The 56,393-nt window shown below is 43.4% G+C and overlaps 1 protein-coding gene across 1 annotated transcript; it reads right to left on the bottom strand.

Annotated features, from left to right (window-relative positions):
* Positions 1 to 14,147: 14,147 nt before the first annotated feature.
* LOC121047561 (twitchin) lies at positions 14,148 to 51,210 on the bottom strand. The gene is made up of 14 exons (XM_042288990.1): positions 50,973 to 51,210; positions 46,849 to 47,003; positions 43,363 to 43,525; positions 41,566 to 41,853; positions 32,936 to 33,237; positions 26,691 to 28,808; positions 25,686 to 25,809; positions 24,077 to 24,203; positions 22,847 to 23,028; positions 21,353 to 21,421; positions 20,615 to 20,702; positions 20,449 to 20,531; positions 16,669 to 16,873; positions 14,148 to 14,293 (listed from the first exon to the last, which is right to left on the bottom strand). The coding sequence occupies exons 1-14, from the start codon at positions 51,208 to 51,210 to the stop codon at positions 14,197 to 14,199; spliced, it is 4,239 nt and encodes a 1,412-aa protein (XP_042144924.1). The 3' UTR covers positions 14,148 to 14,196.
* Between the last annotated feature and the right edge of the window lie 5,183 nt (positions 51,211 to 56,393).

Genomic DNA, 56,393 nt, shown 5'->3' with positions numbered 1-56,393 from the left:
GATATTAACAACCTGACATTACTCTTATTTACACATAGCAGAGCGCGTTGGATAAACTAGAGTTCACACAGAAACAATAAAACACTGAAATGGACAAAAAACAAACACTCACAGTTCTTAAAAAATATATATATATATAAAAGACCCGTGAAAGAATTGTGTCTGTCCGTCCAGTTCAGTGTTTTATTCTTTCTGTGTGAACCATTGCTCTTGTTCCTGTTGGTGAAAACAGAGGCAATCCCAGTTTGACTAATCATGGAATGCCGATAACCCCGATGATCTTGGTAGCCTACGTGGCTAATAGTCAGCAGTTAGAAAAATAAAGCAGTAAAATCATCTTATTTCGTCGATGGGGGTACAATTAACAGAAGTCCCTTGATACTTCTTTTACAAGTAACGACAACCAATACAAATGGCAAAGCACATTCCGCTAGCACAAAATTGCGGCATTGGGTTCAAACCTCCGTTGTGCGCCGCCGTTCGCTTCCTAAAACCTGAACCGTTACGAAGTCGTCGCTTCAAAGAATGTCGTACTTGCAGGAAGTTCTTATCTTGGGACTTCAGGTACAACTTCCCAAAAGCTAACTCCCCCCGTAGGCGGGCTGCGATACTCGGCTGTTTCTGACCTAGCCACGTTGGGGTACACTTTGATCGTAACCAAAAGGCCGAGAGAAAGGAAAGGAACGGAACGTTTTCAGCCATACAAGGGGAAGATTTCTGCTTTTTATGTTATGCTTTATTGGCCGTTGTTTGCAAGCATTTTAGGGGCGAAGCTCCTTAGGGTCTAGCCTTGTCCGGCCGGCGTCCGTGCTCACATCGATCTTGCTGGTGCTCGTGCTCGTGATCGTGCTCGTGAGCACACCTGCTCATGCAGAACAAAAAAAAAATGATAAAAAAAATGTTTTCGCAGTTGCAAGGATTCGAACCAGTGCGAAGAGACCCCAATAGATTTCTAGTCCATTACCTTAACCACTCGGCCACGACTGCGGGACGAGTAGGGGATTCTGAGATGTGGTAGTAACTCAAGAGCTGGGAATGTCATGGATGAAACGTTTCATGTAGCGGCTCAACGTCTTTACAGGAGAGGGCGCTGCGGTCAAATGCTTATATAATCGCTGTAAACTTTGCATGCATTGGCTCAACGTTTATAGACGAGAGGGCGCTGCGGACAAATGCTCAAATGCGTATATAACCACGTTCCATACCACACATTCTCTTTCTGACATGGATGAAAACGAACGAAAGGCTCGGCATGGTGGTGGTGGGGCTCAGTGTCTACGCAGACAAGCACCACCAGAGCTTCTCCCCAATCAACATCATTCACCACGTGGAGATGCGGTCATTTTTTTTTCCAGGGATCCCGCACGAAATATTACTGAGCCCCTGCTTGCTCGAGCGCGTCGTGGCGCAGAAGGTGGCATTCACCGGCGGTAATAGTTTATTTGTTTCCAGCTGAGCGCGAGTTTGCGCTGAGCAGTTCTCAGAAGATAAATGTGGTATTAACTGGAGCCTGCGTTCATCGTGGCTAATAACCCTCTCAGACGGGCTTGTTTAGTGCACTTTGAGAGAGTGCACTTTAAACCCGTCGAAACACACTCCAAGTGTGTTGGTGATACACGGGAAAACTAATACCCCTGTCAGAAGGGAAAGTAAATGTCATTTTGATCGAACGTCACTCACCGCTCGGCGAATCAGCTCGTGATACTGGTTCTACACGTGGCAGGTGCACGCGCAGCGTTGCGTATTAAGCGCGCGGATTGGCCCAGCTGCAATGAAATTTTGCTTAAATGTCATTTAACGTGCCCGTCTGGCAGGGGTATTAGTGTCACTCCAAAATGATGTCAATGACGATGGGTAAAATAATTAACACGCAAAATATCAACCTGCATACGCATATTTTCACAAATAACTTCGTCGTCCTATTAAAAGCACATTACCATGCACACATCGTTGTGCTAAGTCACGATCTTTAATCCAAATATAAATCCAATTTGATGACTATGATCAGCCATTACAAGCCAGGCAAATCCAAAATTTAGACATTACTTTCATTCGCCTGAAGGAAAAAAAAAGAATTAGGGTGTGCGTATGTCTATACAACCTATAACTTAGTCTGCCTCAACGGGCGACTTGTCTCACAGCTGTAGATGAGAAATCTAGCCATTGCAGTACAACCACTAGTCTGGGGTCTTTAATGTTCATCCCGCAGTAGTCATACACGACCGTACGCCGGTATCATGCTCATCAAGATCAAAACTGGCAGCGGTGGGGATTTAACCCAGGATCCTAGGTTCTGGGACGGAGCTCTCGCTCGACGTGCTCCGAGCTAATTTGCGCAAGCCCAACCGGCCACCGATCCCCCGATTTAAATAAAATTGAACCCTTCGGTGCGGAGCGTAGGGACAAATCGGAGCTGTGCTGGGGAACTCGCCGCCGCCCGGGGGGAGGGGGGGGGGGGGGGGTCGGTCGGAAATGTAAGAGGAGTAGTGGGAAACACGTCGGGGGGGGGGGGGGGGGGGCGGAGTCAAAAGAAGATCCTCCCCTCCCCCGTTACGTCATATCGGAGAGATTTCCGCCGAAGGCGAGCTTAGCTCCTCTGGTATGTGATAGCCCACTCGGCCACCGGTACCCCTTAATAAAGACACGATAATAAATGTAGAGGTTTAAAATTCTCTCAAAATGCCGAATTGGAGTGCAGCTCTTAATAAGGAGGAGGAAGGGAAGGTTTGCAGCTGCTCCCCCTCCGTACCCTCCCATACTCCTGTCGTGCTCCCCTTCCATTTAGCGAAAAACTTTCGCTATATTTCCCGCTAAATTTTGCGGGACATTTTCCCGCTAAATTGACGTCTGACGTCAAGTGACGAAACATGAGACGTTACGGGAAATTTCACGTGTGGCGTCACGTGACGTCATCTTGGGAAACATTCCATAATGCAACGCGCGGTTACGCCGACGTCGCTCAACCCGAAAACAGGCGTCTAAGAGCTGTGCTCTAAAACAACGTTACATTAATGAACAATTTTTATGCCAATTCGCTGATTCTGATCGATCATCGCAAGCCAAGATAAAGAAAGAAGCATATCCAACTTTGGCGTTCCGCTTCGTTCCACGGAAGTCTAAGAGGAGGCCCTGACACTGCCTAATTAAATCATAATTATCGTGTTGTCTCAAATAGTTACATGCTGAAACAAAAGTAGGCTCTGTCCTTCTCTGCTAACCAAAATAGCGTTGCAATGACTGAGTTTGTCGTCGTCTTTTGTCAATTCACCGCGACGCTAATCTTGGTACAGACAAACTCCAAGTTCACCCCATTTTTTTTCGCAATTCCACTCTTCTCTGTCCTCTCTTTCACGAATTTATTTTCCTTCATAGAATAAAATTTACGCCACGTTTGTGGTTTCTCTGTTGTTATGCTTTACTGTTGAAACACTCCTATTGATGCCGCGCACGTGATCAAGGGAAGTGAGTTCGTCAAACTCATTCGAAGCCAAGTGTGTTACTCGGGAAGAAGCCGTGTGGCACACCACAGAAAGGATACCAAAGGCGAAGTGCACTTGGTCAAAGTGCACTAAATTATCCCGTCTGACAGGGGTATTACTCGGGGTTTGGCCTCAACCTTAAGAATATGTATTAATATTTGCTACAGATTTTTGATATCTACAAACCAAAGCAGTCAAATCGACGAAGCACCTTTCTCGAAGAACGCAAAAGAGACGTCGCAACGAGGCACACGGCACACGGGCGAAATCCGAGCTTGTTGACCACTGCTGGACGACAGGGCATTCTTATGATTTCAACAATGCGGCGACCTTGGTATGTGAGCAGAGATGGGGGTCACGGAAGTTCCTGGACTTGTGGTTTTTCTGCCGTAACTACACGGCGTGCAATGTCAACCGCGGACCCTTACCGAACGTCTACGGAGATATATTGGAGGAGTAGATTGTTTTACCCCTCTTCGCCATGGCCAGTGTATATTGAAGACGCCACTCGTGTAGGTGGCAAAACTTCTGTGTGCGTTATGTGTTTTGTTACGTCAAGCTCGAGTAAAACTTTTTGAAAAGCGACTTCCGAAGGTTTTAGGAATATACTTGCATTTCTCCGAGTCCTTTACGCAAGTATTGTTCTGGGCACGGTGAAGGAATACGTCAACCCGTCTACGAAGATCATCCGCCACGAGTGCCACCGAAGTCTAAACCATGAGTGCCTCAACAACAACCTGGTGCCCACAAGTCTCTACTGCAGGGCGCTCGTTGACAAGCCCCACGACCGCAAGCTTGCAAAAAGCTTCAGTCGCAACTCCCCTAAGCCACTAATTCAGGAAAACAAACAAGAGGCTCAACGGACAGGGCCCCGTGTGTCGTCAGCTGAAGCCTGCCTACTAAACAAACTTCGTCCCGACGATTTTCATCACATCATCAGGGCACATAAACAAGCTAAATATCTAGAAAGAAACAAGCGCCCCAAAATCCCTCGCCAAGACGTGTCCCCTGTGCTTCCTCATGATTTGCTGGGATCCAACGATAGGCAGCTGTGCACAATTTGTCCTCCAAGAAACTGCTGAAGACTACGTCAGTTAATTATCGAAGGGCCTGAACTTCGCTGCAGCTACAAGAAGAGTTGTGATACGCGATATAATTGTGGAGGTTGAAGAGAAGTTGCGTCACATTTGAGATGTTTCTGGTGTGAATTAGGTATGGAGCCCCTTTGTTAGCGTTCTTTCGAACGCCAGGAACACTCGTACGAACCTGAGTGGTGGTGAACGCGCGGTGCTGGGTGATCTAAAATCGGGCAGATACATCGTGATCCTTCCTATCCGCTGATAAAAAATAGACACTGTTTTGTTAGACCGGAGAAGCGTTGAACGGGACACTACGGACTCCAAAACATCACTCATACAACGATAATTCAAACGGATGGCAGTACTTTTGGAAAAGAAGGGCGTGATCAAGCGAGGTCTTTGACGTCAGTGTCTTCCGGGAGAATTTGAGAATGAGAGAAAGCGGCCTCGATTCTCTCCTCTTCGCTTCGGTTCTTTAGCTCGACGAGACGTAGCGAAGAGGAAAGGGAATGAGAATCTTTACTTGACTTGTATCGGCGGCCTCGTTGGCCGTGTTCAATCGCGCATTTTTCCAAAAATACGGAGATCCGTTAGGAGCTATCGCTGTATGAGTGATATTTTTGGGTTTTGCAGCGTCCTGCCTATCCGCCCAGCCTTGTTTTGTGAGCTCGAAATTTCGGTTCAGTCTCCCTTTAAATGACCTTTTGCACTTTGTCTCTTTGAATGTGATTCCTTGGCGAGGTACGAAAGGCAGCTTACTGACCGTTTGCGGTCGTTAGACACTAAAGGACTTCGCGATCAGAGGTTGTACCGCCGGCTTTTTTCATCAGACGGCTGCAACCCAAAGGTTTACGGATTCACTCAGATTCACTAAGAAGACTGCCCTCTGTGCCCTATTGTTTCTTTCGACGGGTCGCTAATGTACAATTTGTCAGTGCTTGGTGGGACTGTTCAGGTCACGTACGAATGGGAACTCGGTGTCAGTCAGGAACCCCCAAAATTTGTAGCCAAAGACCATGCAGAGCAGTTGGGGGATAACGATGGGATGGCGTCCTTTGATGTGGTCTCGTTATTTACGAATGTTTCTATCGGCCTCGCTTTTGATGTTGCTAAAAAAAAAGGGTTGCACGGGGATCTCACATTAGAGAGACGCATGTCTTTGCTTGTCGAGGATATTGTGATCTCGTTTCAATTTTTTTGAAGCAGACATACTTCCCTTTTTTCAACGTCTTTTATCACCAAATTGAAGGGTGTCTAATGGAAGCCCAGTTTCTGCAACTGTGGCTGACATGGTCATGACACGTAGAAACCTCGGGGATTAGCTTGTGGTCCCCCCCCCCCCCCCCCCCCCCTTGAAAATACATTGATGCTATGTGGATAACACTTTTGCTATTTTGAAGAAGATGGACCTTTCATCTTGCACTTAATGGAGTTCACCCTGCCATCTAGTTTACGTATGGAACAAAGAAATACACTGCTGTTTTGCTTTTTTTGATGTGCTGGTTTGCTTCGGAAGAAATGGCGTCATGGCCACTACACTGTACCGTAAACCCTGTGAGAGTGGTAGCAGTTTGAGCTTCCATTCTCCTCATTTAACAGAGCATAAGTGGGCCGTAGAGCGAACATTTTTGTCTTAATGTGATTACCTGCTGTTAAATGATCACCCTTGAAGAAATTAGCTAAGGTTATTAGCGCCGTAGATAAGCGCAGTTACCATAATATTTTGAAAGAGTACACCCGGAGGCACATGCGGATGGGTAAAACGGACAAGGGGAAAAGAGATCGTCATGTCGTCACCATTCCGATCGTTCAATGCTATGTTAGACTCGATTAGAAAAGCTTTACGTCCGTTGTGCTTCCGAACAGTAGTTAACCCGTTTTACACTTTGTTTATGGCGTTCGCTTAGCCGAGAAACCGCACGACTCCGGATTCCCAAAGTGGGGTTCTGCACAAGTGAGCTGTGGCGATTAACACGCTCCTTGCATAGGGGAGACGGGAGACGACGAAGCACCCGCCTAAAATAACCCAAAAAAGACGTCGTCAACTCGATGCACGCCACAGACGTCAAATCTAAGTTTCTCTACCACTGCTGGACGACGGGGCATTAATTTGATTTCAGCAATGCCGCGACCTCTGTTGGTGAGCAGAGATGGGCGCCGCGGAAGTTCGTGGAATCGTGGTATATCCGCCATGACTCCACAGCGTGCAATGTCAACCGCGGACACTCGCGGGACGTGTACGGCTATATTTTCGAGGGCTAGACCGGTTGACTCTACTTGACCGTCTTCAGTGTATACTGAAGACACCACCAGTTTCGGTGGCGAAACGTCTAAATGTTTTGTTTGTTTGTTTTGTTTTGGTATGTTTAGCCGGAGTAAATCTCTATGAAATATGACTTCCCCCGCTTTTGGAATATATTTTTCACGAAGCGATATGTTCGTAAGTTTTGCGTAATTACGCCAGAATCCCACACAGTTTCAGAGGTGACTTACGCTGTTTTTTTTCAAGGAGTTCAGCAGTATGGCCGACAGGGTCGCTCAGTCACTCGTCGCGACGACCAACGGACATTTATTTTTCTACGTGCTCTTCACGCTCGCCCCGACATCAAGCAGCAAGAGAAAAGACAGAAAAAGTCGAAAACGACCATGTCGGAGGTTAATCCTGGTTGCTCATATATCCGGAAAAAGCTAAAACAGCAACGATCCCACCGACCAAGTGGTGGCAAAAGGCAAGGACGGCACTAGGCCTAGCAAGGCACTCCGACGTATGGTTTCTCCGACTGTCCCTGAACAAGAACAAGAACAATGGAATATACCCGCGTGACACTTGTGGACCCTTCCTTATAAATAATCTGGTCGCTAACATACATCTTTTGTTAAGAGGTCCGTCTTTTCCTTGTTGCAACGGAACCCGAGGCTGGGGTACGAAATAGAAACTTAAACGCAGAAGTGAAAAATACGGGGAAGGAGAGACGTTTCAAACGCAGCTTTTATTCAGTCCAATCTCCTTATATAGGGTCCGGAGATTTCATCGAACACCGTTTCATCGAGCCCCTTTTCATCGAAGCCGTTTTATTGAACGCCGTTTCATCAAACGCCGTTTCATCAAACCCCATTCTATCGAAGCCGTTTCATCGAACACCGCCTACTTGAGCAGAATTACTTCTACACCTCGGAAATTGTTTTTTTTAGCACTGAGGGGATAGCACTGGCTATAATATCCATCTCAAAAGGCCTTTTTCAGAGCTTTGCCACGATCGTGGCGCGCCCTTGCGGGAGTCGCTCGAAACACTTTTGGGGGCTCCGTCGACCGGAACCATGGCCTGTTTCCCAATCCGTGTGTTTACGTGTTTCCTTTGGTGGCGATGTTCCATTTTTTGCCATACTGAACGTGTGTTTCTGTGGTCGCTTAACGTGTACCTTTTCTCTGAAATGGTCGATGGCGTCCCGGAAGGATTCACGGAATCCATTGTCTACAATACCGACGACCTCATTCGTCGTTATATTTTGAAAAATGGGTATACTGCGGACACCGCGTCGTTTCCTACCGTCGACTTGGAGACGCTTAATCGTCACTCGGGTGTCGCGTCGGGTAAGCAACTGAAAAAAAGGGGTCGGCTTTCAAGGAATTGTTATGTAGGGAAAGTAATTGTGACCAGTTTCGATTCCGACCCGACTATCCACCATGTGAGGAGTTTGTGAGCTCCGTTAATAAGGCAGGCCAATACAAACAGCTAATTACACTGTCTTCGTGCGCCTGAGTTATTCAAGCTCATTGCGTTCCGTCATCTTGCCGTCCTGTGTACCGCGTGGGTGCATGGGCCATCGCCGTACCTGGGGCAGCGTAAAAAAACTCGGACGGGGTGAAACTGGGCGGTCTTGATGTCGGGAAGGCGTGCCTGCGCCGTCAGAAAGTAATAAACGGTATATTAGAAACAATCTCTCTTTGAATTAAGCACGTCTACGAGCCCACGACGAAGTGACCCTAGAACTGGAGAGTTTACGGTTGGTTGGCAATGCGTTCCGTCAGGGTTCTGTCGCCGTTAGGATTGAATCCATTTCGCACGCTTTAAATGTTTTGCCAGTTACTGGCATTTATTGTTTTCTTTTTTTTATTCATTTTTTACGTGGCGAGACGTCAATGTGTATCGCGGGCGCCTGAATAACGAAAAGCTTTATCCAGTTATTCTTTACTTAATTACGGCATGATTTCGCTACACAACCTCGCGTTTACACTTACAGCGTTCTAGTTAAAAGCAGAATGTTCCGCCGTCACGTTGAGGACCTGGCCAGCTGACACGAGGGATTCGCGTCATAGGCTTTTTAAACCGGGGCTTTTGAAAGCAGGGCAAAAAGGGTGTAGTGTTTGACTTTGGGTGCTATTGTGCACCACCCGCAAAAGGCTGTTGAATCTCTACATAATCTTGCATTTTAACTAGTTGTGCTGCTATTTGTGCAACCTACAGCTGCGCAGTGGTGAGGCATGGCACCTATAAAGGCAAGCAGCAAGAATAGCGGAAGGGGGTCAAGCCGAACCAGCACTGTTTGAGCGACTGAGCGGAGGAGTGAGACCCCTAAAATGGCCGCCTTTTTCTCTCCTCCCCTCTCTCAGAGTTGGCGCATGCCCCCAGCAATCACTGAAAAATGTCAGTTTGCGTATGTATAACTTTATAAAAAAAATAACCTTTATTTTTTTCCTCCTATTTCTCTTTTTTTTTTCTAGTAAATGTTGACTTCTCCTGTCAAAGGGACACTGATAGGGTATTTATGCTCAACGAGGTTTTTAGCTGCCTATGAAATATTAGAGCCCAACCACCCCGAACAGAATTTGCGGCTTGAAATTCGGTTTCTCTCTGCCCGAAAACCGCCAATCGACAACTGTCCGGTTTGAGTCGCGCTCGCTCTCTTCTCCGTGGTGACGGGCCGTTTTCTAAGGTTTAGACAAAACCACCAAATTTAATCAAAGTCGTGGGTTACTGAAGGCACACACTCAATATTAAAAAATAGATAAAAAAATAAGCCCATTTCTTGTGGATTCTAAAAAAACTGCAAATACAGTGATTGAAAAAAAAAAAAAAGTTCCGTAGAGAACCAGGCGCATTTTGTGCGTTCACTGCGTAATTCTCACCATGGCGTGGTATCGCGTATCGTGGGACTCCTATTGAAAATTCCTATTTTTATGAGAAATTGTTGTGTCCAATAAACACATATAAATCATAGAAGATATATAAGGACATATACGAGCCATATAATAAATATAAAAGAATTATATAAGAACATACAAGCGCCATATAAGAAAATTGGGAGACGTTTCTCATAAGTTTCTTATATGGTTCTTATATATCTTATATAGTTATTATATTATTCATATATGGTTCTTATATGTTCTTATATAGTTATTATATTATTCCTATATATTTCTTATATGTTCTTATATATCTTGTATGATTCCTATGTGTTTATTGGACACAAGAAGTTTGTTATAGAAATGACTTTTTTCACTAGGGTACTCACGGGCTGAACGGAGATGCCAGCGGACGACGGGAGTGGGACCTCACTTCAGAACTGTCGTTCGCGGTACTGGCAAATTTGTCTTCCTTCGAAAGAGAAAACGCCCGACCAGCAAGCGGATTCGCACGAAGACGCCGCCGAGTCGTCGCCCCTTCTCGTGGCTTAAGACGTCGCTCGGTTAGTTGCCCCCTCTTGGTTCTCGTATAAAACGATTTGGCAAAACGACTTTTCAAAACAGCAGAGTAGCTCAGTGGAAAGGTGTCCGCCCCACACGCAACAGGCACAGGCTCATCCCAGAGCCTGGGTAAACTGCTTTACCTTTTTTAACATTCTGCAATATTTACATTTTTTTACAATTATCACTAAAAAAAAAAAACACACGAAATGTTGTGGACGAAACGTTGTTGAACTAAATATTATAAAACTCTATTTTTGACACCTGCGATTATCTCCTCCGACATGATGACAAAATACCCTTCCTTGTCGGACAAAGCTCAGGTATCCCAATGGTAGCGAGGAAGTCGATCGTATGTTCCAAGCTTCTAATACTCGTAGGGGTCTCCTCTGGCTTCTGAATAATCGTCGGCGCACACACCGACGCAACTCCCATTTTGTCTTCCTCCAAAACACGGCGAGACACATCCCATGATAATACCAGCTTGTCCACTCATTTGAGCGCCGGCTCAAAGCAGAACCTCAGCCCCAACTGCAGGATCTGCCTGTGTTGCTCAGGAACGGGTTAGTCGCCAAGGAGGACCAGTGTGTCTTCCTTGAGGTGAACTCCGTGAGCTTGACGGATATTCTTTACCACTTTTAATACCAGTGGGCGGTCCCAGGCTGATGAGGTTTGTGGCCAGGTGCCATCCGTCGCCAATCCCTGAAGAAGCGGACTTGCTGCCACCAGCCTGACCGAAGGATCCGACCGAAGATAGCCTGCTGTAGCTCAGGTAGGCAAAGGGATGTCCTTGTGGACCACGGCGCAGCTCTGACCCTGCCTCTCTGGCATTGAACTTTCACGCTGGTTGCTACAGTTCTGTTTTACTGTATTTTGGGTTTTGAACCTATTTATAATATTTAGGATTTTATAATTAAAATTGATCAAGCTTTCAATCCTGTATTAATGAAATACGTTTATACAACTTCAATGATATTGGTAAACAAATTATCCGCATTTGCAATACACCGATGAAAACGATTTCCTGCATGTTGGTAGTTTGGAAACTTATTTTCGTTGAGCTCGTATTTTCTGAAATGAGTCTAAAATCAACAATTCAAGCATTCAGGCAGCCTTCTTTCCTTTCAAACAGTTATTTTGAATTTGAGCGCAAGTAAAAGTATTTGCTAACTTTTTACATTATAGCAAATCAGATTTGTATCAAGAAATTTGAATGAGATATTCTGGTTCGACATTAAAGCTAATATTTAATCTTCGCTATTCCCGGGCATTTTTTTTATTTAATGTTATTTCCAGTTTCTTGATAGGTGGCGAACGCAAGTGTAAATACTGTTTTGTATATTGTACAAAAAACGACGAAAATAAGTAAATCGTAAGTACCAACAAGAACAACACACAATATAAATGACTGACTTCAACACATTCACTGATATAGGTGTCAAGATGTGAAGAAATCCAAGAAACAAGAACAAATTATATTATGGCTCACACCTACATCCTAGCAAACTAATAAAATTACCAACAACGCAATGCAGAAAATACATGTTAGTTGATAAAATAAAATGTTACAACAATATATGATTCCATGTATTCGTTACACTGTGATTTCATAGTATTTGGTCAAGTTCTTCGGGCGACACGAGAGGTGCTCGAATGAGATAGGAGAGAGATTTGTTTGCAGTGGAGTTTATTGCTTTTTTGTCAAATATGGCCACACATCTAAAAAATAGGAACCCGCGAGGATTGTTCCGAAAATCATGATACTCGTACAGGTTATAAATAAACAAGTTTTGTTCTCAGCAGCGACTGAAATAGTAACTTTTCGAATGGTGACAGCTACCGCTGAAAACAAGTGTAGAAAACGGGGGATGGCATTCAAACAAACAAAAAAAGATTCCTCTTGGAGGCATCATCTTAAACTGAAAAATTTTATTTTTGCTTGTTTGGTCACGCGAATCTTCGAAGTAAAAAAAAAAAGGCACGTGAAACCAATATTTTTTTTTTATTGTAATATATCTTGGATGCTCAGCCTCTCTAAAGTCCTTGAAGGTATTCCTGCACAAACGTGGTTTTTCGTTTTGTTGGCATGATGTGTTCTTTTTTATTCGGTACAATTCTTTGAGATCGAAGAAATTAGCTCCCAACATCTTTGGTTTCGAGATACTCCAGGAAGAGGTGAAAATGCTTGAAATAACAAAAACGATGCAGGCGATCTGGTGAACGTTCAGCATTTTGAACACCCGAGACTAGAAACAAAAAGTGGACAACACACGCGCAGGGTTCCAAACACAACTGCATTCAATAAAACACGAAATTTAATTTAACGATAAAATAATTTATGGTTAAATTAAAATTATCATAAATAAATTCACAATAACAACAATAAAAAGGAAATTTTAAGATAACATAACACGATAAGGTGTTGGGGAGAGGTGCATCCACACAAATTTTGTCTGCACGTTGATTTGAGCACACTCTAAATGAAGTAAGCTTTTTGTCTGTTGCGCTGTTCACACAATGGCATTTTTCTACATTACGTTACGTTACGTTCGTTTACGTCGCTAGTAACCGGGAGATTCGTGCTTAGAATGAAGCGTGGCGAACGGCTCAAAAAGTAGCTTCGCACGCGACATACAAAACATGAATGTTCCAGTGACTCCTCACGTAACGCAAGAATTCGTAAGCAAACGCCTCTGTGTGAACCGACTTTAAAGCTGAGACTAGAAGCTCCGCATTCAGCTCAAGCTAGCTGGTCTCCGCTGTGTTTTGGTTGCGCGTGCCTGCGCGTTCACACTGGTATTAGCAGGGGCTTAAGGTTCAACTCCGCAATCGCGGTTCAAAGCTTGGTAGGGTCGCTTCCGCCTTCCTTTCCCTGGGTAGTGCACGTGCTACCCACCCGGTTATGTTTTAATTTTCATAGTGCATAAAAGCTAGGCATTGCACCTTTTGGCACCAGCAGAGGAAGTTGAAGTATCCTCACTCTGGGTTGTGAAAAAATTCCTCCAGCCGGCGATACCCAAACTTCTCGCGGGGAGTAGGTGCAACCCAGGCTCGGCCCGCCTACCAATGACATCATGTCGAACTGGCACCTTTGTAAATACTTTCTGTAAGATACGTCAATAACAATATGTCAGCAAAAAAAGCTTCTCGGTATGTTCACTAGAATATGTTTGCTTCAGCCAGTGCTTAATTTCAGTCATTAAAGAAACTGTCGTCCCACTTGCAAAGCCTAATTCGTGGAGTCACCAGCTATAATTTTTTTTCGGTGCCGCTTGACGATATATTTTGAGGCTAGCTCACAATATCTGGCAGTCCACTCGAAATTGAGCAAGATCCAATGATGTTTGAAGAAACATGGCTCATCTGGGGTGCAGCCGGTTCTATCATATCGAAAACATAGTCTTAACCCCTCTATTTTCGCGGGCATTGTGTTCCCTGAGTTGTGCAAAATATTGGTTCCGGGAATAGTTAGCGGATATAAAATACGCGATTTGAAATTACGTGCAATACATTTGTCTTCAGAGCCTGATACATTTGCGTGAGATATTTTCCACCATGTTGTTTAAATCGCGATGTTGGCGATAATTAGGTCCTCGCGAAAATCAAGTGGTTTTCAGCAGTGTGCCAGCCTACCATTTTAAAGGTTCCCTACAATGGCTCTCGATGTTTGTGCCACACATCCAATGTAAACCAATACACATAGGTTTGACAGCTATTAGCTAGGCCATCGTAAAAGTGTAATAAAATGTTTGTCCTCTTTATGTGACGGTTTTATATCGCTCTAAGAAAAAAGCAAATCTCATTGCATGTTGATCGGACATAATGTGAAGGCACAATATATTCATCAGAAAATGAAGCACAGTAGTAATCTCGATTTTTGAGATTGTACATTGCTGTAGGACGCGTTTCTACGTATGAAATGCCTTCAATGAAATTATTAAACAGAGCGAGATCACAAGAAAAAGCGCCAGTTCTTGAGCTCAGGAACGGCGACCACTGGCTGACCCCAGCCATTCTTGTTCCCTGCGCTGACTTGAAAGACATACTCGCTGTAAAAAATACATACAAATGGATTGTTAAAGCATTTGATCTGGTGAATACAGGAGTTGAAAGGAAGAAAACCTCCCAATATTACAAAATTTACTTCCAGGCATTGCGACCAACAAATTTATTTTTCCTACTTTTAACTCTAATAAAAATAGGGTGATAACTCATTAGATTATAAATAACATCTCACAATTTCCAAACATGATAAATTATGACTTATCCGTCGAAAAGCCCTCGAAACGTCGATCCCTTCGCTAAGGCTTGAGTCAGATAACGTTTCCTGCGGTGCGCGCAGTAGGTTCCGGAGCAGGCATTTTGCGGCGGGATCAACGTCAGAGAAACTTTTCGCCGTGTTTGACTGCGTTGAAAGCCGTGTGCAGGGATGACCATATCTCATCCCGTATCTCCCACTATGAATTTTGCAGTTAAACATTTATGTCACAAATAAACTATACGATTAGAGCGTTAATTCTTCAACTACATTATGCCCCAGAAAAGGAAAAGAAAAAGAAAAATATAATTAGGTTGTTATAGCTACTTAGATAACTAAATAAAACAGTTTGCCTCTTTGTAGTTGCATCTAGGGCTCCCATCATAGCCCTGACTAAAAAAAAAATACACTAATGCAATTTCTCTTTTTTTTTAAACTGTGGTCGCATTAAAAATGAAAAAAAGAAGTTTAATTTCATAGCAGACGAGCAAAGCGACTCACTGAAAACAATAGATTGTTCTTGTTTTTTTCGGGCAAGGCTAAATCAACAACGAATGTTTGAATTTTGGCTCTTGGGACGATACAATTATTAATGCCGAATTCATTTGAACTGAAACGAAGTTGGGATTTGTGCAGCCGTAGGAGTCGCCGTCGCCGTCGTGTAGCCGTCCGTTCAAATGCTCTAAATATATTGTGCCGAGGAACTGCTCAGCGACCCTGATTCGAAGCACAGGGCACCCTTTCCAACTTTAGCCAGCCGTCGTTCGAAGCGCCACGGTCTTGGAGACGGTTATCACGGTAACTCCAGTTTATCGATCAAGAACACAAATGCTTCGATGCGCAGTCTCTAGATGGCGCTTCAATACAGCGTGATGACAATTGATGTTTTCATGCACATCCTCTAGATGGTGCGTCAAATGATAGCGATCATCCTTCTGGCGAAAAGAAAAGTTCGGTTTTTCGTATTCGTGTCTAAACTGAATTTGATCTAGGAACGGTAATCCATGCCGTCCAAAGGGACACTAGAGTGACGTCATCATCTAAAGTTCTAAACTTTGCAAACTTACGACCAGCTAAGTTTAGCTGGGCGTCATTCTATTTCACGTGGTGATGTTGTATGCGCCATCGGTCACGTGGTCACGTGACTGGTGCCACAGCAAGTCACGTTGTCACGCGACCATCTGACGTGTATCAGCCAACGTGAGGTCACGTGATCGGTACAACCACGAGACACCTGGTCACTTAACCACGTGATGGTCACGTAAAGTCGAATGATGTCACGGGCACCATTACGACACGTGACGTGGTGTAATGAACGTTACTAGATGTACCAAAGTTGTGTGTAACGCCGTACGAAACAAAACGTGACTCCACAACTTGACACCGTGACGACACGTGATCTCCGAGACCGTGCGCGTAATCAGGATACCGTGACGACACGTGACCAAAGTTCACGTCACGCTCTGTTTTGTCATCATGTCATATCATGTTTCGCCAGTTCGAATACGGCGTTTCTTCGCAAGATAAAGTCCCGCTGCAATCGGGTAACAAACGAGCGCAATAGTGCGCGGCGCCCAGGTTAGCATTTCTATCGCATATGCATCTTGGATACAAGAAGTTAGAACTGTAGATTAAAAATCGTCATTCTTTTTTGAAATAATAGGTAGCGAAGCATACCAGGCAGTGTTTGTGGATGTGCGAACCCTAATGCAAACTGATTGCTGTACAAAGCACAAATTCGTATTCTTCTTGCTCAGGGACTGCACTGAGCACAGGACACCGAGCTATGATTGGCTGTGATGGAGGGATGGTCAATAGACCTCTGTGCTAACTACCTTGAGGTCCACCTACTATACTTCCAATCGGAACCAATCAGAGCTCGGCGTCCTAACGTTACCGCAACTTCCTCTCAAGAGGCAGACGTACTTGCGCCCCGCATAGCCACCGACAGTTTATGATAGGCAGGGGGCAGCCTGCTTTGTCCACGCTTCTTGATTAGTGATTTGTTCTTCGGCATTCTTATTACCTAACAACCCAGTCTCATTAGTTGCGAAATGGTAATAGGATGCCGGCGACCCATTGCGCCCCGCGTTTCGAAAGCTGTCAGTGGCTACGGTAAAAATCACATTTAAACATTTCTTGTGAGACATAAAGTGATCTACTCACGTCTGTGGTTTGAGGCCGTAGATATCACATACGCATATTCTCGATGTCGCCTTGTCGCGCCACTGCTTGGACGGTACCTCCCTGTACTGAATTCGGTATCCTGTTATGGGGTGGCCGCCGTTGCTGATGGGTTTCGTCCAGGCCAGTGTGGCCGACGTTGGACCGCTCTCGGTCACAACAGGATCGAGAGGAGGGCCCGGCACACCTATACAAAATAAACGTGTCGTTATCATATATGGGAAAGTCGGAGACGCACATAGTATGTGCCAACGAGCTGGACGCATGGTGCATGTGTGTGTGGCGTCGCGTAACGTCATGACGCTACGTGAATCCGCGACCTCACGCGGCGCCTTGGTGTCACTATATGTGACGGTGCCAGGTGGTACCCTTACGTCAAGGACATTCAAGCAACATAGCCACTTTAGGGCTGTAATGATGTTATCTCTTTGTCCGGTTTGTTGGTCGAGCGCAACGCTCTAGCGTAAAATGCCGCTTCTCTTATAAATCCCAGCCCTATAACCCATAATGATAAATTAAAATACTGCATGTTAGTCATGTTAAATAGAGTAATTCCCGTGTGCATGATGTTATTGTTCTTTGATGATGTCTACCTTTTTTGAACATTTCCTACTTCATTATATTTCATGTTCCTTTAATGTTCTGGAATTACCTTTTCTTTGTAATGTACACTTCGCTTCCTGAACACCAAGCATTGTGCATATACATTGATGTTTCTAAATCAGCGCTATGTTCACCTGTCGTTTTGATGTGTACATTTTTAAACCTTTTTCTACCACCTACAAGCTTTCTACACTTTAGGGGGTCGGTGAGTTTGTATTTGTGGTTGTATTCATAAATAAAAATTATCCTTATTATTTTCCAGGTCGTTTCCCATTGTGAAATTGCTGATATGTCCTGTGCATTATACAAAAAAAAATGCAAAAAAAAAAACTGGAACTTTATAAAATTTGAGCACCAAAAAGAAAACAATCCTAACCTTCTGCTGGCACAGCTCAAGCCCAAAGAAACACCGAACTTACAATACGCATTTTCCCAGAGTGTAGGAAAAATCTTATGTAACCAAATAAACTTTCCCTAAAAAAAACCCCCAAAAAACCTGAATATTAACGATTCGGAAACGTCCTTTTCTTTTCTTTTGGTGTTGATGTCTTGAAATAGAAACATGCATTGCAATCGATCCAGACCCCCCAAAAAACGTCTCGCTACTTAGAGATGACGCTAATATTTGTTTGTTTGGTCTCCGGAAAAGCTTCCTTTGCCGTACACGTGTCCTATACAGGAACCAAGAAACCTTTTATGGTTAAAATTAGCTGTGCGACGATAATAATAAAACGAATAACGAAAAAAAAAACTACTGTGCTTTATTATTCTTGTTGGTAATGCAATTAAACTGCAAAGTTGCAAGCGAGCGGGACCTGGATTATTTTCGTCCTATCACTACTTTAGTTGTTTTTGTTTCCAGGCGTGTCTTCTTTAGACACCTAACAATTGTATTTTTCTGCGCATTCAATATCCCTTTCAGCAGCGGTATCGGGCTTTAATTAAGTAATGCCGAAGTTGTTTTTCGTCCGAACATTTTTTATACCTAGTATTCAATAATTTTCACGTGCTCTCATCGACGATATTGTAGTCCATAAAATGTTTGATGTATTGGAAAAAAAACTGCGATCAAGGCATAGTACGTCTGTATATAGCCTACTTTCTGCGGCTTGAATAGTCACAAATATGGTGAATTCGGGTGATCGCCTCTCTCTTCTGACCTTGACTCAACTTCTTCCTCGCCGCCAGATCTACTCGAGATGCTTTTCAGGCGATCCCCACTGCAGGGCTCAAAGCGCTCTGACATTCTTGGATCAGTCAAGTAAAACTTTTTGATATTGGTAAATGAATAACAAAAACAAATATTTTGCAGAGTACGATGGAAAATTAAGCAAAATTGTACGCTCCCAACGTGATGAAATAACGGCTGTGAAGGACTACGAATTGTTCTATGCACCGACATGTAAAACAGAAAAACAAAGGAAAGAAAGGCAGCCTATTACGACCTCGATTTTGTGCGCTTTGGAAAGAGTGCTTGAAAGCGCACAGAAAGAACCACGCGAATGTTCCAATGGGACACAAATACTGAAAGTGCAAGTCACTGCACTTAATTGATGAACACATAAATAAAATATGACGAAAAGCCATGACGTTGCGCCCTCGACGCTTTTTGAATGGTCACGTCGGCTCATAACATCGGCTGCGCTCTGACTTCAGGAGGCACCACGTACAGTGCTAATCACACTTGTCTATAACGCGCGAGCGTGCGGCTTTCTCCCGGGAGCGCTAGACTGGTGGCATTCGCGGAAACTAAGCTAGTCACGCTGTGCAACATGGAACGGCCCGCTCGAGGGGTGTCCTGTCCACTCTATCAGCTTGATAAGCGATACAAATAAAGTGCTTTATAATATATTATTGTTTTTTGATGACGACATCGTTGATACGCCTCCATGCTTTAGTTCGTTTATTGTTCGAGCAATAATGTTTGTAAAAACTGTGCGAGCAGCCTTCCGCGTTTGCCGCCAGCTGATAGAGTGGTCAAGATACCCCTCGAGCGAGCCGTTCCATGTTGCGCCACGTGACTAGCTTAGTTACCGCGAATGCCCCCCGTCTAGCGCTCCTTGGAAAAAGCCGCACGCTCGCGCGTTATAGACAAGTGTGATTAGCACTGTACCTGGTCCAATTGAGATGAAGCAGGGTTTTTTTTGGCCCACATAAACAAACGACGCTTAGCAGAAATTTAAAACACCGCGAATGTATCGCTACTGGTGAGCCTGGAAGTAGAACCTTGGAGAACATGACATTATCTGGATCAAAATATATGAGGGAAAAACTACATTTTTGTTTGAGCCGACGTTCATGTGAGTCTAGTAGTAATGAAATCAAGATATGCTACTGCTGACGTCTGTAGCATTTATGTTAGTGGAAAATACTTCTTAGCTAAAACAAAAGCACGTTGTATTCTTACTGACAATTCTTTCTTTCACTGATATAAATGCTACAGAAGCTCGCAATGATATTTCCTCATTTGATTTGGTTTGACATAGGTGGTGGTCGACTTATAAAAGATATATGTATATTTTCTGGCGTTTTTAATCTTGATGATATTATCTACTCAAACTATCGCATTGTATCACCACTGCCAGCGTTACATTTTGAAGGGGTTACAGCCTTCTGCTGTGTGCAGTTTATCTGCCGGGTTAAAAATAAACCGGGGTTGATTTTTTCGATCGGGCCGGGTATGTGCTTGGGACACAAATTCTTCGGCAATGCAGTCAAAGCTCATGGAACGCGTGTCCTCAAACTCTGGGAGCTTATGAAAGTCAACATCTTCTTGATAAGAACGGGGGAGTGCTGAATTAGCGGCGTGTGTTGTGTTGTACACTTAAATGTTACCAAGTTTCGGGTGTTGAAGACCTTAAATGTTCTCCAGCTCGCCTACATATTCATGGGTATTTCTACTATAGTTTAAGTGTTTACCGTCCCCAATAATCTAAAAAACGAATTCAAGGATAAAATTTTAGGTGGCTTTGCAGGATTCGCGTCAGCCAGGCATACATCGCTTCGATTGAGCATATAGGTGCCACCTTTTTTCCCTCCTCTCTCTCTACACAAAAGCACCTTTCGTCAAAATGTGCTTAGCACTACTTCATTACCTCCGAGGCGAGTGCGTCTTTTTCACAGTTCGAGACTGTATAACTCATTAAACAAATTACTTACTGCGTGGCTCATAACTCGTCCTAGGGACATCTTCCAAGTAGTTCAATCCCAGCATGCCATAAGTCCTGAAATTTCTTCGTGACCTGAGGATTCAACGAGTTTTCATATCAAAACCGCAAGCTCGATTGGCGAACCTCCTGAAGACAAATGTCAAACATCGTCTTACTTGTAGTAATCGTCTTTGTTTTCTTCAGGAGATAAGACATACGGGGGATCGGCCAACCTTGACGCTCTTTCAACGGCCTCTGATGCATCTGTGTCGAAGAAACGTACTCAGCTGTAGCTTCATTTCTGGAGGAAAAGTCATATTGAGATATACTTAAACAGAAAAGTCGATTCGGAACGATACCTGAGATGCCATTATTGAGAACTAAATACCACAATCTAGATTGCCATTTCCGGTACGTGCTTTTAGTGTAGTACTTGCTCTAACTGAAACGGTTAATTTGTAACTACGTATGCTCTGCCGCCTTCTACCATCCAGTGAACTAAGGAAAAATCAAGATAAGTAGTTACTTTTCTCTAAACTGAACCCCTTAATTTAAACATTTTATTCTTAGCATAGTCTGTTTTTCAATAAATTATGGGACACCTAAATCAGCTGACACGAGTACGAGGATTCTTTTGTGTTATTGTATGCTGTTGGTATCCAAGTGAATAAAAGCAAACTTGAATGTTGTACAAATAAAATAATCACGGTAAATAAGTCAGGAGAGTTCGTCCACTTATGAGAAGACCAAATGCCGTTTTGTCAGAAGCCGCAAGGTTTATGTATCACGAATCAGCTGTAAATTTAATTAACCTTTAAACAAGAGTAAGACAGCGGAGCGAGAGAGTATATGTAAAATATAATTGGTGCATACAGTTTTAATAGGTAAAGTGGAGAACAATGAATATTGCTTACTTCGTCTGTCGTCAACATGAATTTTCTCGAGTCGGCGTCGTTCTTCTTGGAAGTCGCTGCTGCCTTCCTCTGAAAATATTCAAAGCAAAAAGGTCGAAATTATTGATTGTATGTACAGTCCAACGCCTTTTGTGCATAAATTATGTTTTATTTATTTTGCGTGGTATGATTGGACGAAATAAACAATTTGTGAAGTTTTTTTTGCATTGAATAAAAAGTACGTATTGCAATAATACACGTAAATGGTCGATAATCACTGTAACACCTTCAACTGATTTCGAAGAAGTTTCGAATTTCCCCAGCCATGTTTTTCAATTTTTTGGTAACACGGCATGTGTTGTATTAACAAAAACGACACTTATTATTATCATTTTCTGGATGTCGAGAGACGCCTCTCGTATTTTGTAGTTATTTTGATTTTTTTTTTTAATTTTCGTGTGCTTGGAACTTGGAAATGATATTGCGTCTACTTTCTGTAGAACACTTGTCTTCATAAAGTCTAGAAGTTATTCTACAAAATACATATGTTTCTGTTATTCCCCACATGCGTTGTTTAGCAAACATTCCGCATGCAGTGTCTGCCACACCGAATAGCGGTGTCAGTCTTGTGGAATTTTTTTCTTTCATTCTGTATGTTGACTTTGTCGCTTGCCGTTTAAAAACTATTAAGAACAGTTATTAAATAGTTAGGTCTGAACGAGCGGTACAGTAGCAATTATACAAAGTAAATTAATTAAATTTCGAAGGAAAGTGCATCTATTTCAAAACCAGTCTCCATTTGAGACTATCGTACATAAAAGACTACACTACACTACCATTCGATCCATCTCCAAGAACATGCTCTCCGGTGTTAAATTATATCCTACAAACCTGGTACTTTGAAAGCTCGCCAGAAACTGTTGTTTTGTTTGACTAGCACAGTGACTGGCCCCACGAATTATACGGGGTGTTTTCAAGCGCTATAAGACTTTAAAATAACTAAATTAATCCAATGAACAACGTGTAACAAAACAATTCACACAAGTGTTTTTTTGCATTTAATATACAGATGTTTGAGCTGTGCAGGTTTATTTAAAACGAATCAAATCACAAATTCCAGTTAGTTTTGTGCACAGAAAGAAAGACACATAAACCGTCTTGGTCATACTGATACACGCAAATGTTCCCACATAAAATAAATTATTAAGAAAAAAAAATTGAGACATTTGAAAGCAGATGCCGCGGATCTGAGCGTGTGTGGTATATTATATGAGGGTAACAGCGTCAACCACAAGGTTTATTCCCGGGTTTCGTTCCTTTTCATAGAAATAGCACTTTTTTAATCATATTTTGTTTCCAGAAACTCACACTTACAACATTTCAGCACGATGTATATATGCACCACCAAAAGGACACCTCTGAGAAAGTGTTTTGTTTTGCTCCATTCACTGGCCTAATGATGATATTTTTACGCCTTACCAGCGTTCGGGAAAACCCTGTAGGAATACTACACACCCAGGCCAGCAATCTCAAGGATGCTGGTGGAAGCAGCCGTTCCAGAGTCGTTTTCGGCGGTACACGTGTAGACTCCGGCATCGGCGGGCGACACCTTCTGAAGGCAGACCCGGCAGATGCCGTCCCTACTGATGATCACATCCGTTGTCAAGTTAGTCCTAAGCGGCTTTGAGTCCTTCGTCCTGGAAGAAATAAAATGTGTGTTCTACTTCGTTCCACCTTAAATCCGGACGTAGCCGAAGCTACCAGCTAATGGAACCCGTGAAACGCTATTCAAAGAGCAGACACCGAGCCTTCCCTGTACGTGATTTGTTCAGCGATGATGGATCACGCACAGAGACGTGACAAACACCATGTTGACGAACCTTCGATGGAATACGACTGGTCTCATTAGCTGGTTCGGTCGGCCGCGTACGAGCTTAAGGTGGAACAAAGTATGGAACCTTGACAACGGGCATTGATACCCATCGAAGAGAAATAAGATATCTAATATGCGTTATATTTTTCTGTTATTTCTCTCATATTTTATTGCCGATCGGTTTCTCTCTATTTCCTTGCTCCCAGTCCAAAGCACTTTCCTAGAGCACGCTTTTAGGCTAACTTTTCTTCTTTCAATCATCCTCTTACTCAACTAGGCAAGAATGACTGCCAAAAAAGTAACTACACAGTACGAATGGTGGCATAGATTTCACGTGGTTTGTTGTCTTTTGCCAGCACGATGCTTATAGATAGATTTAAATCTAATGACGGTGGATTACAGAAAAACAAGTTTCACTGACGAACTGTCAGACGTAAACCACTTTTCGTATTTCAACATAACCGCCATTAACTTTCTCATAACCCTGTCGCAACTCCGGATCTGCACATCTGTACACATGCCTCTGAGTTCCGCCACCTGCCAAGTAATTCGTTCTTAACTCGAGATAATGTTTATATTTTGTACTATTTTTCTACCACTGGTTTCATAATGTGATCATGTATATTTTTGTTTCTTACTTAAAGTGTTTTTTTTTGTGGATGTACACCAATCGAATGACGATTGTGGTGGTTTGGGACATCTTGAATTAAAATATAAATAAATATTATTATTGGAGTCAGACTTCCATCTGTCCGCGTATTGCTTAACACTTGGTGCATTATTCGCAGAAGGGAAATGCCATCAAAAATAGGCGCAGTAGCGATCTGTGTCAAAAATGTGTGAAGCGAGAAGAAAGGAAATCTTGCTCTCACACTTTAAGGGTCGGAAGAGGAGAACCGCTGGCTTTCCACGAAAAGACAGCTTTTCCTCCAGCCCGAACAGTGAGGTCAGGGGCGCAAGATTCAAACTTCGGTTCTTCGGGCGTCAGATCCCTTTCACCTGAGGCAAACACGCAAACGGGTTATTCGACAAAAGTAATTCAGTGTTTTAAACGCACCCGGATATACCTTAGAGACGCAGTTTCCAAATGTAACGTCTAACCATGACCCACGTGAAGGTGATGTTAATTTTTTTTTCCGTTCAATTTATCTACACCTTAATGTAAGGCATATTACATTAAAAGAGTAACTCCAACTCCGACATAAACATGCTATGTTAAACCCTCTTCGTCTTTTCTAATATAAAAAAACATAACAAGATATATTTTATTTCAATAAAATGGCCGTAATATGTGCATATGTGCTTGCGATTATGTTTATATTTTACTTCTGCGATGAAGAAAAGTACTAAGTAGGTCTGGTTTGAAGGCGCTACCCAAAAGCTACCCAAAAGATACCTAGCTACCCAAAATATGCACATTTTCGAAATACCTAGTTTTCACTCTCCCAAAATGCTATTTGTTACCTCCTAACTCAAATTAGCTATTGCTGAAAGCGCTAATTAAGGTTACGCCAAGACCAACGTTCAGATTTGCACGCCTACTGCAGTGACATGACATGACATGTTGTATAGATTGCAAGTCAATCCGACTGTCGGAGACACTGTATTCACGTGTGAGTTCCTTTTTGTGCAGTTTTGAGTATTCCCCCCGGTATTTATAATTCGCGCCATCAGACGTCTGTATCTCCTCGTCAAGGCTGGTAACATCGGCGGTCATTTTTTCACCAATATTGAGATTATTGCTATGGAGTAACTTAAGAATAACTTCCTGTGGTTCGGTGGCCCTTTAGAGGTTAAATTTGTCTTGTTAGGTCTTTTTTACATAACGAAACTTTCTTCCTTTGGCCTTGTTTGGCCCCCCAAAATCGCTGTTGCTACCGCTGAAGACTTTCACTGTCCCCGACAATATACAAAGAAGCCGTCTTCCCGCTGCGCTCGACCGCCACGGGGAGGAAAAGGGGAAGAAACGTGTCCCTGAAGCCTTCTGAAACCCATTAAAAAAGAATCCCTAGATTTCAAGAAATTTCCCTTTGCCCGTAAACGATTGTAGATATCCCTCCATTTAGGGAAAAATCCCTGAAGTTGGCAGCACTGATTGTCGTGAACACGCGGATCTACATCATATTACACTCATGTCTCGTTAATATGGATGCCCGCTATATGGACTCCACTTTTGGGGACAAACTCGGAAAATACATGCATTTTTGTCTCGTTATTATGGACAACTCACATTATGAACAATTTTTTGGGAAAACGGAGGTGTTCCTATTAACGAGACATCCTTGTACAACATTTTACATTACATTTTTATTGCAAGTTGATTCTCAGCTTCTCGCGCCAAATTTGAGTATTCAAGAACTGCATAAACAAAAATTATTATAAGTTGTACTTTGATATACTATATCGAATGCGTAAAATAATGCGCTGACGCAATTTTCAGCCAAAGCATTACTATAAAAATTATTTTTTTTACGGTTTTACCTGTAACTCGCAGGTAAGCACTTGTCGTTGCTTCCCCGTAGGCGTTTGTGGCGGTGCAAGTATACTCTCCCGTGTCTGCAGTTTTAAGGTTAAAGATTTCCAAGCTGCATAGGCCGTAGTCTTGCTGAAATAAGAAAACAAATCAAGACACGTTGAAATTTGTTGGAAATCCGCTACATCTCACCAAAATTGAACGACTAATAAACTAAGATTTCGTCACTTTTAAAATTTGTGTGCACGCAAAAATTGATAAAATCATGTTCATCCCCTCTGGCCGTGCCACATGCGTATATACTTCAAGCCAAATTTAATTTCACTTTAAAAAGATTACAAGTGTTTGCATATAATAGTTTGAAGTTTTGGTAAAGCTCAAAATACCGGCATCATGCAGTTCCTAAACAATCTTCCCCACAAAGTATTGTAAGAACATTGTCGATTGTCTGCAATGTTTACTAATTATTAATACCACTCTAACTTGTAATTCTAAAGTTATAAAGGTACGGACTCAGCTCAAAATATTTCTGCAAACAAATAGAACGGTCGCAATTGAGTATAAAACAAAATATCAATTTCGCATAAACCGGGCTCACTTAGTACAACGCGACTCGTGCTGCACGAACTCTCCGAAGCACCATTTTTAAAGGAAATTTAAACAAGTGAAAGACTTACCATTCCTTGTAACACGAAATTAGAGCTCAGCTCTTGAGGAGGAGCAGAGGAGTGTCCGGAGGGGAGGACATGCGCCTCCTCCCCCTCCTTTCCTCCTCTCCTCCTCATCTCCTTCTCCACTCCCATTTAGCGGGGTTACTTTTCCTCGCTAAATTTAACGGGTAAATTGACATCGCTTGACCTCACCACCAAATCAGTTTTCCCGCTAAATTTAGCGGGGCCACTGTGACGTCCAATAATTCAACGCGCACGGTTACGCCGATGGCGATGCCGCTCAATACGGAAACGGGCGCCTGAGGGCTGCGGTCTAAAAATAACACGAAGAGGATAACTCACATGGTTGATTGATATCTGTCTGTTCTCCAAGGAAACCTTGACGCCGTTCTTCAGCCACGTGACCTGAGGGGTCGGATCACCGACCACGGTGCAATGCAGCTTAACCCTGTACCCACTCGGTGCAATCCTATTCTCGAGGCGAGTGATGAAACGCGGAGCCTCTCCTTTCGGCACCGGCTTGGGACGTGGCAGTTGCGCCATGGGTTCGTCGGACTCGGAGTCACTTCTCGACAACCGACGACTGAGGTACGGGCGCGAACTCGCGTCCGGATAAGGCCTTGCACGAGTTGTTTCCGGCGATCCTTCAGATTTTCTGCCGTTCGAAGTCTTGCCGTTGGTTTGTTCCCCTGTAGGCTTCTCCCTTGTCTTCAGCTCCCGCCGTAACATGCTCTGCATGGAATGCAACAGTTCGAGATCCCTCTCCAGACTGGACATCTCGGAGGAAATCTTCTTGGCTAGCCTGTCCATGTTCGACTTCCTGTGCGAATAGTCGCTTTCGATGGTCTTGGACAGCGACGTTATCCTTCTTGAGTAAGGTCGCCTGGTGCGCATGTCAAACTCCTTGAGTCTGGCTTGAGTCTTGTAATACTGTGCGTCAGGATAATAGTAGAATCTTCGGTCTTCTGTCCTAAGACCCAGCGGTCCTTGAGGCCTCCACTGGGTACCGGGAAGGCTAATACTTGAGTCAAGCCCCGAGTCGGACGGTGAGGCGGAAAGAAGGTCGCGTTGTTTCGCGTACGGCGCTTCGAGCATATCTTCAACGAAAGATTCGTCCGTTTCCACTTCGCTTAGCTTTGTAGGGGTGTCAGGCTTGGTTACACTAAGCACCACTCCTTCTGGTTGGACTGTTGTTACAATAGCAGTCGGCTCTGCAGCGCTTCGAACATATCCAACCGAACAGTAATCGGTAGAAGGCCGTTCTGGTCTTCTCAATTTTCCCTCACAAAGTAGGGTATCGATTACGTAATTTAGTGGAACAGGTAGGCTTTCGCTCAGCGTGAACCGTCCAGCGATTGGAATGAGTTTGTCGGGATCTGAGAAATGACTCGTGGACTCTAGTTGTAAGGGTGGAGCCAGCACTAACAAAGGGTGCTCGACGTCAATGATCAAGAAGGAAGATTCTGGTAGCAAGTTTTTGTACATTCTGTACTCTGCCTGCGTGACTAACTTCACAATAATCCCGTCTGGGACTTTTCTAGGGGGCATGTTTTGCGTCTGATCCAGAAGAAGTGGCTGCGAGAACACGACCAGCGAAAATATATGGGATACCAGGAGAATCGGCAGAGGGTGCTGTGATGTCGGGGCGGGTTCTGTAGATGACTCTTCGGCTAAATGCCAACTGGTAATCGTCAAGACACAGCTGACTGTCAGCGGCACGTAACTGGTGGTTCCACTTTCGTAGCGGGGTTCCTCTTGCAATAAGTCAAAGCTCGCGTCGCTTACGAAGGGCACGATTCCAAAAGAATGCTCGCGGACTAGACTTTCCAGTTTTTCTTCTTTTTGTAAAACTGCGTCACTCGGAACGACAACACCAATTGTCTCAAATGTTTCCTCCTCGTGAGGTTCATTATCTTCATGCACGACAGCCGCTTCGCTAAGACCCAATTTTTCAAATATTTCAAGACTAGCCCGCTTGGTCAATGCGTCGTATTCAGCTTCTGTAATGTCGCCCGATTCTACCTTGACCACCGAGCTAGGAACGAGAGAGTCATAATCGCTCCATTCGCTGACTGCCGGAGCCGTCACCTGAGACACAGTCTCCGATGCTGCCGCATCTTCGTTGAGGAACTCGTCGACATCGAGTGAAGAGCGCTGGTCATCGCTGTCGTATTTGGTCACTGTCAAGGTGGCGTCGTCGGCTGTCGAGGCAAAGTCTTGCTCAGTGGCGATGGCTTCTGTTGCTTCTGTAGAGTTAGTCTCCATCGGCAGGCTCTCTGCCCTCGACTCTGGTCCCAGACGTAGAAGGGTGACAGGCTCGGAGCTCTGGCTTGGCTTGCTGGTTCCGTAGACGGTGACGGCCCGCACTCTGAATGCGTATTGCCCACCTTCAATGAGCCCGTAGACAGTGCAGTGTTCCTGGTGTGCAGTGGTTGCTTTCATCCAAAGTTCATTGTTCATCTGCACGAAAAGAAAACAAACCCAGTATATGCTATTTAGTCATCAGATTTAAAAAAAAAAAAATCACTTCACATGAGTACGGTTAGCAAATTTGAAAAATGTTTCTTCTTCGTCTATGATTAATACTGAAAACAAATGATGTTTATAATAAAGCTATACACAATTAAATATTATCTTGCAAGTGAATTCGCTATTTTCTGGTCTACTTACAACTTGACATTCGTGAGGATACTTGCCGGTTAAAACGTCCTGTCCAATTGCCAAAAACCGACATGTAAACTTTTCTTGTTCACAAAAAGCATCCTCCAGTTTGAGTCACCACAGACCGACATTTTTTATCACAAAAATAGGAAGCGCGAAAGACGAGGGCGGGTGGAAGGCAACACAGGAAATTCGCTTACTCTCAACTGACGTTTCAATTCTATGGAGGACAAAAACGGAGACATAAAAAATCCAAATGGTAAAAGCGCCAAAAAAAAAAAGGAGAAAGGAGAGAAAGTTCCAGAAAAGATTAAGAATTAAACAAAGAGAAAAACAATAAAAAATATTAAAGCGAAAGGAAGGGGTGTACACTGTTAAAGTAACAGAGTAATACGTAAAATTAAAGGAAAAAATAAAGGTAACGCGAATTTTAGAAAAAAAAAGAAAAATATTGAATCTTTTGATGACAAGGTCGCAGATGAAGCACTTATGCAGAAGTCTTCTTTTTTTTTTTTTACAATGGCTTTAGCCTAAAACGTTTCGCGAGTGTGCTTATCGGAACGCCGCCTCAGAGTCCTTGAGCTGGACAGCAGCGGGGAACATCCGCAGTCCCCCACATGTCCAGCGAGATGCACCGAGGGTGTGGATTTGAGAGATAGCGCATGCTCTTTGAGCCGTACGATAATACATCTTCCGGACTGTCCAACATAAACCTTCCGACAGGCGAACGGGGTCTTGTACACAACTCCGCAACCGCAGTTAAGGTATTTGTTGTAGTGTCTAACGCCGTATTCATCAGGCTTTTTGCGTTGGGCGTTGACTCTGGGTCAGAGCTTTTTCAGGGTGTCTGGGACTCAAAACACAACCCGCACATCATATTTGGAGGCATATCTATCAAAGTTAGGAGATTCGATGAATGTAAGCGACGACTACCGGTCGGTTTCTTTTTTTTCTACTTCAGTTGCCTGTTCTCTTTGGTTTGATGATAATTTCAGCAACATCAGACAGGCTCAAAGTGGGGTGGCCGGACGCCTTGAAGCATGGTGTTTAAGCTTTTTTCAATTTTTTAACCGCGTTTTTTTTAACCGCATTTTTTATTTTTGCGATGTTTAACCAATAAGGCCAACACATTATTTTTCCACATTTGGCAATCACTTGTTGCCACAACCGGTGCGATACATCTTTTGGTTTACGTTTCGATCCCAACTATGCATAATACACAGTCCCCGACAACTGCCCTGTTTTAAGTATGGCGGAACATAGCGTAAACAGTGACATTACATAAAAATATAGACAGAGTAACTCTAATGACTCTCACCTGTCGCCGCTCGATGATGTAGCTACTCACAGGGCTACCTCCGTCATTTGCTGAAGGGTTCCAAGAAAGCGTGCATGAGTTCCAGTCAACCGAGGTGACCACAGGTTTGCCTTCTGGTGGTTCCGGTTCACCTACGACGAAAACAAGTACAACGATCTTTATTCGAAGCCCTGTCGATAACAATCATTCCCCATTTTGATAATCCATTAAATGTTCAATCAAATGAATATTGTTTCTGAAAAAAAAAAATGAAAGTCTCTGTAACGCGAAATTAGAGCACAGCTCTTGAGTAGGAGGAGGGGAGGACCCGGAGGGGAGGGTATGCCCCCTCTCCTCCTCTCCTCGTCCTCCTTCACTTCTCACCTTCTGCTCTGCTCCTCGTCGCCTGCGCCTTCGCCGCCTCCTCCTCCCTTCCTCCCCCTCCTCCTTCTTTCATCCACCGTACCCTCCCATCCTCTCCTTCCAACTACCTCCCTAGCCTCCTCCTCCATACTCTGCCCTCCTCCCACCATTTCTTCTCCAAATTTAGCTGAAAAATTGACATCGCGTGACCTCAACACCAATTCTGTTTCCCCGCTATATTTAGTGGGGAAAATTACGTCACATTACTTGGTGTCACGTCACGTATAAACAAATTCAGTTTCTCCTCTCGATTTAGCATAAAAATTGACGTCACATGACCTCCACAGCAATTCGGTTCCCCCGCTAAATTTAGCGAGGAATCGAATTGGTGTTGAGGTCCCGCGATGTCAATTTCCCTCTAAATTTAGCGTGGTGACGCCGACGGCGAATCCGACGCCGCGATGCACGGAAACGGTCCCTAAGAGCTCCGCTCTAAAATTAGAAATATGTTTAATTCCACGTATCTTTGATATTCTTCTACAGTTCTACCCTAAAGCACATAGCTGCCTTTCTTTTATATACCAAAGGCCGCCAAACCCCGGCTTTTGGGCCGAATCCGGCCCCATTTTCGTTCCGGCCGACCCGCTGATGGCCGCCGTCTTTTCAGTGATGCCCGGCCCGCGGCCCGCTGCTACCAGAGATTTACAAATAAAAAAAAAAAAGTTACCAAATACCGCTACTTGCTACTCGCTCAAAAAGTAACTAAGTACGTTACTTATTACTGAGATTCGAAAGGAACGCGTTACTAGATGACAAGTGATGAGTTACTTTTTCGTCACTCTGGATGTGTCGTTCTTTTGAAGCAGTAGCCTGCTGTTGTTATTTCTTTTCCTTAATAATTAATAACTTTGGACGCATTCATGGGCATTTTCTAATTTACTTGTTGACACTTTTTTTCACAAAAAAGTCACAGATGCGTGTTGGAGAGAAAACCAAAAAGGTATTGTACACGTTCCTATCCAGATGTAACTGAATACTATTACTCGATATTCCATTAAAATAAAAAAACACGGTAATCATTATTTTTCTCGAAAAGTAATGAAGTGTTTACTTTGTTACCGAAAAATGTAACTGGATAGAAGTAAAGAATTAATGGAAACGCGTTACCTACAAATCTGGATGGAGCTAACGCAAAAGCCGCACATAAAAGAGAAAACGGCACACCAATACGCAAACGAAGATATAAAAAAAAGATTGAGAAGACTGCATGTACACGCGGGCTCTCTCGCCTATTATTTAGTGTACACTGTCTTCACCAGCATTAGGATTCGGAGTACACTGCTTCATGTGGGGGTATTGATAGTACTCTAATAGTACCATATTTACCATGACAGTTATTGTACCATAGTACTATAATTGCCACTGCCACCCTTGCTAAATGGAAATTACGAGTTTGACTTCTAAAATTTACAATTAAAAAAAAAATCTTCCGGGGTTGTTTTATGGCTAAAGCCACGAAGGGACTTGAAGAATCCGTGCAACATATACCGGCAAGAAGAGGGTGGGGCAGCAGTATTAAGCATGACAGAGTTTTTAAAATGAGAATTTTAACGCCGTTTCCAAATTCGATATGGGCAGAAATTTGCGAGGCCGGAATTTTCCAAGAGGTAAAACTAGAAATAAAAATTCACAAATTTAATAGTACACCGCAGAGATTACTTCCGCGAAGCCTTAGGTGACATGCAAGAGAAGGATCTCGACGATGTTGGACGTGCGTCAACAAAATGAAATATTTCCGCTTACGAATTCTGTATTACGCGAACGTAGAGCAACACACTCCGTTTGGTAGCTGGTGGTACACAGACCAAAAACATGAACACATATAGAGCTGTCAAGAATGAAACAAACATGACAGCTTGGAAAACAAGCGCATAAGCATAATACGTGAACAAGTTGAGCTGAAAATTTAGGATTTGGGTATAATAACACACGGTAGCTCGAAGACCACGTAGTTACTCTGTCCATGAAAACTATGGGATAACTCCACTTTGACCAGCTGTAAGCTGACAATGCGGCAGAAGATACGCACTCGCCTGACCAATCAACCGCTTGTATATCAGTACCCGACCCTACTCGCTGCGGATGGGTATAGGCGGAAGCGTGGTTACGTGGCTAGACATATACCCATAAATACTCCGACAAACAGATAGATCCCACCGCACTTTCAGCGTGGGGTTAACAGAGTTGACAGTGCACAAAAAATCACCTTACCTGTAATCATAACGGCAACGCTGAACTGATCCGAACCGTGCTCGTTCGTCGCTTCCAGAGTGTACATTCCCCGGTGGTTGGGGTCGGCATCCACCAGCTTCAGAAGAACAGTCTGGTCATCTCTGTCCACCAACATGGTGGCCGACGACCCGTCAAACACAACGATCTCTCCGTTCCTTCTCCAGGTGAAATCTGGCGGCGGGTGTCCGGTGTAGGAGAGCTTCACGCGGACCGTTTCTCCGGAGTCGAACATTAAGCCGTCCTTGTACGTCGGTGATCCGGTTAGCTTTGGAGGAGCTGAAAACGATTAAATTTTGTATCATTGGCCGGATCCTTGGTGGTAGGCTTACGAAAGGAAAATATATTTAGGCTGTAGATGGGATTTCCGACTTTGCTGTTTACCCTCGAGCGCCGATAAATGTGTGCAATTTCCATTGATCACTCGTAAAATTGACACAAAATAACCAGTAACTAGTTGCAGAGCTAAAACGTTGATTATAAAATCCTGTAACGAAGCACTACGGGCTTGGCATGATTTTGGACAGAAGCTCCGGAGATGGGTGCCTTCCCTAGCTTGTGCGATCAAGCTTAGCAACCAAAGACAATAAATTTCTTAAGATTCACGGAGCCTGCGTTTGGTTTTTGTCTAGTTCATCAACGTGGCGGTTATGTTCAACTAATACTGGCAAACGCGGATCCCATATAAGAAAAACTCACGTTGATTGAGTACACCATATTGCGAGTAAAATTAAAACCGACAGCAAGGTCGCGAGCTTAAAGGCAAAACTAACCACCTAAACACGTCAAGGGTTTAATACTCTGCTTTATTTTAATTTTGGACGCAACCGGTGCTATGAGTTTATGGGACCAAAAAAAGCGCACATCATCGGCCTTTCCTACATATCATATGTTTAACGATATTAGAACACGTGGAGACACATGAGGAACATCATGTCAGTGCGCTGTGGTGCTGTTCGATTGGTTGCATCAGCTCGTAGCGTCGGCTGCGTTCAGGCTTAAGTTGAAGCTATTTTCTAAGACGATGTGATCCATTATGATTTAAACACTGACATAAGAAAAATGTGATAACTGACAACACGGCACAAAATCACTTGCGACGTGTGTCACGCACATTGTTATTTTAATGGGTAACAAACAGCGCAGGGAGACGGACAGAGTAGAAGACGGAAGACAAACACTGCGCCGACTTACAACTGAGCTCTAATGGATCTGACAACGAGTATAAATACAAAGTTTGCCCCAAAGCACAGACTAAGAAAGGAAACAACACTGAGGAAGGACGACACTTGTTCTTAGAGTCATCTCCGTGCTCTGTTGTTCTTCGATCTATAAAGAAACATGCACTTTTTCCGACAAGGCAAGTGACGGGCCATTAGCACATTCTGATGCCGCTTGTCTCATATCGCGCGCTTCTATCACTTTACGCGGTGGGGTTATTCTTTTGTTTACTGATGACTGCGCATCATTTAAAGGGGAGTACATCCGCATTCACGGCATTGCACACCAAGATACACCGACGCAACCTGGGACAGATTATTCCGGTGCTGTCTTAACCGTTCATTAGGACAGTGTCCTGTCTGCCCTGTGTATCTACGGCCGCAAGACAGGGAGGCAAAATACGCGACTTCCACGACGCTTGTCGAAAACTAGTTTTGGTGTTTCTTAAGCACACTCGTTTTTCTTTTACCTCAGACTTCACTTTTTTGCACATCCCAGAAATTTCGCCCGGAGCCAAGAAGACCCCACGAACACCGACTCGACGTCCCACTTTCTTTAGATTATGAGATATATTGTGTATATACCGGATTACTGTGATATCTGTGTTTTTAATGCGAAAGCCTTAACTGTTTCGTCGAGCGAGCTGACGTCATCAGTTCGAAGCGCGAAAACGGCACCTAGTTTCCCCGATCCCAAAGTTTCCATTGGCTGGCGGGCGTCGACGGGGCTCCCATTGGCAGCTGCGCTCGTCAGTTTCCATGACCGCTCACCCCATGGCGCTGCGTGTTCATCAGCGCGCCGTTAACACGAGCGTCCAAGAGCAGCGTGCCCAGGGGAGGACGCGTGAGACCGGCGACGAAAAGTACGCAGCAGACGAAGGAGGGAGCGGACGAGCGGCTTGCATGCTTTCGGATTCACAACTAATAAGAAGTGCTCGGGTGTACCTTAAGCTTATTTTATGTTAGCTTCTTGATCGTTTGCGATGCGTCTTCTCTTCAGTATATATAGCCAGCGGCCACGAGTCTGAATACTCAATAATTCAGCTATTCTTGACCAAGTGAAAGTACGATTTATATAGAGCATTCTTAAAACAAGTGATGATGATTCCCCTTTTCACCAGCCTAAAATAGGCTGATAAAAACGGTAGGAAGAGTTTGTTGCCTCTAGGTCCCATCGAGAGAGATGAAGAAGCTAAGAGAAAAAAACAGACATCTCAGTACTATACTATTGTACCTATACGAAGCTCCTCGTGATCTGAAGGAAGTGGGGTGTCGAGTCGGTGTTCATGTGGTCTTCTCGATTCCGGACACATTTTCTGGGATGTGCAAAAAAGGAACTTTTGATGTAAGAGAAGAACAAGTGAGCACTAAAACACCAAATCCAGTTTGTAACATTCATTGTGGAAGTTGTGTATTCTATCCCCATGTCTTCAAGCCTTAGACACATAGGCCAGACAGGACCGTGTCTTAATGAGCGGTTAAGATAGCACCGGTATAATGTGTCACAGGTTTTGTCGGGGCATCTTGGTGTACACTGCCGTGACTGCGGATAAACTCCAGCCTTTGAAAGATGCACGGTCATCTGTAAACAAAAGGATAAGCTCACGCGTGAGATTGTGGGAGCGTGTGCTTTTGGACAAGCGGGATCCGAATGTGTTAGTAACCCTTCAATTACCTGGTCGAAAAAAAATGTACATGTTTTATCGTAGAATGGAAAACAACAGAACACGCCGATGACTCTATGAACAGGTATCGTCCTTCTTAAGTGTTGTCTCCATTCTCGTCGTTTAGTTCCAGCAATTTCTTGTATTTGCGCTCTTTGTCAGATCCATTAAAGGTCAGTTGTAAGTCAGGGCCGTGTTTGTCTTCCGTTTTCCGTGTCCCTGCGCTGTTTGTTTCCCGTTAAAAAGGAATACAAACTAGGCTATTCGTCAACGCTACTAGCTTGTTATTTTGCTATTCCAGTCTGAAGGTGTCTACGACGTTTTCCACCCGCTCGCTTGTACGCTTTTTTCCTCTTGCAGTTGGCTACGTAATGCATTTTCCCCCGTAACAGCGAGTTGCAACATCCCTGAAATTTAATATTCGATGTACGCAGTTTATTTCACCTAACCTGTGCCAATACTTAAAAAAGCTAGGACACGCTAAGCGCATTCAACTAATGCGGTTTTATTGCGGAAGTCAAGATATATTGAGTTTATAGTCTTAAATTCAGCAATTCGAAACATTTTTCCTATGTTCCGAACTGTTTTATTAAAACAAATTATTTACCTAACTGTAAATATTAGTTTCCGGAAAAACACTGCTATACAATATTTCGCGTGTTGAGAAACTTCCAATTGTATCTTTTTATGAATTTATCCTTCATGCAACTATTTTTTTCAGCTGCGACGAAAGCTAGAAAAGGTCGCACTATATATAAAGAAAACCGTAACTTCCCGCTATCAAACTGCGATGTTAAAGCTGTTATAAACGTGAGATATATTTTTTTTTGTATCTCGCGTTTTTTTTTTTAAATTTTAATACAATTAGACACAGGAAGCCTATTTTAATGGAAACAACCCGATGGGATGATTCTCAACAGGCTCTACAACTATAGAATTAAAGGTTTTTGAGTACAAAATGACGTTAAATAAATTAGCCAATTAATTTGTGTTAATTAGTCAGTTTGTCACCACGGAAAAAGAAGAAAACAACCTTGATTTGCTCAACAGGATTATGATAAAATACTGCGTTGCTTCGACACGACAAGCCTACACCAACTTTTTTAAGCAATGGCAGAAGTTAGCTGAAACATACTGTATGCTTTTTTGGTTAATATGAGTAAAAATCCAGATATTAAACTCGACTGCTGCGCAAATAATGTATTGGATGTGGCCAATTGAACCACTATTCTCGCGTTGGTTTTCACATTTTTGTTGTAATGCCTTTCAGTCGAGAATATTCAAAGAGGTCCTAGCTTTCCAATAATCCTGAATTTGGAACGCTTTAAATCGTTATACTCTCTTCCTCATTGAAGTCTTCGAATAGCGACTTCTCTGAAGTTTTGGAAGATAGAATTCGTTGGCGTCTAGGAACCATTCCGTCAAAACAGCGAAGATTTTTTTTTAATATGCACGAAGTAAGTTTTCAGTAACGGCCTGCAAGTTTATTATTTGCGTTTGAGCCTCTGCCTAATACGGAAACATTTTTACCGGCCTTACGGGCCTATGCTCATTTTACAAATAAGCACGCGTCTGGTCACAGCAAGTGCGGGCGCTGCACGTGGGCAGAAAGCAGATGTGAGTGGGGCGAAGGGTTTGCGGACGAGCAGTGCCGAAAGTTAGGCTGCCGTAGCAGTGTGCCGTCTGAGTTGCGCGTTTTTCTATACCAAGCTTAGAAGCGCATTTCTGTAACGCGCAATTTAAAATATAAAGGTCAAATATCATTATAAACTTCTATTCTGCGTCGTCTTTTCACTCTACATTTATTTTTTGAAAACTTTAAATAGAAATATATACTTCTTGGGACATCGAAAACACGGAGAACATCTCCGCGAATCAACTCTGCATGATATTCCGTAAAAACATTCTGGGAACGCAATGCATTTTTGTGTCCTTACCCAGCACAGTCAGTTTCGCAGAGGTCGTTTTCAAGCCTGCATTGTTGAGAGCTTGACATTCAATTTTCCCCTTGTCTTCCAGTCTAACTTTCCGAAGCAGCAGGGAGCTTGTTGCCAGTGACGTGTCAATTTCTGTCCTACCAGAATCGTATATTTCGTGACCGCTCTTGTACCTGGACCAATCAGAAATAAAAATATGTGTAACGGCACACACACTTTCAGGGACTAACTATCTCAATATTTGGCAGTATCACATCTCCATTTGTGTTTCTTTAATTTTTTTTTATATAAGTCTCCCTAATTCGTTTTGCCGTACTACAAGTTCTTTAGAAAATGTTGCCTTTGTAGAATTTGTTCTAAAATTGTTTTGCATTCTCTATTAGGAGTCATAAGTTCATCTTTCAAAAACATGAAGTGAGGGTACATCAGCAGTCACCACTTTCTGCATCAGGACCAACAGATCGATTTTTCTACGAAACGTTCAAAAATAATAATTAAAATATTGAGAAACGGCTTTTAATTGCTCAAGTATTCCCATAGACACATTTTCGGGGATTAACTATCTCATTATTTGGCGGTATCACATCCCCATTGTATTTCTTGGAAACGTCCGGTTTTCGTCCTCTATTTTATTCTCCACAAACACCGTAACTTAACCAGCACGCTCCATTTCCACGCGTGCGGAGCAACTATTCAGAACTGCAGCATAAGGTAAGAATTGCTATGATTCCCAATATTGGTTAGCTAAATGGTTATCACACTTTTTCGATACAGTGTTTTGGCATGTTCGTTTCATCAATGAATTTATACTTCAGCAATACGTCACTTTATATGGAGATACGATAACAAACCAATTGCTATCTTGATACACCTATAATGAGAAATGTGGTCTTTTGTACGCGTAAACGCTACTACCTCAGTACAATTCTTAATTTATTGTCCGTTGAAAATGTTATAAATCCACTGTAGTAAATGGAATCAGCTTCCTTATCTCAATCAAGACCAGGCCTCCTTTAATCATTCACTGGTCGTTGAATCCGTCTTTCATCCGACTTTCTATATACGTAAAAAGTCTGATGAGGGACGCATTCAATGGCCAGTAGGCTTTCTATGCACGCAGTCGTACCGGCGTGCGGTCGTGTATCGCTACTGCGTGGTGCACGTTAGAGACCCCAGGCCAGCGATTGTGCTGCACTGGCTAAATTTCTCATCTACAGCGAGTGACTCGTCGCAAGTTTGAAGTGGCTGACCAACTATACGCTCTCTATATATCCACACAACCCCAATTATTCTATGCACGTACATGTGTATATTTGATTCTAATAACGATTTTGTTTCCTCGAACTTTACCATAGTAACGAAGCTCGAAGCGATTATTGTTGATATAATACGTATATGACCGACAACTGTGGTTATGCAGTGTTTTGCATCTACCCAATCGACGCAAGTTGCAACAGGCTTTAAATTTCCTTTGAGATCGCATCTGTTGCGCGCTTGGACGTTGCGCTATATCATATCTTAAACATTACGTATTAAATGCGCAGCATTTATGAGCCCAGCTTTTAGATTTTTTGTGTTTCGTGACGCCATGATGTCACATGACGTCACTACATCACGCGACGTCACTTGGCAATGACAGCATATCATAGACTTAAGGATTTAAGAAAGCATTGAAATTTGCTTTTCAGAGGTGTGCAAAACTTCCATACAAATGCGATGCTTTTAGAACGCGTCCGAGAAATGCCGAAGAGACAGACATCCCTTTGAATTAATTTCACATACCGGGGGATGTTAGTGGGCTATGCCGACGCGAAAACACAATATGTACACACACATGTTGCGGCAACCTCATAAGAAACAAGTGGTCATTTAAGACACAGTATTGTATAAGAGGACATAGTTAAAACAAAAACAAAAAAACAACGTACCAGGTGATTTCAGGTGTGGGAATGCCAATAAATTTGCAGGTGAACGTGGCGTCGTTGTCCACCAAGACGTCGCAGTCTGACAGCTCCTTCGTGAACTCCGGTGCCGTCATGGACGCAACTGGGCGGTAAGGAGAGCAACATTACAGCACCAACCTGAATGCAGCGGCTGGGCCAGTTGCGGTTTACATCTCACATACGTGGCAGCGTTTTATGCTCTGTGGTGTCCTTGTCACGAGCAGTTCTTATCATTATGATTGCAAGGCCTGTGTGCTTGCATTTCCGAATGCAAAGACGTAGTAATTATGTAGGTAAAGTGGTTCTATTGTTGGTTAAACGTTAAACTTTGAATAGGAATATAGAACAAAAACTATTTACTCTCGTGGCAAATATTCTTTAATTATAGAGAACTAATTTAAATCAGTGTTACCATTCGAGCCAACTTTGTAAAATGATTACAACAACGGTCTTAAAGGGAACGTGAAACGTATTGGGTAAGAAAGGTTTCCTGCTTCGCACGCGCTTGCTGGCACTGTATGGGATCAAAGTACGCTCGCATGCAGCGCCACAGTCCAAGATGCTTCTCTATCGTCGCGTAAATTCAAAGATAGAAGCGGAGATTTTTTTTCAGTCTCTCCTTTGCAAAGCTTTGTGACACATTTGTGGGATCGCATATCGTTGGAGTCGTCAACAATGAGATCCCCAGAATTTTGTCATCACGCTTTGCGATCAGGTGACGATATTTGATTGCAGCTCATACAGTGAACACGAACAATGCGAAAGCATTCGATTTGGGCTCATGACGAACAATGCCTCTACACGCATTCCGGTAGTGGCTCCTTTTTAAGCACTACGATGAAAGGGAACAGCTGAAAATTAAGATTGTGCGGAATTCAGCGCGTGCTGTGCGCTCTCCCAACCCCAGCGCGTGGTTATGATAAACATTGGCGACTTATAAAGGCCCGTTCACACTCTTACGACCGAGTACGACTGAGAGAGACGAGATTTCTCACAACTTCTTAAATGTTTCTAGAATGAGGGAACACACTGACATTGTGGCGCCATCTATGCGGTGACCCTAGAACTGCATTTCACAAAAGCGAAGGTTTTGCGGGATTTCCGAGGTCAAATGTGCGTAATACCCATAGAAAGGCTCGTTTATAACATTGACAAAAGTTTTTCGAGCCAAAAAAGAAAGGATATTGCGCGAGAAATAAAAAAAAAAAATATGCCGGACCGCCGAGTTTACACTGCTTCCCAATAGATGGCGCCAGTGTGTTCTCTGGTTTAAGAAGTTTTAAGGAACCCAGGTTTAAGAGGTCGCAAGCAGTCGCAAGAGTGTGAACGGGCCTTAATTGGCTCCAGATCACGTGGCCGCTTGCTCTAGCTGTGAAATGCCTGGGTGAACGCTGCTCGTTTTTTTAAATACTTTTTATGCTACTACCATTGCGTGAGAAAAAAAATCTATCACGATCTTTTCTTTCAATTTTTAAATGTCAAGAAATATTTCTTGGTGATATTTTGTGAGACTTAAAAACAGTGTTGCCTCGCCCCTTCATGATTGTAATATGTCATCTTTAGGTGGTATATCTGCCAACGCACAATAATCACTCATAATAATTTAAAAAAAAAAAACATCTACGAAGTACCATTGTAAACCACACAGGTCAATTATTTTGCACAACAAAATTTCAACCTTTTCCTACGTCCTAATATTTTCTATACCATTCCAGTAATCGCCTCGTTTCCGCTGCCATCTTTATCTGATAGGCTGTTATGTGCACCCTAATCATGCGCAGTAGATGTCTTATGTAGAATATTATAAGGCGATAAGCCCTGGAAGGGTGTAAGAGAAGGTCACCTTTTCTGATGATGACTATGGGCTCCGATGGCTTGGACCACTTCCCCATGCCGACCTCATTCTCGGCGCTGACCCGAAAAGAATACTCGATGCCCGGGACCAAGTTCTGCGCCACGAACTGGGCCTCCTTCTGCTGACTCACGACGATCCAGACGTCCCCGACGAGATCGCAGCGCTCCACGATGTACCAGGTGATGTCATCGCACGGTGGTGACCACGTCACTATGCAGGCGTCAGGCATGGTGGGATGGATGACCACGACCGGTGATTCTGGTGCCGGGGGCTTTTCTGCGTGATCGCGATGAAAAAAGAAAGGTAAATACTTTAATTTTTGTTTTGTTTTTGTGCCTGAATGTTTTGCGTGTACAGCCCATACTTAAATTTTGCGAGTGTGATTTGGAACCGCTTCCGACAAATAGAAATTATATCATCTCAAACCAAATTCTGCGGTTACGGTTTTGTTGCGAGTAATTATAATTGCAAAGCCAGTATATATTTGAAAATTACTCCTATTTAACAATAACTTTATTATCTCATGAATTCATAAAGCACTGGCCGGGGAATAAAGTTGCAAGACAGCCTGACGGGTTTCTGGCCTGCTACAATACAATTCTAGCTGCAGTTCAACACAAAAAAAAATTAAAACCTTTTAGCTTCGCACACTCGAAAATTTGATCAAAATTCAAAATATATAACTAAATATGAAACATGCGGTTTGACATACTTAGAAATGCGATAAAATAGATGCATTACCAATTTTAAGAGAAATTTCGTAGAGCAAAATTGCTAGAAATTGCGTGTGCTGACTCAACCGAAACCAAATCATTGCTAGATAGAACCGCCTGAGTGAAAGACGTCCGGGCACCAGTCTCAAAATGGTACATAACGTTTTTCATAACACTACGGCTTTCTGCAAATGCAAATATATTTTTCACACTAGTTATTTATTACAGAAGAGAGATTATTACAATGTTCTTCTGTAGAAAATCAAAATTCATAGGTTAAAATATATTGACGACTAAGTCGTGCGCACAGCGGCACGTCGGCGCGTGTGCTTTTGCCTGACAGACCCGACTGGCACACAACGACGTGCGTGGTCTCGTTTCGGGACAGAAATGGCCGAGGCCGAGCATAGCGTTACAATACTAGAACGGTTGATTTTTTTTGTTGCATTTCTTTCTATAAGAGTATTTAACTGCGGTGCCGTGACACTAAAGTTTCAGCTGACTACCAGGGCCCCGGTTTCAATCATAACGCGGCCCACCCATCGCAAGCACGAGGACAACTGGTCCAGATTTTGCGAGACATATCTGCAGCTTTTCTGTTTCTTGGACCTAGCTGCCGGTTACAAAGGTGGCTTGACCTTCAAGTCTCCTTTCAAGTTCAAAACAAAGCGAGCACACTGGTAATCCTGTGGTGCCCCGGAATAATATGTCGGACTGACGCAACCTCATTTAGGCAACGTGAACGCAGGCTCAGATGAGCATTCTTTCCCTGTATGCTGAGAGGAAGCTGACTTTCGTGGTTTGCTCCCAAAATATTCGGTGTTAATCTAGCCGGGCCTGGGGATGTTCAAGGGACCTCCCGTTAGCTTACAAGTGCATTGTGCACACAGGTGGACGAAAAGTTCAATAGACTTGTGAACGTAGCTGTTCTTTCGCACGCAACCAACTCACGGCTCAACCCGGCTAAAAACCTGCGAATCAAATTTGTACTACAGGCCCGTGTGTTGTAATAACAGTTTTAGAGGCATTTTATAAAGTTTTTTTTTTAATCGAACGTCCATAGCGAACTCACTTGGGGCTGCTTGTACTCGAACCGGTTTCTTGTCGACGAGAGCTTCTCCTGTGCCTGCCTCGTTTTCGGCGCTAATGCGAAATACGTAGAAGTGGCGGGTCCTTAGGTCTTCTACCGTGAAACTTGTTCGGGCATCTGGTGTCCTCACTGAGAACTTGGCGATCTGTAGCCAGACATATACACCATGAAATGTTAGAAATAGAGCAAAAATTTCGGTCTAAAACAACCACGTTCAGCACACGGTTCACGGATTTGATATATTTTAGTGATGTGTTCATTCGATTTTGTTTGCTGTATAGTACGAATTCTTAATTTTAGGATCCATTGTGCAGTGCACCCTTAAACGCGTAAATTTTATGTGAATTGCCCCATTTTTAAACATTAAAAAATAACAACTCACTGACTTAATCACGTTGTAATGCCTCAAACTAGAAAAGCTCTCCAAAGATAAAAATACACGGGAATACATGCATTTTCTTCCTAATACCTTAAGGGTGCGCATATTGTGAAATGGGAAACACTGACGCATACCTTCTGTACAACCATCTCACTCGGGAATGATCCCTAAAAGCTCGATAACGTGAGAGTGAGGCCATTCCTGATTGTTAAGTATTCACTGCGGAACCAATCGAGTTGTGGAACAATGAAACCAAAAGTCATGAACCATTGAACGAAAATAAATATTCTATAAAATGTATCCATAAATCAAGGGAAGGATAGGCTGAAAGACGAGTAAGGAAGGCGTCTCAAAGAAAGGATGTCTTTCATAAGTGCAAAAACGACATTCATGGAAAGTTGCTGTGAAGTATGAAAACAGAAACATAATTTGAATTGAACGGTAATAACGAAAATGTGGCTCTTCAATTGTATGCCTTTGTTATCTATAGAGTTCTTTGTAAACATCCAATAAACCATTTATAATCTTCAAGAACGTATGAAGTATTTGCATGAACCTTGATAACTCAAACAATAACCAGAGTGCCGAGAAAAAGGAAGAAGATATACCTTCAAATATAAAATAGAAAAATTGTATAAACTCAAATGATAGAACTTAATACAGTACGAATGTACTGTATTAAGTTTTTTTTTTTTATAACTTGATATAAATTTTAGTTTCCCGCACGCTCAAACTATTGATACCTCAGTATTTTTAGGGTCGGATTGCAATCGGCTTTTGTGCAGAACTTTTTTTTTTTTTTACTTCTGAACTTCGTAATATCATTACGCTATTTAGTCAACCAAAGCCTTTTTCAATTTATATTAAAAACATTAACAAAGCAGAGCGATGAACCATGGCATAGGAACAAATAAAACATGTTTTATTGTGGCCGAATGAAAAAGAGCTTATAGCTATCGAAGTGCAGTACTCTTTTTTATCTTATAGCTTGTTTACAGTGTTTATATTTGTGACACTAGGGATCATTGTTTTTGCATGTAACATGTACCAGAGAGTAGGCCAGAGAAACGCGCAACTTGGAACAAGTTTGGTTATTTATAGGGCCTAACTTGGGCCTAATACGGTTTTTCTCGAATATGCTAGTGCCAGAAAACTCCTGCTCGGCGTTTTTATGGCTTTAATCTTGCTCGCCACGAAACGCCCTGCGTAATGCCAAAGTAGCAGACTCAAGTCAAACATGCCACGTAAAAACAGAAGAACCAGCAGCGAAGGCTAAATATCAAATAACGAAAAACAATCCTTGGGAAAGGGGAACAAAAAGGAGAAAGCACACACGCAAATCTTCAAACATGGCTAGGTGAGCGGTGCGCGAATGAAAAAAAAAAATCCGCCTGGTCCTGGTGTCGAACTAGGGACCTCTCTATTCCCAGTGGAGCTCTCTACCAAATCAGCTAACCAGGACCACTGGAAGTGGAGAGGTCCCTAGTTCGATACCAGGTCCAGGGTGAATGTTTCGGTCGTGCACCAGTCACCTAGCTGTGTTTGGAGATTTTTGTTTGTCCTTTGTCCCCCTTGTATTCCTTCTCAAGAGATTATTATCGTTAATCTTGTCCAGCTCGCTTGCACTTTTGCATTAATTGAAGTAACAATATAAATAGTAAACTCGTTTGGCAATTTAAGCCCAGAGTTGCAACATGAAAACCAAACAACAGGAGGTCATGCCTAAATTTGGCACTTGTTTCACTTATGAGGGCATCTCTACCCAGACACTGGCGAGAGTAATGCAAGTTTGACTTTACCCTGGCTTCTTCGGGATTTGTATGGCCTCAAATACCCAGACAAAAACGAAATGCTGGCCAAAGGAACTGTACTACCTTGGCTATTGCTCTATATATTCATTGGGAGAGCAGAAGAGAACAACTGTGACATGTTTTGGCGTCAGGACTTGATGATTCAGAGTAACTTTGGCACATCAAGGGAAGGAAGGGTGTTGAATTGGCACCCTACACCGCGTTCCAGTGGTTGCAACAGATGGATTCCGGCTCTTCCCCTCTCTCTCATTCCCTGGCATGTCCGTTGGCTTTCCGTCTGAGAGAAGTGTCCGGGTATTTTTAGCTATCGAGACTATTTTGCTGAGCGTCGCGCTATCTACAACGAGCGTGTGTGTGGAAGTCAATTGAGCGCTAGTGATAATGTACTGAGTTCTCAGTTAGTTTTATCTTTGAAAGACAAACGAATTGATACGGTTCAGAAACGAACGTTTGCAATCCCGTTAGATTTAGGACATATGGTCATTAATTATTTCCTAAATGATAAAAATCTATACAAACTACAAATAGAGAGTTAGTTGCAACATTGTTTAAAATGCCGAGCATCGCAATCCTAGAAACCGATTCACAGTTATTAAATATAATATTTTCTCTTGAAAATATACCTATTACTAAATATAATAAAAATATATTCACTGTAAACAAATATTTTTAATTCCGTAGTTTCACACGCTGACTACAAGTTTTCATCACGTATTAAACATGATTGGTTTCTTTCTGGTGTTCGCTCTCCGATCCCGTTGGGGACGTTTTATAGACGTAAAACAACACCAGAGACAATAACATCGTTGGAGCTTATTTTCGCGACCTGGCGCATAATCGGAGGCGTCACAGAAACATTTTCAAGCACACACAGAAGCAAGTTTAATTTGGTTTAAGACTCGGAAAACACTTACGACACGCAAAATCATTACAGTTATGACGTAGTGTTCTTTAAATATTACTATATATTTGAAACCTGTTTCTGAAATTATGGTCGCACATACGCGCCTGTCTCAATCCTCATCCACATAATATATTTTCCAACTCGTGTTCGTATTTCAAGCGCCAACGCGCTTTTACAAACAAGCCGGTGTTGACCAACACCGTGTGTGGCCACAGCGCCTGCGTGGAAACAATATTTGCTTGATGTGAATTATCTGCGCATGCCCAGTTGCAACACCAGCGCCACCGCAGCGGTGTGACGTCAGAGCGCCGCGTTGGTCTATTCTTGTTGATAGCAGTATGAATGGTTTCGAAGGACGTATCGGGAGGACGTACCTCTGCTGCTGACACATCTCTGTACTCGACGAGGTAGTTTCTGACCGGATCCCCGCCGTCCTTCAGGGGCTGCTTCCAGGAGAGTCGGACAGAGTCTTCGGTTACGCTTTCAACCACGAGTGGACCAACGGGAGCAGATGGAGGCACTACAACTCCTGCGTTCAAACCCGCCGAGCGACGACTTGAAATTCCGAACGAGTGCGGACCATTCCAAAGATCGACTTTCGTGCGCCGTCAGGTATCCCTAGTTGGGCCCTGTAACGCGTTCTGAACATGCGCATTAGCTGTCTTCCCCATAATATCAGACGCCACTCACGCGTGTGCACTACTCAGTGACTCAGCATTCTTCGCCTGGCTGATAGGCTATGTAGAGTTCTATAGAGCGGCGAATGTAAATGCGCCGTTGTGCTCCTCCGTCCCCCGCGCGCAAACGAGCCCTTGCTATAGTCGTCTGCGTCAAGCCGGTTGCGTCACGCACATAAGAAAACACTCCCGTCTATAGACCTTTGCAGAAATTGCCTTCTGGGCCTTGCCACCTTTGTCTGCTGAACTGTGGAGCGCCTTTTGTGCATAGGCTGTTGCTCCGCTGTGCGGTATATAAGACGCTGCGCAAGCGTCCACAGCTCAGTGACTCAGCATATTTCACCCGGGTGATAGGTGCTGGAAAGGTCTATGCACTTTAGCCAGCTTTCAAACTTCTCCGACAGCGCGCTGCCATGGGGGTACATGCGCGTGGCACCACCTCGAGCGCTCGCTTTGCGAAGTTGCGCACTACGCCTCCATTATCCACCTGCAGCTGGTGTCCAGGGAGCGAACGCGCAATGCATGCTCGGAGACTGGTCCCGTGATTTCGGCGAGGCCGGAACAGGATGCATTGAACCTATTTTGAACGAAATGGAGGGCCTTAGAGTAATAGACTAACAGTTGAAAGTGACAGCCATGTTGCACATTTTGACCACAAGACACATGACCTTATAGTTTTACATCTAGATTTTAATTAAGTACCGCGCGCAAATAATTGCTAATTGATCTTTATTAACAGTACCAACGAGATAAGTTATGTTTCGTTCGTTTTAAGTTCAAAATATTCTTTTACGACAAAAACTCGGGTAGCTTCGCAAAGCCTCTGCCGGGTGCCGTCAGCCGCGGTGCTGTATTTTGGGTTTTTATCAGAGCTGTACTGATCTCTGGGGCTAACAATACTAAAAAAACATAGTTTATAATATTCTTTTTTTTTACAGCGATTGCAATACAAATTTGGGCTCAGTTTTGCGTAAGAGCTTCAGGATTTGGTACGGTCACGTGTCTAGTGGTTAAAATCCTACTACATGGCGGCACCCAAGTGGGCGTCACTTTTGCCTGGTGAAGTGGACCCTAGTTTATCGTTGCATATATCGTACTAGTTACTGCCACGACCGCCGAATGCCCCCCGCCGGTCATGTTTACTGGGTCAGAACGCCGGACCGTAGCCTGGTTTTCGCCGACGTATCTTCGCCGTGCAGCGTGTGCGTGCGCGCGTGTGTTAGGTCGGAGGATTACAGCGACTCTATTCAATAATACACAAGGAGTGTACTATACTTCGTTTCAGCTTCGGTCCGAGCGCGGCCGATGTTATGAGCAGAAGGGCCAATCAAAGAGCGAAATAGGCACAACGTCATGGCGTAATCTCTGCAGTTGATAGGACCAGCCGGTATTCGCCGTTTCTCTGTGCGTGCTGCTCTGCCGGTTAGTTCTATAAAGTGCAGAGAGCACGCCATGACGCTGCGCTTTTTGCGGTGTTTGATTAGCCCTTCGGCTAATAACAGCGGCCGCGCTCGGACCGAAGCTGAAACGAAGTATAGGTACCTCCAAATGCAATGGGTTAGATACGCTGCCACCGGATTGCCTCTACAAAGGCGGAAACGAGTGTTGACCAATTTCAACATTGTTAGTTCCAACTGGGCATTGTGCTTGCAGCATTCGAGAATCTAAATGCTGCGCATTCAAATTAGTTCCATCCTATCTATGCTTCTCTGTTCAACAGACCCCTTTTGAAAGTCACGCGCCAATTACTAGAATGTCGGAACTAAAGTTCCTAGGTGAGAACATTCTACATGTAGCAACATTCTTTGAAGCGCCGACTGCGTGACGGTGCAGGATTTAAGAAGCGAATGGAGGCCCACAGCACAAGACTGAGCTGAACGACGCCATTTTGTTTCTGTGGAATGTGCCTCGTCATTCGTATTTGGTTGTCGTTACTTGTAAAAAGTAGTATCCAGGGACTTTAGTGGGAACCACTGTACAAAGGCGGAACAACTGACATGGTGGAACATGCAAGTCATTCCATGAGATAGCGAACGTGTGTGCGCGGTCAACGCTAGGAGTCTTCGAGCCAATCAAACAGCGTCGAAAGTGCAGCGTCACTGCGATCATCACCTTTTTCTGCAGGTTTGTTTTTTGCCTTCCAATCCAACCCAACGCATAAACTGGACAATGAGGTTGCGGTTTTGTGCCGTCATTGTACAAAGATTTGACAGCTGCCAACAGAGGGCAGTCTTTCGAAAGGGTTCGATAACACTGCCAATGGGCTTGTAGGCATTGGATGCATACGAAGGGAAGGTCACTAACGGCCCCACAAGAATAAGCCTGATTGAGGTGTAATTTTTTATAACCTCCGAAAGTGGATGCACGTCGCTCTTAAGGTCAAGCAAGCTCTTTATTAAAAAAAATACAATAATAATAATAATAATTATTGTAAAAAAACGGCAATTTATATTTGACAGAAATCCATTCTTTTTGTGAACGAAAACCTATATAAATAGAAGTGAATCATGCAAGAAAGAGACGGATATCAAAAACAAAACAAAACGTTCCGTGTGGACGAACTTTGCCTAGGCTTGACAAAAACGCGTCCCCACGAAATTCTGCGGTTTTTTCCCAGCCGCTGACTTTTTTGTGTGACACTTACCTTCTTTTTTTCTTTCGCTACTGTTTCGTAATTTATCCGTGGTGGCAATGCACTCGTATTTTCACAACCCCTTAAGAGTGTATTTAAATCTTAGGCCATAAATGAGTACATAAAATGAATGAATGAATGAAAGGGTGGAAGAATAAGAATATTTCTTGAAATTCGTTCGAATTGTTCAAGCAGACCAGGAGTCTCATGACTGGTAAAACAAAAAGTGGGAAACAGAGTTTACGTAGAGTGTGGAATGAAATCTCGCAACGATGACTCCACACTTTTGTCGGCAAGGTCCAGGCAGTGCTCTCCTCGACTACTGTCTGCCAACCTTGTGTTTCACCAGTCTGGAGAAGCTGAAGTATTTGCGTTGTTTTTTCGGATCAATCTCCTCGCGAGAGCGCGCACACTTGAAAATAACCGTACATTACTAAAACGGCGACAATGACACTGAGTAAAACTTGTTGAATCTGCGGTGTGTTAATTTATTTTTCACTACTTGCAGATCACAAGAAATAGATACAGTCCCATTGCCTTTATTGCTCCCCTTTTCTTTAAATCAAAGCTCATTTAACGCTACACGCCGATGATGTCAATCAAGCAGAGCTGAAGACGCACTGTCATACCACTGAATATCTTTCAGTACGTACGTTATTCCCCGTTGAAGCAATCAATCTCCTTTAATGCGCCATGACCTTGCCATTCTCACTCTGTCCTTCTGCGATTGCGTGTCTTCTAGACTTTGAATCCGTTCTTACTTTTGATGAACCAAAGTATAGAACGCCTTTACAAGAATAAAAAAAAGACATACAAAAGTATGACACGTAGAAAAGGCGAATCTACTTGTCGCTATGTGTTTTTGCTCAGTTTTATTTATTCTGCTTATGCGCCGACTCGTCCAGCTACACCCCTAGAGCTGTTTAATGATCAGATTTCTATTAAGTTGTTAAAACGCAACTGAGAACACTCCGAAAAAAGCTTTCTAAAAACGTTTCATCGCTCCTTGACCTTCGCGCAACGATTCGCTGCCGAGGCGCCCCTGAAGCCACGAAACATTCGCCCGCCATAACACCGTCTCCTCGTCCGACAAGCGTCGACAGGATAAGCTGCGCTTCTCCACCTCGCCGTGCAAGAAACAGACACCCCCCGAGAGGAAAATAAAGAGAAAAAACAGGCGGACTCTTACGAGGTTCGCGCACTCCAGTGTCGGTGGCAGGGGAAAAAGAAGCCTTGGGCTCGGCGTTCTGATGACGACCTTCTTCGAGGTTGCCGAGCAAAATGCGACACAGCAAGGAGAGGGACCGCGCTCGTTTGGAACACAACAGTGCGCTCGGCCGCGCGGCTAGGATCTCGGCTGAGGTGGCTCCGGCGGGCGCCAACCAAAATAAATCCTGACTCAGGCCGCAGAAGCGGGTCGCTTTCATGCTTGCCTCATCAGCCCCGTTCCACCGTTTTGCTTTGTATGTTTTTGTTTTTATTTTTTCTCGTTAGTTTATTTGGCTCAGTTCTGCTTTTTCACCCAATTCCGCGAGCTCGATTTAATTGAGCTGACTGGGCGAGTGCGCAGAATCTCTGTAATCTGGCTCGTCATCTACGGATTAAGCGACGAATGTCCGTCGAGAGTTGTGCGAATGGCTGCGGAGCTTGCACATTTCTTATCACACGCGTGCTTGTACGGTCGCTAGCACACTCACGCTACGCTTAGCTAGATTGGAACACACGTATATAATGAGCCGAATAATCACCACCAGTCACGACAGAAAATCACTGCGCGAACCAACGAGAAGAGGTGGTAGCCTAGGGGAGTTTCGTGTCGTCGGCGTTGCTTTCTTAAATGGCGGCACCATTGATCAATGCGCTATAGCCTGAGTAGCGGCCACCATTCGTTCATTCCTGGTGAAAAAGTGGCAGGCTGTAACAAGGGTATGGAAGAAAAGTTCATCTGACGATAATATCATAATCTCTATATGTTTGCAGGCGAAAACTTTAAACCTTTCTTGCTCTTCTATTTTTTTTTCTACCACATGCACAGGGAAACGCATTGCGATCTACATTCTTAAAAATCATCGTCCGTCTACTCTTGCCTAGTGCACTCGGAAAAGCACTCACCCTGATGTAAACGAAAAAAATTCGGCGAATACGCATGCCAAAAAATATGCTTATGCCATAAAATAAAGGGTACGATGTGACTCCAATCATGACGTCTCACGTGCTAACGACATTCTTGTCGCCATATCGTAGAAGACAGTTATAAGTCTGCATTTGTTTTATATATATGATTCACAATTTTTTTTTTCTCTCTCTCTAGAAAGCAGTGATTGGGTCTCCAAGTGCTCTGCAGGGAAAGAGCACAAACGTTGGGGAAAGTGTATAAATAGGACGTCCACCAAATGATAAGGTCCAACACGGTTCGCGACAAAACACGCTTTGCTCAAGGTCTGTGCGAATTTTGAACGTCACGCTAACATTTAATTAAACCGCAAACTAGGTAGCTTCATATACCCTCTTTGTCTTACTAAAAAGCCGGTATGCCTGCTTCTGCTTTCTTCAATAAGACGTGGTTTTGCAGTCTACGGAGAGCGACCAGCGAATTATGAAATGCCCAGAACATTATTACTCAAATACGTCAATAAGACGTTGATATACTAATAGGGAATTTATGGTAAAATGCTTTGGGCTCCGACAATGACCCCTGCATCGATAGGAAGCATGTGCATAAGCCCGGGCGCAATATCGGATATTATTACCGAGAGGCAAATACCGTATACTAAAACTTAATAATATCATTAACCATATAGATAAAGACAACAAAGGACGTTGACGACAAGACGAAAGTTTTTCTGCCAGTTGAAAAATTGAGTCATTGGCTTTCCGCCCTTTTTGTCATTCCTTTCTTTTTATATCAGTATCTCAAGTGGAATTAATAGCCTGACATTCGTCAGACCCTTCGCCAGTGCATAAAAGGAGCTGCTCAGCCAAACCGTATTCTGTGCGTCCTCATTCACTGCACAGAACCGAAAACTCTTCGTGATTGGTCCTCTGCGTGCTTTGCAAGAAAGTCGAAAATAAGCATTTCTAGAGTACGTAGATTTATCAAATCAAAATGTTCTGATACCGTAAAAGTAGAGTTGTACAAATAACCTCTACCATTCACTTACCCGGTGGCCGAATGATAACTGTACCCTCGGGAGTTTCCAAAGGGTCGCTGATCCCGACTTCGTTCCAGGCATAAATCCGTACAAGGTACTCATGTCCTTCTTCCAAATCTTGAATGTGTGCCCTAACTATTGGTGCGATTACTTGGCAGACCTGTAAAATTATAACAAAATATGACTATGAACATTTAGGGCACTGACACTTTTTGCAATGAACGCAACATGATAGATGTCATAAACGATCGAGGCACCTACCGAAAATTATGATGCTGTTAGCCCTGTGAATTATGTTAATTGCCATTTATAGATTATATAAGTCCGTGATGAGCTCGTATTTTATCGAAAAACTAAATTATTTTCCGCCTGATGAAATACAATATGACTTTAATTGTAGCTTTCCTATTCTTGGGTGGTGCCAGCCGAACACCACCAGACACAAAAATGAATTACCGCTGAATTATCGACTATATTGAAGCCTTCTCCTTCCTTTACTACGATTAGCAGTTACAACCTCGATCAAAGTCCTCTTCTTTCCTATTTACAAACTTACCTTCCTTATTAACAAACTGAAGTGAATTCCCCGTCCTCCACTTCAATCCTTAATTACAAATGCGGAGCCTCCTCGTGTCGTTCAGGACCCCCACAGAAACTATTTATCTAGCAGGTGCAGCGTCAGTATGGTCCCTAGAAAGACTGGCTAGTCTTGTTCCAACGCCCGTCTCCACGCAGCGGCACGGCAGCGCCGTAGATGAAAGGTTTTCGAAATATTTGTTTTCCTTTATTTATTTCGGGGTTCGCCGCGTAGGGGGCAGAAATAAAGGCGTGGTGCCTGTCAAAGCTTCTGCCCTCTCAAGTTCAGCAGCTCAAAATACGTACATTATAACAGATTCTGCAAAACATTTTACAATTCAAATAGAATAAAAAAAACAATAAGTAAAAAAAACAAGGAAAAATAAACACTACATTCATTTGGTAAAAGAACACTATATACGTCAGTAAGCATTGGCCGTGAAAAATCGAAAACAAAAACAACAAACAAAAAACTAGAATGCCATCTTATGTACCTCCGACATGTCAACATCAACAAGAAGATGAAGGTATACAATGTAAATATATATCTTTGAAAGCAGCTATACCTACTGATTATATTCTTGGTGCAGTACACAATCCAAATGAGAATACATTTCACTGCCAACCAAGAAACTTCTCCAATTCATTTTAAAACCAAGGGGTGCTGCGCGCAATCGGCATGCTGTCGTAGCTGCTACCTTCCTCACTATCTACCTTCTTCAGTCTCAACGAGCTGATTGCGAACATTATTGTTGACTTCTGTGCCTTCTTAACAAGGGCAGATTTACCTTTGCTAGGCTGTGATGTCCATGCAGATGCAATAACAGCACGCATACTCAAGTTCTTTTTCCACCTTTCTCCGTCTTTACACCAAAGCAATGGACAACGAGAGGACAAGAAGCTAAGAGCGGCTGAGGCGTTTGAACTTTAGAAGGTGTAAATAATTAATCTGCGAATTGCTCATTTGCTTGTGTCGGTCATAATTTCTCCAGACATCTTTTGTGGCTTGGTAACTGCGAAATTCTGGCACACCGATTGCTCGCAACGCCGCCGGGCGCTTTCATTCCGGAGAAGTCACCGAGGGGGGCAGTGGAAGGTTGCCTAGCCACTCTTTCTAGGGACCATAGCGCCAGGGAACGGGCACTGAAGCATTCATCTTTTATTCGTTTTTTTTTCTGCTTTTCACCAGGATCTTGATGTTTTGCAAACTTGCAGTGCACCGGCATTGTCGACAATGGACTGAAAGATGTCCTCCTGCTGAGATGTTCCTTAATAAAGCAGCATGTTCACTTTGTCCGGCTACTGATGCAACGGCTGGTTCGGCCCATGTCGCTTCAACCGCATGATGATGGGATGCTGTAAAGGACTCATTTTTCACACCAAGTGTACTTTGTCCTGCAAGCAATGCCAAAAAATTCTCCTTTGAAATATCACTCCTGGTTTACCTTGCGATACAGAATATGCCTTATTCAACATCATGGGGAAGCCTAAGAAAAAAGGCAAAAAAAGTCACGAAAGCCTATAGTGATAGCGCCTTATATCCACGCATCACTTGCAATTGAAGAAGACTGCCGGATGGCAAGGCGTCCACATTGTGTGCTGCGCGCCAAATAAGGCGTATTTTATGTGTCGCAGGGTAAACCTGCAGGCTGGAGATTTCAAAGTTTGAAGCACTACTTACAGGAGAAAGTCGACGTAGTCTAAAAAATAAATCATAAATAGCATCCAATAATCCCGTAGTCGATTCTACATCGGCCAAACCGTTCGTTGCATCAGTGATCGGTCCAGAGATCATGCTACTTTATTAACGAATATCTCATCACGAGAACATCTATCAATCAATTGTCGAGAATACCGTTGAACTGCAAGTTTGCAAAACATCAAGGTCCTGAACAAAAAAAGTCGAAAAACTTGCGCGTGAAATCCTTGAGGCAAAGGACATTCATGAAAATGAAGATGAATGCGTCAGTGCTCCTTCCCCGGCGCTGCAGCAGCAAGGGAAACTGTATCTGTGGAGGTCCTTAAGGACACGAAGAAGCTACGCGTTTGTAAATAAGGATAGAGCTGGAGGAACAAGGCTTTAATCTGGTTTATAAATAAAAAAAGAAGCTGGCTTCAATCCACGATGAAAATACTGATAGTAGTGAAGGAAGAAGAAGGCTTCAATATAGTTCATATCCAGTGGTTGCCTATTTTTATGTTTATCAATGTGCAGCTGGCACCATCCAAGAATATAAGCCAACTATTTTCCTCAGCTTCAACCAGTAGTAGGTTTCATGTGTATAAGGGTAGATAGCCCGGTAGTTTCAATATACTGCCTGCGTGTTGAGTGAATATATTAACTTAGACACAAACGCTTAGGTGACAGAGCGATAGAAAGGGAGATGAGAGAGTGTAGTTTATACTTCAGTAGTAATCATTCAGAAAATTAATCACCGAAGCCCCACATAAGTGTGAACTTGTAGGTTAGAAAATTTGTTTTGAATGACGGAAAATTGGTATTAAAAGCCAAAATTGGTCAGTTCCCCTCCGTTTTACCTTAAATACTGCCACAGCCGACGCTCCTCTCCGGTGGAGGCAATCAACCAGCGCCAAAAGTGCATTGTCACGACGCTCGTTCTCATTATGGATTTGTCATTACCAACTGAACCAATCACGCACAAAAATGCACAGAACTGTGGCGCATTTATCCTGCGAGATGGCCCTAAAGCATATGATGCTTCTTTTACAAGTAATGACAACCAATATAAGTGACAGAGCACATTCCGCTAGATCAAAATGGCGTCATTATTTTCAAACCTCTTCTGTGCGCAGCCATTCACTCCCTAGAACCTGCACCGTCTCGCAGCTGGCTCTTCAAAGAATGTTGCTTCTTGTAGGAA

This window comes from Ixodes scapularis, unplaced genomic scaffold, assembly GCF_016920785.2.
Source record: "Ixodes scapularis isolate PalLabHiFi unplaced genomic scaffold, ASM1692078v2 PGA_scaffold11__112_contigs__length_91849675, whole genome shotgun sequence".
Taxonomy (NCBI): Eukaryota; Metazoa; Arthropoda; class Arachnida; order Ixodida; family Ixodidae; genus Ixodes; species Ixodes scapularis.
The sequence above is the reverse complement of the archived record's forward strand: the minus strand, read 5'-3'. Positions and strand labels throughout refer to the sequence as shown.

Coding starts and splice junctions, on each gene's coding strand:
- LOC121047561 (XM_042288990.1), bottom strand. CDS start 51,210: ATGAAAGCGACCCGCTTCTGCGGCCTGAGTCAGGATTTATTTTGGTTG. Junction 25,810..26,690: donor GACAGATATCAATCAACCAT/GTGAGTTATCCT, acceptor TTCTTATTTCAG/CAAGACTACGGCCTATGCAG. Junction 24,204..25,685: donor TGCTTACCTGCGAGTTACAG/GTAAAACCGTAA, acceptor TGTTTGCCTCAG/GTGAAAGGGATCTGACGCCC.